Genomic DNA, 72,089 nt, shown 5'->3' with positions numbered 1-72,089 from the left:
CGACCTCTGTTTTTGTGAGAGTGGGGTTCTATATAGAACCCTAAAAGTTCAACCAAAACCAACAACTAATGATGTGGGATAAACCTCTTCCAAATCAAATACTCGGTAAGCAACGAACCAACGACCCAGATCTATGGCATAGCCAAACATGCGGTCAGATCTGACCCTTCAACCATGAACCAATAGGAAAATACGAGTAATAATAAACAAAATAACTTAAGAGCAAAAGAAAAATCACGATTTTGACTAAAAATCTAAAACAATGAGTAAAATAAGGACTCCTTACCATATTCGTGTAAAAGGAATACGAAATCGAGCAGAACTTTTGATATTTTCACCACATTAATCATGCAATAGCTGTATATGTCAGCCCCGCTATGTAAACTTACCATTTTGGCAGAGAGAGGCGATGGAAAATGATGGCGGCGATTAGGGTTTCATGAGAATGAGAGAGAGAAAGTGGGGAAAGGGGACGGTTTATTTGCAAAACAAGAAAATGAAAACTAAGGGTGTATTTGATGTGGCGTGATTTTACGCCACAATCGACGCTTTTCGGCTATAAGTTTTACTTGTTTTTAAGCAAGTCTATGTGATTTTATGTAGTTTTTGTCATGTTTCAGGTAATACGAGGTCCCTAGAGCCTAATTGAGGAAAACAAGCGAAAACGAGTAGAAAAAGTTGATCACTGGAAGTAAATCGAGATTCTGGAAATTTTGGGAAAACATTGTTCTGCGCGATCGCACAGTGAACACACGCGTTCGCGCCCACGCGCGGTTGAAACTATACGCGTTCGCGCTATATTCTCACGCGTTCGCGCTGAAGCAATGCGAGTGGAGCTGACGTCATCCACGCGATCGCGCAGACACATGGCGCGATCGCATTGAAGGAATTTCGGGCCAGACCGAACAGAACTCGGATTTTTACGATTTTTGCTATTCCAAGTCCTATAAAAAGAAAACTAGGGTTTTCCAAACACATCTTTGGCAGCTTTCACAAGTTGGAGGCTAGGGTTCTACAAATAATGTTCTCTCTTCTTTTTAATCCTTGTTGATGGAAATCTCTTGGTGACAATTAAGATTGACACTCTTGTTGTGCTTATTTATTCATTTGCATTGTTCTTAATCAAGTAAGTTTTTGCTATTTTAATTATTCTTGTTCTTGAATGTTTTCAATGGATTAGCTAACCTTTGAACTCGCCCATTTACTTTGTTTGAAACTCGGAAGAGGAAGAACGGAGTTGGGCTGGAATAATTAACATGAATTTGGGACGTTAACCCTCATCTAATGGAAATTGACCTAGGAATAGGCAATACCACTTGTAGCCATATTCGGGTGTTCTTAATGCTCCTAATTGCTTGAGGGATCTTCAATTGGGTAGTCTAGTTAATCTTCGGAAGAAGTTAATTTAGAGTCATTATCCGAGGCTAAATAACATAAACTTGCTATTATTTATAATTCGTGAAATAGATTGGATCGTTACTTGAGAAGTAGTTTCCCTTCTTCCATTCTTGTTGCCATTGATCAATTTACTTGCTTTCTAGATTAGAATTTATATTTCCATATTTTATCAAAACCTTATAAAAAACCACCATTGATGCGTTCGGGCATAGCTATTGTTAGTGATAATTCCTAATCTGCTTAAATCGCCTACATATTGTTCTCTGTGGGATTCGACCCCAACCTTGTTGGGTTACTATATTTGACAACGTCCGCTTTACGCCATTAATAGGTGTAATTTGAGCGTATCAAATTTTGGCGCTGCTGCCGGGGAACAATTGGTGTATTTTGGCTAATCTAGGAAATAAGCTAACTTGCTTTGAACCGAACCCGTAAATATTTGTGTAGTTGTTTTCTGTGTTTTATTTTTATTTAAAAAAAAATGGCATCTTTCCATGAAAACTTGTTTAGTAATGACTTTTATTGTGAGCATGGCCAAATTGGTGAGTTCAAACTCATGATGGAGTGTCTACTAGGTGAGGGTAATGAAAATCAAAAAGCCTTTGAAGAGTACTTGGAAACTGGTCTCCAACTTGGTTTGATGAAAGAAGAAGAAAATCCTCCACGGTCAAATCATTATGAACTACCCAATGCTCAAGATAAAAGGGTAAATCATGAAGATGAGTTTATTGGGAATGCCAAAGAAAAAAATGAATGGGAGTCAACCATTGTTCTGAACAATATGGTTGGTGTTGACCCCAATCCGGGGGAAAAAGAGGATGTCATAGTTCAAAAAGTTCAAGAGCCTTATATTCTGCAATTTGAAAATTCAACAAGGCAAAATGACATTCCTCACTTGAAAGCCAAGAAGTGTAGAATGAACAATATTTTACTTGGCGTGATCAGATATTTACCACCCCCGCTGCTCGTGGTCACAAAATTGATTCCAAGTTAGGTGCCCAATTCATAAGCTCCAAATGGCGAGAAAAGCGGTAAAGTTGGTAACCGTCGTGCCGCGACGTTAACTTAAGCGCTTGGTGGGAGGCAACCCATCGTTTTTAAAATTTTAAATCATTTTTGATTTTTTTTTTTTTAGAATTGTTTAGTTTATGATTTGTGACTAATCTGCAAAAATTCAAAATTTTTGGAATTGTTTTGAGCAGGTTGGGTTTGCAGAACAACCACAAATCAGTAGCTGCTGGTTTCTGTGCTTATTTTCTGAATCTGGAAAAATAGGGGCTGATTTAACTCTGCGCGATCGCGCAGCGAACCGACGCGATCGCGTTCAAAATAAATAAATAAAAAATTAAAAATTTAACACTGCGCGAACGCGCGGTAAGGCCACGCGAACGCGCAGATGCGCGTTTCCAGTTATCAAAACAGAGTAAAAGAGGGCAAAACTGCAAAACTCCCATTTCCTTCACTTTTTCTCAAAATTTTTCTCACTTTTCTCTCAAATTCAACTTCAAATTTTAAGAAAAATTCTTCAACTTGCAACTACAAGGTATGTGATTCTTTCATTGTCTTGTTCCTAGGGTTGTTTTTATCATCTTTCCATGTTAGAAATTGTGAAAGAAAAATTTTCTTCCACTTGTTTAAGCATGAAAATGTGATGAAATTGTTGAATTTCTTGTCAAGAAAATTGTTGTTTGTTGTGAGTGATGTGAGTTGAGAGTTGGGTGTTGATATGAAAAGAAAAAAATGGGGCAAAATACGTGCTAAGAATCATTGAATTAAAGCCCCAAAAATGATGCCCATAACCTGTTTGTGAAAATGTTTCTGAGAATCTGAAATGACTCAGCGCGATCGCGCTGATAATAGACGCAATCGCGCTGAATAATGGCTCAAACATTGCTCGAACGCGTCATGTTGAACCGCGATCGCGGTGAAGGAAATTAGTAAAATGACGCGATCGCGTCACAGTATTGCGCGATCGCGGTGAAGGAAATATGACAGTCCACAAACAGAAAGCTCGTACAGAGCTGCCCAAAACTTTGGAAACTAATTCCTTTGGCCTAATTACCTCATTATACATCATTGTAGGTGTTCATATGCATTGTGTTTGTTTTGCAGGTACTTAATCTTAAAAAAAATGGCTTCATCATCCAATGCTGCCCAAGTGCCCTTGATTGAATACTATGACACCACCACCTTCCAGTCAGCAAAATGTTCGAAGCTATATGATAGACTGCTAGGAAAGAGCTTCATTGAAGAGAGGGGCTTTGTAACAGAAAATTTGGAAGAAAAGATGCCCGAGTTCTATGGAAGGTTGGTAACAAGCGGCTGGATACGCTTTGCAGATGAACCAATCAGGACAAATCATACCCTTGTGCGGGAATTCTACGCAAATGCTGCAGAGGCAGACATTACACATAGGGCAATTGTCAAAGTCAGAGGTGTGGATGTCCTGTGCAATGCCTCTAGAATCAATGCCTATTACAATCTGCAGGATGGTGACAACAGCGAGATGGCACAGATGTACGAACAACTGCGGCAATAATGGTTTGTGACCCACCTTCACGGTGGGGAGCAACCAAAGTGGCTAAACACAATGCAGAAAAGGATTGACTCTGCAGAGTTCAGTGCTGAAGCCAAAACTTGGCTTGATATTGTCACATCCAGGGTGCTGCCTTCAAAACACGATTCAGAGGTGCCCCTTGAGAGGGCTAAAGTAATTTGTGCTGTGATGGAAGGGTTGCCTGTTGACGTGGGGAGGCTCATTATGAAGGAAATCCGGGAGGTGGTGCTTGAACGGACTAAGAGCTTATTCTTCCTATCATTGATCACTTACTTGTGCTCCACTGATGGAGTGCCCACAAGACCAGGCGACAAAGAAAAAGGGCTTGGTGGACCGATTTATCCGTTGAAAAAGAGAGGGCCCGATAATGTACAGAAGAAAAGGAACATTGATATAGCAGCCTCATCATTTGAGCAGTTCACATCTACTGCATCAGATTCTATTGGTGGGGCATCTGCTCCTCCCATGGCTATACCAATCTTGCCACCACTGCAAGAAGCCGCCAGGCCTTTCCAATATATCTCCACCCAGGTCCATGGGGTGGACAATCAGATTCAGCAGCTAGTGGCTAGTCTCCCTGCAGGCCCACATGGAGAAGGCACATCTACAGCTCCCTCTGTTCCTATTGGTCCGACATTAGCAGGTGTGGTGGAGGACATGAAGCATATCAAAAAAAAGCAGGGAAAGATAGAGAGGAGGCAGAAAAAGGAAAGAGAGCACGCAAAGAAGCAAAGCAAATTTCTGAACAAAATGATGAGCATTCTGAGGAGTGTATGCGGAGCACAGCATGAAGAGGAGGAAAATGAGGACAATTTTGTCCTGCCAGAGCCCAGCAGCTCCAGTTCAGAGGGTGAGCAGAGATGACCATAGCACGCAGTGCTAGAAGGTATGAAAAAAAACGTTTTTCTGTGTTGATGTACTGCAGTGAGGACACTGCAAGTTTTTTAGTTAGGGGTAGGAACCTCCTCGGCTTTTCTTTGCCAGAGTTCTTTTCCTGAGGGGGATTTTTATTTTGTTGAAACTGGCATGTTTAGGATGTTACTTAGGTTGAATAGAGTAAATTTGTTTTATTTGGTACTACTTGGTAACTAATGGCATGTATTGAGTTTTGTTGAAATTTTTAGACCCCTCGAAATTTTGAAAAATGCATACTTAGAACAGTTATTGTCTGACATGATTGATTCTTTATATGACATTGTGATTATTGGGGTGTTGTGTGTGATGAATTACTACTTAGGAGGTCACAAGTGTAAAAATTATTGTCCTTATGCCGATGTGTGTGTGAGTTGTTAGTTTAATTCTGTTTACGCATGTATAATCTAGAACTTGCCTGGTTGGTCGTGTTTGAAATGCGAAAGTTAGTTTGGTTGTGAAATGATCTTAGGCTTTCTTTGTGTAAATAAGTCACTGTGCCTAAATAAGCCTCTCCAAAAGCTGAAAATACCCCTAGTTTTCCCTTTTGAGCCTTTTTGACCTTTTTCTTGGCTAGCCAATTATGAAACCTTACCCTTTGTGAAATTAATCCATCTTCACACCCGTTCCCTCCTTGATGCTACTAGTTAGATGAGGCAAAATGCCTAAGTTGGGGGTGATTAAATGTGGAGTACATGTTAAAAACATAAGTTGGGGGTAGTGGAGTTTGCTAGTGAAGATTCAATGTGGTAGTTGCGTATATATATATACATAAAAAAAAAATCAGAAAATTGTAACGCAAAAAGAATTGTAAGTTGGTTAGAAGTAAAACCACATCGAGGTCGAAAACTGAAAGAAAATAAAGGGGTGGAAAGAAAAGAGGCGAATTAAGGTGACAAGATGTTGTAGTGTTCAAGGAGGGTGAGTCACTAATATCCAAAAAGTATCCGACCCGTCCCTAAACTTACATTACAAACCAAAACAAGTCCTAATGAGATCACAACCGAACGAGCCTAGGATGAAAACATAGAAAATAAGGGCAAGACTATGGTATTTGCATGTGTAGATATGAATTTCTTTGTGAGTGTGAGTGTTTTTCTCTTCTCTTTCGTCTTCGTCCCATTCTTGTCGTATATATGTGTGTTGGGACATTCTTTGGTCTATGTGAGGGCATAATGATGAGAATTGAACAAAATAAAGTGACCGCCTAAAGTAGCGTTTGTGTGCACCATAATATGTTCGATAATGTAATGTCATTCATTGAAGCTTCATTGTTAGTCGTAGTGTTCTTGAGTTGTGCATATTGCTTTAAAGTAGAAAGTTGGGGTGGTCGTTTAAAGGAAAACATGCATGCCGGTAGTTCAGAGTCAAAACCAATGTAGACATTGTTATTCAATGATATCTAGGTGTTAGATTGAGTCGTTGTTTTCTATGGCTTGCTTGAGGACAAGCAAATACTTTAAGTTGGGGGTGTTGATGTGGCGTGATTTTACGCCACAATCGACGCTTTTCGGCTATAAGTTTTACTTGTTTTTAAGCAAGTCTATGTGATTTTATGTAGTTTTTGTCATGTTTCAGGTAATACGAGGTCCCTAGAGCCTAATTGAGGAAAACAAGCGAAAAAGAGTAGAAAAGGTTGATCACTGGAAGTAAATCGAGATTCTGGAAATTTTGGGAAAACATTGTTCTGCGCGATAGCGCAGTGAACACACGCGTTCGCGTCCACGCGCGGTTGAAACTATACGCGTTCGCGCTATATTCTCACGCGTTCGCGCTGAAGCAATGCGAGTGGAGCTGACGTCATCCACGTGATCGCGCAGACACATGGCGGGATCGCATTGAAGGAATTTCGGGCTAGACCGAACAGAACTCGGATTTTTACGATTTTTGCTATTCCAAGTCCTATAAAAAGAAAACTAGGGTTTTCCAAACACATCTTTGGCAGCTTTCACAAGTTGGAGGCTAGGGTTCTACAAATAATGTTCTCTCTTCTTTTTAATCCTTGTTGATGGAAATCTCTTGGTGACAATTAAGATTGACACTCTTGTTGTGCTTATTTATTCATTTGCATTGTTCTTAATCAAGTAAGTTTTTGCTATTTTAATTATTCTTGTTCTTGAATGTTTTCAATGGATTAGCTAACCTTTGAACTCGCCCATCTACTTTGTTTGAAACTCGGAAGAGGAAGAACGGAGTTGGGATAGAATAATTAACATGAATTTGGGACGTTAACCCTCATCTAATGGAAATTGACCTAGGAATAGGCAATACCACTTGTAGCCATATTCGGGTGTTCTTAACGCTCCTAATTGCTTGAGGGATCTTCAATTGGGTAGTCTAGTTAATCTTCGGAAGAAGTTAATTTAGAGTCATTATCCGAGGCTAAATAACATAAACTTGCTATTATTTATAATTCGTTGAATAGATTGGATCGTTACTTGAGAAGTAGTTTCCCTTCTTCCATTCTTGTTGCCATTGATCAATTTACTTGCTTTCTAGATTAGAATTTATATTTCCATATTTTATCAAAACCTTATAAAAAAACACCATTGATGCGTTCGGGCATAGCTATTGTTAGTGATAATTCCTAATCTGCTTAAATCGCCTACATATTGTTCTCTGTGGGATTCGACCCCAACCTTGTTAGGTTACTATATTTGACAACGTCCGCTTTACGCCATTAATAGGTGTAATTTGAGCGTATCAGTATTCCACCTCTTATCCACTTAACTGAACTGGGTTGGGTCTCATCTTGGCTTTGGGCTGGACCTAGCCTAAAATCTGAATATATATATATATATACACACACACACACACACACACACACACACTTGTTGTATACATATGTATATCTAGTACATAAAAAACACAAATAATTAGAAAAATACTAAATTTGACGAAGTTTTAATTATACGAAAAATTAGGCCATAATTATTTTATTAAAATAATTTAAAAGTCGACCAAATTGTTAATGGGTCTAAAATGGCCTTAATTAATTAATTTGGCATGATCATTTCAATTATGTCCTTTTTGGCCTAATTAGCAAATTTTGAGATTAAATCAAACTGGTTATTTCAAATAAAAACATTAACATGCTGATTTTGCAAAAAATAACTCTAATTTTTTTAAATCATGGACTGATTAATTTAATTGTGGCCACGGAAAATATTTATATGAAAAGGATCAATTTTTCAACAATTATTACATAATTAATTAATTAGCCTAATTAAAGCATCTATGGCAATTATGCATATATTTTGACAAATCATGCAAATTTTATAAAAAATCAGAAGTTTAAAGGGTTAAATAGTTAATTACTTAAATTATTTAAATTACTCAAACTTCATGGATTAAAAGGGAATAAAGTATTTGAAAAATTTTGATTTCTTGATAATTTTAAATAATTAAATAAATGAAAACCCTTTTCTCTCTTTCTCCCTTCTTTGTTTTTTTACAAAATTAAAATTTAACAAACCTTTCATAAAAATGTCATAAAAGTACTCATTAATTTCAAACTAATTTATGATGCATGAAAATCCCTTTATTAATTTAAGGGACTGAAATATTGACTTGGACAATGTATAAAAAATCATTTAATTCTTTCAAGATGCCCAACTCATTTTATTTATTATCCGAGGACTCTGAGTAATTAAAATAAATTACGGGAGGTCCAAAATTTGGTGTCAACACACTCCATGTTGCTTGTCTCCAGTTAGTGGCCTTGGGATCTTCGTTCCAAGCGCTTGTTGATCATGTTGTAAGTGTCGAGTCTGCCAAGACTCAATCTTTGGAAGAGTCTAGTGAGAAGAGGCCGCGTCATCTTGGTGGTTATAGTGGTTCTTGCTACAGAGGCGGGGACAGTCATCCAGGTTTTATCATTCAGCCCCCAGCCGCCCTGTTTCGTCAGCATTACAGGCTTCATTAGGTAGTCCTTCTAAACCCAGTGGTTATGGCGCTGGACAGTCCCATTGTGGTTCTTAGTCTTGTCCAGCTGATCGTGGTGGTCCTTCTAGTTTGTCGGCTTCCGTGTATCGGCCTCCAGGCCCCAGAGCTTACTATGTTTGTTGTGATTCTAGCCACATTATGAGATATTATCCCAGGGCTAGACATAGTGGATTCCAGCAGGGTTCCCGTTTCCAGACTACGAGGGCGCTGGCACCATCTAGTGGCCGGGGTGGCTCGTCAGCTAGAGACAGTGCTCATTTAGGCCGTGGTGGATCTCATCAGTCTCGAGGTGGATACTGGTCAGGTAGAGGCAGTTCTCAAGCATCCAGAGGAGGGGCACAGTCGACCCAGAGTGGCTGTGCTAGTGGTCTTTGTTATTTCTTTCCATGTAGATCCGAGGCAGAGGTCTCCGATACAGTGATCTCAAGCACTGTTTCTGTTCGTCATCGACCTGCTTCGGTCTTATTTGATTCGGGGTCTACTTTCTCCTATGTATCGGCCTATCATTCCATTAGTTGGGATTTGACTAGTGACCGTCTTTATATGCCTATTTATGTATCTACTCCAGTTTGAGACTTAGTTGTTGTTGATTGAGTCTCTCGGTCTTGCTTGTTTACTTTTATAGAGTATGATACTTGGGTAGATTAGATGGTATTGGATATGGTAGACTTTGATATTATCTAGGGTATGACTTGGTTATCACCGTACTATGCGACCTTGGACTGTCATGCCAAAACAGTCACTTTACCCATGCCTGGGATTCCTAGATTATAGTAAAGGGGTACTCCGAGCCCTGCTCCGAAGAAGATCATTTCTTTTCTCCGCGTGAGCAAGTTAGTTAGCTAGGGGTGTTTGTCTTACTTATCACATGTTCGTGACACCAACGTTGACTCGCCGCCCCTTGAGTCTGTGCCCATTGTATGCGAGTTCGCGGCGGTCTTTCCTTCTGATTTACCGGGTATGCCGGCCTTACCGCGACATTGATTTCTGTATTGCTTTGGATTTAGGCACACGCCCCATTTCTATTCCTCCCTATTGGATGGCACGCGCCAAGTTGAGGGAGCTTAATGAGCAGTTACAGGATCTTTTGAGTAAGGGTTTTATTACATCGAGTGTCTCCCCTTGGTGTCCTCCTATTTTATTTGTGAGGAAGAAGGATGGTACGATGAGGATGTGCATAGATTACTGTTAGTTGAACAAGGTCACCATTATAATAAGTATCCCATTCCTCCCATTGGTGACTTGTTCGACCAGCTTCAGGTGCTTCAGTATTTTTAAAGATTGATTTGAGGTCAGGCTACAATCAGCTAAAGAGTCGGGCCGAGGATGTTTCGAAGACGACCTTTAGGACTCGTTATGGTCATTATGAGTTCCTTATGATGTCATTTGGGTATACGAATGCCCCAGCTATTTTTATAACTTTGATGAATCACATTTTCAAGCCATATCTTGATGCCTTCATTATTGTGTTCATCAATGATATCTTGGTGTATTCGAAGAGTAGGGAGAAGCATGAGCATCATTTGAGGATTGTCCCTGGGTTATTGAAGGAGAAGGAGTTTTATGCCATGTTTTCAAAGTGTGAATTTTTTCTTGAGTCTGTGGCATTCTTGGGCCACGTTGTGTCTAAGGAGGGGATCACGGTTGATCCAAAAAAGATTGAGGTTGTTCGAGATTGGGCGAGGCCCACTGCTGCGACTGAGATTCATAGCTTTGTGGGGTTTGCCAGCTATTACCGTCGATTTGTGAAGGGTTTCACTTATATTTCTTCTTCATTGACTTAGAAAGAGGTTTTTTTTTTCAGTGGTCTGATGCTTGTGAAGAGAGCTTTCAGCAGCTCAAGACTCTTCTGACTTCAGCCCTAATTCTGGCATTACCCGTGGAGGGTAAGGATTTCTCAGTATATTGTGATGCATCTCGTGTTGGTTTGGGTGCCGTGTTAATACAGGAGGATAGAGTCATTGCCTATGCTTCCTGTCAGTTGAAGAACCACGAGAAGAACAACCCTACCTATGATTTGGGGTTGCTAGTTGTGGTTTTCGCTTTAAAGATCTGAAGGCATTATTTGTATGGCATCCATTGTGAGGTTTTCACCGACCATCATAGCTTTCAACACATATTTATGCAGAGAGATCTTAGTTCCAGGAAGCGTTAATGAATGGAGCTCCTTACGGACTATGATATCTCTATTCTTTATCATCCAAGGAAGGCCAATATTGTTGCTGATGCCTTGAGTCGCAAGGCAGTGAGTATGGGTAGCTTAGCCCGATTGGTGGCTTCTGAGCGTCTGTTAACCATGGAGGTTCAAACTCTGGCTAACAGTTTTGTGGGCCTTGAAATCTCAGTTTCGGGCAGAGTCCTAGCTTGTATTGAGGTGAGGTCATCCCTCTTGGAGCAGATTAGGGCCCAACAGTTTGAGGATGCCCAGTTATGTAAGATTCGTGATAAGGTTCTGAGAAGTGAGGCCAAGGAGGCAATTCTTGATAGTGAGGGGATTCTAATGATCAAGGTATGCGTGTACGTTCGTCGCGTTTGTGACTTGATTCATTTGATTTTGGCAGAGGCTCATAGTTCGAGGTATTCCATTCATCCAGGTGCCACGAATATGTATCGAGATTTGAGGCAGCACTATTGGCGGGGAAGGACGAAGAGAGATATTGCAGATTTTGTGGCTAAGTGTGGGAATTATCAACAAGTCATGTATGAGCACCAGAGACCTGGTGGGGTGCTCCAGAGGATGTCCATTCCTGAGTGTAAGTGGGAGAGGATTGCCATGGATTTTGTGGTGGGTTTTCCGAAGACCTGGGCAAGTTTGACTCAGTTTGGGTTATTGTTGACTGGTTGACTAAGACTGCTCATTTCATTCCAGTTCAGGTTACTTACACTACGGAGAAGTTAGCCAGGATTTATATTTGTGATGTTGTGCGGTTGCACGGGGTCTCTATTTCTATTGTTTCGGATCGGGGTTACCAGTTTACTTCTAATTTCTAGAAGGCTTTTCAGACAGAGTTGGGTATTCAGTTAGACCTCAGTACAACTTTTCATCCCCAGATTGATGGTTAGTCTGAGAGGACTATTCAGGTGCTCGAGGATATGTTGAGGACATGTGTCATTGATTTTGGTGGTAATTGGGACCAATTGTTTCCCCTAAAAGAGTTTGCATACAACAATAGCTATCATTCAAGTATTGATATGGCGTCGTTCGAGGGTTTGTATGGTAGGAAGTGTCGTTCTCCTATTGGTTGGTTTGATACATTTGAGGTTCACCTGTGGGACACAGATTTGTTGAGAGAGTCTACGGATAGGGTGAAGCTTATTCAAGAAAAGCTTCTAGCAGCTCAGAGTCGACGCGGGTCGGAAGGTTCGAGACTTAAAGTTTGGGGTGGGAGAGCAGGTTCTTTTGAAAATATCACCCATGAAGGGTCTTATGCAATTTGGGTAGAGCGGCAAGTTGAGTCTGAGGTACCTTAGCCCATTTGAGATCCTCCGTAGAGTTTGAGATATTGTTTATGAGTTGGCATTGCCACCGGGCTTGTCACGTGTTCATCCGGTTTTCCATGTGTCCATGCTGAAAAAGTATCATTCTGATAGTTCCTATATAGTACGTTGGGCTTCTGTGTTACTTGATGAGAATCTGTCTTATGAGTAGGAGCCTATAGCTATTCTGGATAGGCAGGATAGAAAACTAAGGTCGAAAGAGATTGCTTCGATCAACGTTCAGTGGAAGCATCGTCCCGTTGAGGAGGCAACTTGGGAGATCGAGTCCAATATGCGCGAGAGATATCCCTAGTTGTTTACTGATTCAGGTACTTTCCCCCCTTTCTACTCCTTATCTTTCGAGGACGAGCGATTATTTAATTGGTATCTGATGTAACGACCCGATGGTCGTCATGGTGCTAATGACCCTTTTACCCCTGTTAACCCTTCCCTAGGTCATTGGGCGGGTTTTAGAGTGGCCTTTGGAGGTTTGAGCCTCAAAGTGGAATCTGTTTGACCCAAAGTTGACTTTTGAGTAAGCGGACCTTTTCGAAATTCCATCGATTCCGAGAGGTCCGGACAGTCATTTATGACATGGAGGTCTATTCCTCTTTTCTCAAGTTAAGTCCCTTAAACCCTATCACTTCTTCTCATCACTTCTCTAAGCACTTTTTGACGGAATAGAGCAACCTGTGGACTGATTTTTCTTGGAGGTAAGATCTATGACCCTAGCCTTCATCATTTTCCCTCCTAGATTCCTATTCTATGCTTAGAATCACTAGAATCTAGATAGAGAAGATGAGTCTTGTGTTAAAATTCTTGAAATGGGTTTAGACTTCTAAAATAGAAATTGGTGGTGAAATTGACTAGAATAACCATAGAGTTTGATAAATTCCTTGTTGTTAAGCTTATTTCTTCATTTATTAATGGTTAATTTGAGGATTGAAGAATTAGGGTCCATACCCAAATTTGGGGGTTTGCTTTAACCCCGAATTAGGCTTAATCTTGAGTTGTTTTAGCAAATGATTAGTGGGTTTGATCACCTAGAGCTTGAATTGCATGTTCCATCTATCAATTTCCTGTTTTACCTTTGTGGGCCCGTTTCCCCAATCTCTTTGGGTTAGAATTTGAACTAGCTAGAACTATAGCAATATGGATGCCATTATTCATGGTTTTTAATATAGAATTCGACTATGAATATACTTTGAGTACTTAGAGGCGTTACGGAAAGGCAAGGCCAAGGTGTGACGGTTCAAGGCTCCTATTTTAGCTTTCCAGGTAGGTTACAGGTTACCTATCGGTTAGCGGATTATATGTGTAGTTAGTGATTGTTAAAGAAAGCATGTAAACCTTAGGGTATGAAGTTGGGATGGAAGACTTAGGTTGGTATTGTTGTGATTTATGGCTTGTTGCTTTATTATTCTCTATTTTGTTGTTGCTTATTGTGAGTGTTAGCTTGTCGCCACGTGAATGATTCTAGAGAGTTGATGCTTAGTGATTACTCGTGTCTCGGAAAGCATATTTATCATGAATGAGGTTGTTGGAAGGAAGTAAGGATTATGACATCGTTATTGTGAGTGAGATATGTGTCCATGTGTAGCACTATTGATTATATTTTCTTGTTGGCATTGTTATCATGCATTCACTCATTCATATATATATATTGGGATTGGGTTGCGCACCGCAATACTAACTGGGATCGGGTTGCACGTACCGCAACACTGACTGGGATCGTATTGCGCGTCCCATAATACTAACTATTGGATCGGGCTATGCATTCCACAGTAGGTACATGGACTTAGCGGTCCCCTATAGGTCATAACTGTCGAGATGACAAGATATTCAGCCCGAAGCGTGTATGTATCATTGCATATGCATTGCATTCATCTCAAATTTATTATTGGCAATGTTTTGGACTGTTGATTGATTCTAGTGATACGCGTACTTGACAATAGTTCTTGAGATGTGGATCGGATTTATAGTGGACATGAGGTGATTTACTAGACTTTGTGGTTTTGGTACTGGTTTCGGTAATTGGATTGATTTGATTTTACATGATTGTTAGCATGCTTACTTTTTCAATCACTTTCTCTTATATGTATGATCTTCTAACTGTTGTCGGCCTATGATGCCTAGTTAGTACGTGTTGTTGTACTGATTCTACCTTGCTGCATTCAGAAAGAATGCAACAAGGTAGAATCAGTACAACAACACACGTACTAACACATAGACTAAACAGGAAATCAAGCTAACAAGACCATAAGCCCGTAACGACTAAACTAATCTTCCAAGCATGCTAATAACTAAATAAACAAGATAGCAACTAAACTAAGCTAACACATAATTAAACTAGATAAACACACAAACATAAACACACACTAATCATACATAAACAAACAGAAATACAAAAAATGCTAAAAAAAAATAAAAGGAGAGAGGTTTACTTCTTCTTTACGCAGCGTTAGTCGAAAATGGATTTGGGAAGCCTAATTCCTCCACCTCCAATGCTCAGCCTCAAAAAAGAAACAAAATTCTAGACTAAAGTGCCAATTAGCTAAAGGTCTCAGATTAAAGCTAAAACCCTAATTAAATTGGAGACTATTTGATCAATTTGAAAACAATTTTGTGTATTTTTGAGTTTTTGAGACTTGTAAGGTGTGTGTTGTGTTAGGAATTGGGTTCTTTATATATAACCCCGAAATCCTAAATTTTGCATTTCAAATTGGTGTGGCACCTAGCGTTTTTTTGGGGATTCATCTTGAATCTCGCCTAAACTTCAACAAAACAATGAGAATCAACCATTCAAACTAACAATGAGATTTATACTTGTTTGACCGTAGATCACAGAAAAACAAAAGAAAAGAGAGGGTTTTACCTCATTTGGTTGAAAATCGATGGAAAGAAGAGGTAAACATTTGCCTCAAATGGCCACGCCAGGTCGGTAAAAAGCAACATATGTTTGAAATCTAGCCATTTTTAGCAACCATGACACGGTGGAGATAGAAAATGCATGAGGCGGCTAAGGTTTCTCCAACAAACCCTCTCTTCGTGAATGAAGAGAATAGGGGTCTATTTGGTGTATATGTTTGTGAGTTTAAACATAGATGGGTCGGGTCTGGTCCGAATTTGGATTGGGCCTAGCCATTTTCTTTAAAGGAAAGAGATTTGGACCAAACATATATAACATATGTGTATACATTATGTATATGCTTGTATATATGTATATGAAGGGGAAACTTTGCACAAATGGCTATAAATGCAACTTCAACTTATAAAATGGATATTTCAATTGTAGACAATTTAAAATGTGATCATCAAAAACTTTTCAAAATTAACCATAATTGGAAATGCAATAGCTAATTAATCATTTTAACTATGACCTCAATTAATTACATAAGATAAAGTCAACAATTCCAATTTTAAATGTAATTAAAGTTTAGAAAACAGTTGGCCTTTTGGTTATATTGTTGCCCTAGCTTATCTTTTGGTTAGACTTCGGATAGTGAAACGTATGTAGAGCTAGTTATTGTTGAAGAAAGCATGTTATGCCTTCGGGTATGAAATTTGGATGGATTACTTAGGTTTCGTATTGTTGACTGATTTGTGGGCTTGTTGCCTCTTTGTGATTTATTAGCTTGTTGCCCAGAGTGTCATATTGGATTCTTACTTAGTAGCCATATTGTGATTGTGCTATAGTTGTCTCTCCCTCATCTTGGTATTATCATGGATAAGGGAAAGAACTTGACCTAATCTTGATATTGTGATATGTGTCCATGTGTGGCATGATTGATATTGATATTATGCATGGAACTCATCATCATTTTACATGATGCATTGATTTAAGCTGTGACTTGGTACTGATGATGATAAGTGAGACAAAGGAACATACGAGGTCTTTGCCGCATTGTATATGAAAGGGATGAGTGTCCGATGCCTGAGGTCTTTGTCGGGATCGTGAGAGTGGTACATAGACTTTGCGGGTCCCCCATAGGTCATTACTATAGAGGCGTGGAGGTATTTCATCCGTAGCAAGTATATGCGGAGATTTACATTTGGCAATTGCATATCACTGCATTACATATGCACTCATTACTTCATTCATGCATTTTATGAATTCTGATTTGATATTCCACCTTTTGTGTAGTTGTTCTTGGACTGTCTTTGTGATTATATTTGTACAAGCATGTACATTTCCCATTATATCATGCGTTCCTGTGTTGTCTATTCTTTTACTCTTTGAGTTGTTCTCGATACATTGTTAGTGAGGCGGTAGAGTACCCTATCATTTGCAGAGCGTATTTTAAGGATTGAATGTAAAACTTGGAATGCAACTGAATTTAGTAAGATTACTTAATTTGAGGAATAGAGTTAATTCTTGTGAAACGAGGCATATGTTGTGTAGTTAATGAATTGAGGATTAAAATTGTATATTTAGGACTGGATCCTGATTTATGTTTGGAATATATCTCCATTGATAGACCCCTCCTGTTACACCTTTTAAAAAACCCCCGTACATGTACAGTGAATAGGCTAACAGAGGACGCGGCGTATACGATGTTTTGACGAGTAAGAGAGAATATTAGATGACCCTCAACGAGGTTTTAAAGGCATACAATGCAAGGAGAGAAAGTTGCTAAGGAAAGCGAATCATACGTTGTGTATCGGATAAGAATTTCGAGCAACGAGTCCATGATGGCATAATGATGTCTTAGAGAAGTGTAATAATGTCCCTAAGATTGATATTGAAGTGTTAAACAAGTGTCAAGAAGGTTCCACAAGGATCGGAGATCAAACGAGACGACGAGAACGAAAACGGAATCACTGGGCATTATACGGCCCAATCTACGGACCGTATAATTTATACCAGCCATATATTGGACCGTATAATTGGCCAAGAAGACCACCAGCCACTGGACCAAATGTACGCCCATACATACGGTCCGTATAAATAGTACGGACCGTATGTTGGTCCATATAATGATGGTCGGCCAACTTTTAATTTAAGTATAAGGACCCCTTTTTCATTTCATATTTCATTCCACTCTCACTCCATACTTCAAGAGACCTCTAGAACCTTTCCTACTCTTCAAATACAAGAAACACCCAAGGGGAACTAAGATCAACAACATCAAATTCATGAATCAAAGTTTATGAAACTCAAGTAGAAGTCATCCAAACTAAGAAAACCAAGAAGAGGAGAAATAGGGTTTTGGTGAAAGAGGAAGAACTCCAATCAAGACTTGTTCAACCATCATCCAAGGTAAGTTTCATGACCATTTTATGTTGTTTAAGGTATTGGAGGGTTAAGATACCCGAATTGTAGAAGAACATAGCAAATGGGTCATTCAAGAGTGAATAGTGTTATGAGTGAGTGGTAGTTGAATTGAATCATGAATGTTAGTGTGTTGTGAGTATGAATATGTTGTAAATGGCATGTAGACCATGAGATAAGTGTGATACATGGGAAAATACGATAGCGAACCCAAAACCATAAATGTGGGGAAAAATGAATAGAAATGGTGGATCATTGCCATTGTATATGAATGATAATTGTGATTTGCTATAATGTGATTGTTATTGTGGGTGATTGGGAGTTGATATGGACCATGGGAAAATTATTATAAACATAGGAAGTGCTGCCCAATTTTCTCTAGAAATAGTAGTGCGTTCTTAAGTTGGTTAACTAACGATCGTACGAATCCTCCTTTTGAAGATAGAGGCGTGACATTGAAGGAGAATAAGCAAACGCTAAATTGCTTAAACGACAAAGGTATGTAAGGCTAGTCCCTTCTTTCTAAGGCATGAATCCCATGATATGATATTCCTTCCTTCTTCATGATTTTCCCTACGTATCAGAAACTATGAATCTACGATTATAAGAGCATCACAAGATAAAGAAATAAGACACGTTACAAGTATAACGATGTTGATAATGAATCTAAGTCTAGAAGTCATAAAGCTCATGATATGATATTCCTACGAAGTTAATGATCCTTATATGATTCCTATGATAGTATTTTCCTTACCTCTCCATGACTTTCCTACCTTTCGGAAAACTAAGAGCCTATGTTTATGAATAGCCATATGGGATAAGATAAGAGGCATGTTACGAAGGCGGTACTGACGATGATGAGTCTAAGTCTAAAGATACTAAGGCCTACAATATCATAGTTCGACAAGGCAAATGATCCATATTACGATCCATTGATATTGTCCATTGACTACACTCACCTTATATGCTAATTCCTTCAAGGTGAGGCATAATGCTTATGAATGCTCCATAATGGACTCGGGGGTTCTCGACCTTATGTCACCCCAACATTGTTATAGATTGCCCATAAGCCTTAATGCATGTTCTATGACCAATGTTCCGCAAAGTTATGAGTCTATGTTCTTAGAGGATTTCATATGAGATAAAGGTAAGAGATATGCTATATAAAAGACAGTGGTAATGTTTAGCTTAAGCCTAAAGATTATAAAGACTATCATGCGATAATTATATGAAATTCATGCTACGAATACGATGTGACTTTCATAAATTGTCTTTGAATTTAAATGTGTGCATTAATGAAAGGTTACGATAAACTTATGAGATGTATATGATGACAATGATGATGATGAGATATAATGATCCTTGTGTGATGCATGTGACATGGTCGAGCCACTATGTGGCCGAATATGGAAGATATGTATGTGATACTGTCGAGCCACAACGTGGCCGAATACGGATACTGTCGAGCCACCATGTGGCCGAATACAGACATTGTCGAGCCCTATGTGGCTGAATACGGATAACGTTTTATGTGAATGAGTAGATACGGTATGATGATGATGTATACGCTATGATGATTCATGTATGACGATTATGTTTATGTGGTATGTGTATGAAATGCATTCATCCTTAAAGGTCGCGCAGGTTTTGCCTTCACCTCATGACTTATGATTCTCTATCATGTTTATTTCATTCATGCCTTACATACTCAGTACATTGTTTGTACTGACGTCCGTTTTCTTTGGACGCTGTATTCATGCCCACAGGTAGACAGGGAGACGGCACAGATCTATAGGAGCTATCAGCAGATTTTCAGGAGCACTCCATTATTCCGGAGGTGCTAATCGGGTTTATACTTTTGTGTAGATATATGTATATGTATTTTGGGCACGACGGGGTCTTGTCCTGTCCATATGTCTAGTACTCTAGTAGAGGCTCGTAGATATGTATGTGTGGGTTATATGGTCTCACAAGGTCAATACTGTATATACGTAGATTTGTGTACATTATCTTTTGATAGCCAAAGGGCTCACATATATAAAAGTATATATGTTCTTCAATGAAAATGATTTTCTTATGATTATGAGTTCATGAACGAAAAAGAGGCTTAACGAGTATGATGAGTGGTAGAACGAGCGGTGCTCGGTGGTTAGCCCCGGGTACCCGTCACGGCCTCTAGTCGGGTCGTGACAGAAGTGGTATCCGAGCTGTTCATTCCTAGGAAGTGTCTACGAGCCGTGTCTAGTAGAGTCTTGTTTATGGTGTGTAGCGCGCCACATCAATAAATAAGGGGCTATGGGGGCATTTAGGAAAATGACCATCTTTCTTCTTATGAGATCGTGCGATAGAGCCGTGTATATGATTTTATCCTCCCTAATAGTGTGTTGTAATTTCAGAATGCCGCCAAAGGAAAAAGCTACGGCCGCCCAGAAGGGCAAGCCTACAACAAAGAGGCGGGTAGAAAGAGAGCCTCCAATGAATATAGAGGAAGGCGAATCACACAACGAGGCCTTGTCAAATACTTCTTCTACCCCGCCCTATGTGGGAGAGCAAGGAGGAGCCCCAGCTCCAATTCCTCCACCGGTAGCTTCGGGTCAACAAGTGACCGAGGCTATACACCTATTGACACAGCTAGTTTCCGCCCAGGCACAGTGGCAGGGTTCGAGTGCAAGTGAAAGGGTTGTTAGTACAAGATCCCGTGACTTCATGGCTTTGAATCCTCCGGAGTTTTTCGGGTCAAAGCCGGATGAAAACCCGCAAGGTTTCATAGAAGAGATGTTGAGGACATTAAAACTTATCCATTCCTCCGAGACCGAATCTGTGGAGTTAGCATCTTATAGACATCGGGATGTGGCAGTCTTATGGTATAACAACTACATATTATCAAGAGGGGAGAATGCGCCCCCTCCGATTTGGCAAGAATTTGTAGATGCTTTCGTCCATCACTATTTGCCACCTGAGGTCCGCCGAGCTAGAGCGGATAGGTTCTTAAATCTAAGGCAAGGGAATATGAGTGCCCGAGAGTATAGTCTCCAATTCAATTCATTGGCTAGATATGCCCCGGCCATGGTGGCCGACATGGGAGATAGAGTGCATAGGTTTGTGAGTGGCCTAGGGTCACATTTGTTCAAAGATTGCTTAAAGGATTTATTGCAAGACGGGATGGATATATCCCGCATTCAAGCCCATGCTCAAAATCTAGAAGAGCAACGACATCCGCAAAGGGGTGAGTGTGATATGGATCAGGGGCCAAGTAAGAAGGCCAGATCCATAGGTGCTGATAGTGACCATAGAAGGGGATCGAGGCAGACATATTCTAGACACTCAGGTTAGTCGGTGACTAGTGTACCCCCACGAGTTTCAGGCTAGGAGTCCGATTTTTCTAGTCATCCCGGACCGAATCGGAGTTTCACAGAGTCGGGCTCTAGATATAGGGGTGATTCAGGCCAGAGGAGATCATCCATACCATAATGTACCCAGTGCGGTAAGCTACATTGGGGACCATGCCGATTGGGATCGGATGTTTGTTATGTTTGCGGCCAGTCAGGTCATATTATGAGAGAGTGCCCATTTCTAGGCGGTAGGCATGCGGTTCAGCCTGTAGGATCAGGGGCTGGTTCTTCTTCGGTGCGCCCGGGAGGGCAGACTTCCCCGGTTCCGGTAGGGCGAAGTAGAGGCAGAGGGGGAGCAACTACTTTAGGTGCCACCCAGCCCTGTATATATGCTTTAGCTGAGCGACAGGATCCAGAGTCATTTCCCGATGCCGTCACAGGTATATCTGTACCTTTGATAATGTGTGAAAGGAGAAATTAATATTTATCATATTAAACAAGTATGAAATGAGAGGTTTTATGCTATGTAGCGACGGTAATCGGTAAAGTACGATATGTGGTACTAATAGTTATTATATATATTCTTGAGGATAGTATTGATCCGCCACTGGTAATCTATATGAAATACCTTTAGAAATACTACCGATAATATTTAAAGGGGATTGTGAGGACGATGCTACACAAGCTTTAAGGAAGTAGGGTGTGAAGGGTAGGACCTCTAAGATAGCAGTTGCTAAAGAATAGAGAAAAGATAGGGTCAGTTAGAAAGAGTAAGAGAGTGACATGCGCTACCGAGTGAGTTAGTTATTAATGGAAGCTTCCTTCTCGTGCAGACTGTATTGTCAATATATATATATATATATGCATGTTATATGAAGATGTGAGTGTAAGGAAGATATCCTAGACACGCGTTATAGCACTTTAGAAGTTACCATTACAGGATTATTGAGTTAGTAGTACGAGGCTGCATAATCAATAAAGGACATGAGAAATGTCCTAGAAGAATTTACTGTATGATGAAAAAGGGAATGGGAAAGATGTGAGTTAAGAACCAAGCTTGAAAAAGGTACGTACGTTTTCTTTTTATGCTTTTGGGTCGTGTGTGGCCGTAAATATGTTGCTATTGTGATGTAGCCCTGTGAGGCGATGATATTATGGGTTGTTGTGACAGGTTAGTAGTACCAAGTTACAGGGGAAACTCTGGCGAAATTTTTGTAGAATCTCGAGTGTTTAACATTCGAGGACGAATGTTCCAAAAGGGGGGAAGAATGTTACAACTTGGAAAAACCGCCGTACATGTACAGTGAATAGGATAACAGAGGAAGCGGCGTATATGATGTTTTGACGAGTAAGAGAGAGTATTAGATGACCCTCAACGAGGTTTTAAAGGCATACAATGCAAGGAGAGAAAGTTGCTAAGGAAAGCGAATCGTACGTTGTGTATCGGATAAGAATTTCGAGCAACGAGTCCATGATGGCATAATGATGTCTTAGAGAAGTGTAATAATTTCCCTAAGATTGATAGTGAAGTGTTAAACAAGTTCCAAGAAAGTTCCATAAGGATCGGAGATCAAACGAGACGACGAGAACGAAAACGGAATCACTTTGCATTATACGGCCCAATCTACGGACCGTATAATTTATACCAGCCGTATATTGGACCGTAAAATTGGCCAAGAAGACCACCAGCCACTGGACCAAATGTACGCCCATACATACGGTCCGTATAAATAGTACGGACCGTATGTTGGTCCGTATAATGATGGTCGGCCAGCTTTTAATTTAAGTATAAGGACCCCTTTTTCATTTCATATTTCATTCCACTCTCACTCCATACTTCAAGAGACCTCTAGAACCTTCCCTACTCTTCAACTACAAGAAAAACCCAAGGGGAATTAAGACCAACAACATCAAATTCATGAATCAAAGTCTATGAAACTCAAGTAGAAGTCATCCAAACTAAGAAACCCAAGAAGAGGAGAAATAGGGTTTTGGTGAAAGAGGGAGAACTCCACTCAAGACTTGTTCAACTATCATCCAAGGTAAGTTTCATGAACATTTATGTTGTTTAAGGTATTGGAGGGTTAAGATACCCTAATTGTAGAAGAACATAGAAAATGGGTCATTCAAGAGTGAATAGTGTCATGAGTGAGTGGTAGTTGAATTGTATCATGAATGTTAGTGTGTTGTGAGTATGAATATGTTGTAAATGAAATGTAGACCATGAGATAAGTGTGATACATGGGAAAATACGATAGCGAACCCAAAACCATAAATGTGGGGAAAAATGAAGAGAAATGGTGGATCATGGCCATTGTATATGAATGATAATTGTGATTTGCAATAATGTGATTGTTATTGTGGGTGATTGGGAGTTGATATGGAACATGGCAAAAAGTAGTATAAACAAAGGAAGTGCTGCCCAATTTTCTCTAGAAATAGTAGTGCGTTCTTATAGTTGGTTAACTAACGATCGTACGAATCCTCCTTTTGAAGGTAGAGGCGTGACATTGAAGGAGAATAAGCAAACGCCAAACTTCTTAAACGACAAAGGTATGTAAAGCTAGTCCCTTCTTTCTAAGGCATGAATCCCATGATATGATAATCCTTCCTTCTTCATGATTTTCCCTACGTATCAGAAACTATGAGTCTACGATTATAAGAGCATCACAAGATAAAGAAAAGAGACACGTTACAAGTATGACGATGTTGATAATGAATCAAAGTCTAGAAGTCATAAAGCTCATGATATGATATTCCTACGAAGTTAATGATCCTTATATGATTCCTATGATAGTATTTTCCTTACCTCTCCATGACTTTCCTACCTTCCGGAAAACTAAGAGCCTATGTTTATGCATAGCCATATGGGATAAGATAAGAGGCATGTTACGAAGGCGGTACTGACGATGATGAGTCTAAGTCTAAAGATACTAAGGCCTACAATATCATAGTTTGACAAGGAAAATGATCTATAGTACGATCCATTGATATTGTCCATTGACTACACTCACCTTATATGCTAATTCTTTCATGGTGAGGCATAATGCTTATGAATGCTCCATAATGGACTCGGGGGTTCTCGACCTTATGTCTCCCCGACATTGTTATAGATTGCCCATAAGCCTTAATGCATGTTCTATGACCAATGTTCCGCAAAGTTATGAGTCTATGTTCTTAGAGGATTTCATATGAGATAAAGGTAAGAGATATGCTATATAAAAGATAGTGGTAATGTTTAGCTTAAGCCTAAAGATTATAAAGACTATCATACGATAATTATATGAAATTCATGCTACGAATACGATGTGACTTTCATAAATTGTCTTTGAATTTAAATGTGTGCATTAATAAAAGGTTACGATAAGCTTATGAGATGTATATGATGACAATGATGATGATGAGATATAATGATCCTTGTGTGATGCATGTGACATGGTCGAGCCACTATGTGGCCGAATATGGAAGATATGTATGTGATACTGTCGAGCCACCACGTGGTTGAATACGGATACTGTCGAGCCACCATATGGCCGAATATGGATACTGTCGAGCCACCATATGGCCGAATACAGACATTTTCGAGCCCTAAGTGGCCGAATACGAATAACGTTTTATGTGTATGAGTAGATACGGTATTATGATGATGTATACGCTATCATGATTCATGTACGACGATTATGTTTATGTGGTATGTGTATGAAATGCATTCATCCTTAAAGGTCGCGCAGGTTTTGCCTTCACCTCATGACTTATGATTCTCTATCATGTTTATTTCATTCATGCCTTACATACTCAGTACAATGTTCGTACGGACGTCCGTTTTCTTTGGACGCTGTGTTCATGCCCACAGGTAGACAGGGAGACGGTACAGATCTATAGGAGCTATCAGAAGATTTTCAGGAGCACTCCATTATTCCGGAGGTGCTAATCGGGTTTATACTTTTGTGTAGATATATGTATATGTATTTTGGGCACGACGGGGTCTTGTCCCGTCCATATGTCTAGTACTCTATTAGAGGCTCGTAGATACGTATGTGTGGGTTATATGGTGTCACAAGGTCAATACTGTATATACGTAGATATGTGTACATTATCTATTAATAGCCAAAGGGCTCACGTATATAAAAGTATTTATGTTCTTCAATGAAAACGATTTTCTTATAACGAAAAAGGAGGCTTAACGAGTATTATGAGTGGTAGAACGAGCGGTGCTCGGTGGTTAGCCCCGGGTACCCGTCACGGCCTCTAGTCGGGTCGTGACACCTCCCTTGTACGGATTTTGCTGATTGACTAAGTTGTTACCTATCATTCTTACCTACTGATTTTTATTGTTTATAATATTCTCCTAATCGTTGTTGGCCTACGATACTTACTAGTACGAGTGTAGTACTAATACTACTCTTGCTACACCCTATTCGCGGTGTAAAGTTGTTACAGGTTGTGTTCGTGGATTTATTAGCTTCCGAAGATCTTCCGGTGTCCATTCCACAAGCTTTTGTTGAATTCATTCCAAAAACAGAGGTTGTATTTTGTTGTAATGTATTTCGACAAGTTGTAAATCCTAGAAGCTCTTGGGATAAATGGTTAATGTATGACTACCTTTGTTCATTTCTGGTTTTAGATGATGTCGGAATTACTAAGCGTTGTATTATTATTTCATTATATATATATATATATATATATATATATATATTAAGTCATGTTTTGGTAAAAAAGGTCCTCCTACTAGGTGGGATTGGGTAAGTGCCCGCATGATCCGTGATTTGGGCCGTGACACAATGAGCAGAAAAAGGAAGAAGAGAGGCAGTGTGAGCAAGAAAGATATGACATTCACTTTTGAAGAAATCCTGACCAGGCATATATGCACACATATACCAAGGATATTCATACATATATTCAGTATACCCATTACTTGGAGGTTATCACAACACTAAATTGGAAAAAAGTGACACACAACAACAGATTCAACTAAACAAAGAACAGGGACGACATTCATATTAGTAGCAAGTGTGTATAAACAGAAGATCATTTCTTTCAAAGCTGGATTAGCATACATATCACTCGGGATTTTTCAGAAGTGTAGACAAGGAATGGAAAAAGGGGATGAGATTCATTCTAAGTTTCATATCAATATCCCATTTGCTCCTAGAAAAAAAAAAGCATAGCAGGTCCTCCCATGGCTATGAGGAAATTTTATGTAAAAAGGCAATCACAGGGGAAAATCTATAGCCTAGACTATCATACAAGAAAAAAGTAATGCTTCAAATATCTAAACCACATCAAGAGACAATTCAAAACTAGATGCAAGACCAAAATATTGAAGAAAACATGCAGTTATGTACAAATGCACTTATGCTTTACCAAAACAGACCTCAAACCCCTTTCATACCATGCAATTTATACAATACACTTTCATAAGTTTGTAAGGATCTTTGAGGATCCCATGAGACTGTAATTCCAAAAAGAGGAACCCCTGCAGCCTGGGATAGGTGGTACTAGGCTGAGCAGAACTCAAAGCCTTTCATAAACCTTCCCTAGCCCTAGGTAAGTCACTCCGCATTTTCTTACAAGTCAAGTGACAATCTCATAAGTTCCCTTTACTTAGGTGATCTAGGACACCTCCAATTCCCTTTTTTTGAGTGAACCATACTCAATCTAGTCTAATGGTGAAGCCAAAACACTTAGACTCCTCCGCCCCATGGTTGTTATAGTAGTAACAAACAAGACAACACTGAACATGAACAAATGTCAACCAAGCCTAAGTCATCAGTATATTCACACTTAAAGAGTAAACAAACATCACCATATCCAAGCAAATAGGATATTCACTTTAGTTATCAAATTGTCATTTAAACATGGTTTGATTTTGAAATTGAGTGGCAACAGACATATAAAAAAGAATTACTTTCAGTATCAAATTTTTGTGTATCATGCTTATAATTAATTGCTCAGTGCTAGATTTCATATTCAAACACTTTCAAGTTGATTTCTAATAGGCTAATATAGGTTTTGAACATATCATTTTTTTTAATCATGGTTCAGCCTTGGTTCTCATGCTAAAAGACTGGGTCAAATAAGTTTACAAACATCATCATAGCTCAATCAACTATAAAGAATTGAGCAGACAGACAGTCCTTAGACTAGTGACCATCCTACATATCAATCTAATATACACTTGACTAAACTACACAATCATATTCATGTTAAATAATTTGTCAATCAATAACAAATCTTAACAGGGCTTAACAGTGCATAAGGTAACAATCCAGAACCAGTTTGAACAGACACAGGGTTGAGACAGTGATGGGAATTCAAATCAATATGCTAGTATTCACCCTCAGTAAACACAACATTAAGCACCAATGAAACAACATTTGGACTTATATACCAATGATTAAAATAGTTAAGGCAAAACAAAGACTAAACTAAGCTATCAAGATACAGAGGATTGGCGTGACACATATTCAATTAAACAGTCATACCAGATTAAGCAAGAATGAGCAAAGCTAATCCATTATACTAATTAACTAGACTAAAACCAAGCTAAACTAATAATGAAATATAAACATTAATAAACACATAACCCTACCCAACTAGGATAATCTCATAAATCAACTAATACATAGACTAAATAGGAAATCATGCTAACAAGACCATAAGCCCATAATGACTGAACTAATCTTCCAAGAATGCTAATAACTAAATAAACAAGATAGCAACTAAATTAAGACAACACATAATTAAACTAGATAAACACACAAACATAAACACACACTAATCATACATAAACAAATAGAAATACAAAAAATGCTAAAAACAAATAAAAGGAGAGAGGTTTACTTCTTCTTTGCGTAGCCTTGGTCGAAAATGGATTTGGGAAGCCTAATTCATCCACCTCTAATGCTCAGTCTCAAAACAGAAACAAAATTTTAGACTAAAGTGCCAATTAGCTAAAGGTCTCAGATTAAAGCTAAAACCCTAATTAAATTGGTGACTATTTTCTCAACTTGAAAACAATTTGTGTATTTTTGAGTTTTTGAGACTTTTAAGGTGTGTGTTGTGTTAGGAATGGGGTTCTTTATATAGAACCCCGAAACCCTAAATTTTAAATTTCAAATTGGTGTGGGACCTAGAGTTTTTTTGGGGGATTCATCTTGAATCTGGCCTAAACTTCAACAAACCAATGAGAATCAGCCATTCAAACTAACAATGAGATTTGTACTTGTTTGACCGTAGATCGCATAAAAAGCAACGTACATCTAAAATCTAACTATTTTTTGTAACGATGACACAGTGGAGGGAGAATATCCATGAGGGGACTAGGGTTTCTCCAACAGAAACCCTCTCTTCATGAATGAAGCGAATAGGGGTCTATTTGGTATATAGGTTTGTGGTTTTAAACATAGACGGGTCGGGTATAGTCTGAATTTGGACTGGGCCTGGCCATTTTCATTAAAGAAAAGAGCTTTGGCCCAAACATATATATACATATGCGTATACAGAATGTACATACATGTATATATGCGTACAAAGGGACAATTTTTCACAAATGGCTATAAATGCAACTTCAACTTATAAAATGGACATTTCAATTGTAGCCAATTTAAAATACTACCATCAACTTCTTTTCAAAATTGACCATAACCGAAAATTATGAACTCAATTAATTACATAATATAAAGTCAACAATTCCAATTTTAAATATTATTAAATTGTAGAAAACAATTGTCCTTTTCAATTATAACCACGGTTATCACATAAATTGACTTGTTAATTTCAATTTTGACAATTTTAAAAAGAATTGCAATTATTTATTTAATTAATAATCAAATATTTATTAATAATCAAATAATCAAACAATTTTTAAAATTGAGATGTAATTGAATTATTTATTTAATTAATCAAATTTCTTGACTTAATGGAGTAAAATATTTATCAATTGGCTATTAAACAATTTTAAACAGTGAATGAAATGATTGTTTTTCACTATTTTTGAACTAAAATCCATACAAATATGTTTCAAAAATCAGAGAAAATAAACAAAATCATAGGATGATATATACTAATATATTTGATGATATTTTGCCTAATGAAATGACAAAATATCACCGAAACAAATTTGTAAAATTATTTTTCACTTGTAAAATACATATTTCACTCTGTTTACGACTCAAGAACTTTGAGTAATTAAATAAAATCATTGGAGGGCAAAAATTAGGCATCAACACATGGTTGATCCATACTTGTGATATTTGATTCATTGCTCCTTTATCACTCCATATTTCGTATAATTCGTGAAAGAGGAATTATTCTTGATATTTGAATTGATATCATGTAACCTAGAACCAAATATGCACACCAGTCCTAAAACACGTAACGAACTTGCTCGCGCACTCAAATCAATCACATCAGGTTGTCTTGACTTGATATTGACCGTGGTCAACTCCAAAATACTCCAAAAGCCAAATTTCCAACCAAGACCCCAAAATAGCCCCAAGTCCCTCGGGAACTGAACCAACTATTCAACTAAGTCATAAACGACATTTCGGACCAAATGGAGTCAACGAAACTTCCAAAAAGACTCATTTAACCCTGATGGTAACTTGGGTCGACCTATCCCTTAAGGACTTCCGAAAAGTCCTCTTTCTTATAAAATATTCACCCAAATGCCTCGAAAATCGCACCACCTATCATCGTAACTCAAATATTAAATAAAGAAGCTAGGAGAAGGGTCATTTTAGGAAAAGGAGGAAAAAATCTCAAAATGACCTAACGGGTAGGTACATCATCCACTACTTAAACACACGTTCGTCCTCGAATGTAAAGAGAAAGAAAGTACTTGAATTGACAAAAAGCTAGGGATATCTAGTCTGTATGCCAGACTCGGTCTCTCAATTAGCCTCTTCTACCGGATGATGCCTCTGTTGAACCATTACCAGAGCTATCTCTTTTAACCTCAAGTTCTAAATTTGTCTATCAAAATGGCAGTCAACTCTTCCTCAAAAGTCAAGTTCTGATCAAGAAACACTGAATCCCACTGATTCACATGAGTACCATTTGAATGGTACTTCTTGAGCATCGAAATATGAAATATGGGGTGAACACCCAACAAAGCTAACTCGTACGCTATACCTCACCAATACGCTGAACAATCTTAAAAGGATCAATGTACCTAGGGTTCAACTTGCTCTTCTTTCCGAATCTCATCACACCCTTTATGGGTTTAACAAGACCGACTCACCAACCATGAACTGCAAATCATGAACTTTCTGATCCACATAACTCTTTTTGTCTACTCTGAGTTATGATCCTGAATCAACTTGACATTGTCCAAGGAATCCCACAACAAGTCTGTACCCCAAGGCCTAACCTCAAACGCATCAAATCAACCAACCGAAGATCGACATCTCCTACCATACAATGCCTTGAATGGTGCTATCTCAATGGTCGAATGATAACTATTATTGTAAGAAAACTCCGCCAAACGAAGGAACTGATCCCAGTGAACACCAAAATATATCACACAGACCTGTAACATGTCCTCAAGGATCTCAGTAGTCTGGTCGGACTGACCATCAGTCTGAGGGTCAAATGTTGTACTAAGCTCCACCCGAGTACCCAACTCATTCTTTATAGATCGTCATAAATGAGATGTAAACTGAGTGCCTCGATCTGAAATGATAGAAATAGGCACCCCATGCAAATGAACTATCTCTCAGATGTAAAGTCTAGCCAACTTCTCTGAATTGTAAGTACTCTAAATCGATACAAAATGAGCTGACTTAGTCAAACGATCTACCTTAACCCGAATGAAATCAAATTTGCCCAAAGTATGTGTTAACCCTACCTTAAAGTCCATAGATATATGCTCCCATTTCCACTCAAGTATATGCATCCTTTGAGTAATTCCATCCGATTTTTTGTGTTCGTATTTCACTTGTTGATAATTCAAACACTGAGGCACAAATCCTGCAATGTCCCTCTTCATACTAGACCAATAATGTTGTTTCAAATCTTGATACATCATTGTAGCTCACGGATTAATAAAGTACCTCAAATTATGAGCCTCCTCAATGATCATCCTAGTCAAATCCCCCATTTGGGGAAACATATGCGATTATTGATCCTCAAAACACCCTCATCATCAAGAATTGCCTCCTTAGCCTTTCCCTTGAACACCTTGTCCCGAATCTTATACAACTTAGCATCATCAAACTGTTGAGCCCTAATCTATTTCAATGAAAAACACCATGCCTCCATACAAGCTATGACCTTGCCAAGTTCTGAAATGTCAAGTCTCACCATACTATTTGCCAAAGATTGAACATCCATAGCCAAAGGTCGCTCCCCTACCTGTAACTATGCTAAGCTACCCATACTTACCACCTTTCGACTTAAGGCATCTGTTACTACATTGGCCTTGCCCGAATAATCCTTTAGCAACTCTAACCATATCCGTAGTCTCAAGTTGAGATCTCTCTGACTTCAAATATGATAAAGACTTTGATGATCGGTAAACACCTCACAACACACACCATAGAGTTTATGCCTCAAAATCTTGAATCCAAAAATCGTCGCCACCAACTCCAAATCATGAGTGGGGTATTACTTATCATGCATCTTCAACTTCCTCGAAGCATAGGTTATAACGTTCCCTTTCTGCATCAACACACACTCAAGGCCAATCCGTGAGGCATCATAATAAGCAGTAAAGCACTCTCCTTCCATGGGAAGAGTTAAAATTGGAGCTAAAGTCAACAAAGTCTTGAGCTTTTGAAAGCTCGCCTCACACTCGTTTGGCCATTGGAAACATACATTATTTTGAGTCAATTTGGTCAAATGAGATGCAATAGATGAAAACTCCTCTACAAAACACCGATAGTAACTAGCAAGGCTAATGAAAATCCGAATCTCGATAAATGAAATAGGTCTAACCCAATCACAAATCGTCTTGATCTTCTTAGGGTTCACCATAATACCATCTTTGGACACTGCATATCCAAAAATGCCACAGAATTGAACCAAAACTCACATTTCAAAAACTTGGCATATAATTGCTTCTTTTTCATAATACCAAGCATGATCCACAAATGCTGCTCGTGCTCCGCTCTACTACAAAAGCATATCATCGATAAAGAGAATCACAAAAAAATCCACTTGCTGTCTGAAGACGCTGTTCATCAAATCCATAAATGATTTTGGGCAATTGATCAGCCAAAAAGACATAACTAGAGTGGGAGGACAGACTCTTGACCTTATGAATGCTCCTGAGGCTAGTCCAGCACCTGACATAGCTCCTCATTACATGGTTATACACGAGCTTGGTTTTTCTTCACCCACAGTTGCACAGCCCACGATGTCCATAGGAAAGCAAAAGATGATTGAGCATTCCAGGAAGATGGATCTTTCTAAGTATGATTGACATCTTGAAGACGATGCATATGAGTTTCTGATCAGTTGTCATGAGAGGTTGCATAACCTCAGGTTAGTGGAGTGTCGCGATGTGGATTACATTACCTTTCAAATGGTTTGCCCTGCATAGTAGTGGTGTTGGTCATTTGTTGAGATTAGACCAGCAGGGTCTTTTCTAAGCACTTGGGCTTCATTCACTCAGGCTTTCTTGGAGAAATTTGTACCACGTCATATTTGAGAGAGGAGGAAAGCCCAATTAGAGGGGTTATGCCAGGGGTGTATGTCAGTGACAGAGTATGAGACCCAGTTCCACGTCTTACCTCGCCATACTTTAATGATTCTTCTTGATGAGGCCAAGAGGGTAAGGAGTTTCACCAATGGATTGATTTGTCCCCTTCGCTTGATTGTAGCACAAATAGCTGCCACAGGGTCTTTCTTTCAGTAGATTATTGATGCAGTTCGAGAGGCTGAGTTTATTAAACATGAATATTAAGAGAAGTGGGTGGTCAAGAGGCCCCATTTTGGCACACCTATAGGTACCTCATCCGGAGGTAGAGGACACTTTGGTAGAGGTCATCACCATCCAATTGCAAGGCCAATTGTTACTGCTATGCCAGTTTCTATGAGGGGCCAGTCATCGCGTACTTCTTATGGCATAGGGCAGTTATCTCAGAGTTCTTATAAGTTATCTGTTCGTGGTGGACATTCGGGTGCTAATTCTTCTTCTCAGCGAGCCACGGATCCCAGGGGTTGTTTTGAGTGTGGAGACCTAGGGAATTTCAAGTGAGATTACCCCAGACTTAGGCCTGGTGTTCAGCATCAGAGTTCCTAGACTTTTTTACCTAGGATAGCTGCACAACTGGCTAGAGGTGGCGCTCAAGGTAGTAGATGTGGTTTTCAGACAGTTTGGGAGGTACTTAGCTCAGTCTAGGTAGTGGATGCTGGGTACTCAGGTTTCGGGTGATCTTGCTCATTGCTATGCTTTTTTAGGAAGACCAGAGGCAAAGGCCTCCGATGCAGTTATCACAGGTATACTTTCAGTTTGCCATCATTCCGCTATGGTGGTATATAGTCCAGGCTCTACCTATTCGTATGTGTCTGCCTATGCCTTGAGTTTGGATTTGATGTGTGATTCCCTAGATTTTCCCATTCATGTGTCCACTCTTGCTGAGGATTCTGTAGTGGTAGACCGGGTATATAGATTTTGCATTGTTAATTTTATGGGTACGATACCCAGGTAGACTTGAATGTCTTGGATATATTGGATTTCAACGCTATTCATGGGATGGTTGGTTATCCCCGTATCATGCTATCTTGGAATTATAAAGCCAAGATGGTTAATTTAGCCACGCCAGGCCTTCCCAGCTTAGAGTGTTAGGGTACTCTTTGTCAGTATCTGAAGAAGGTGATTCCGTTTCTTATGGATCAAAGGATAGTGGAGAATGGTTGTCTCTCTTATTTGTCTTATATTTGAGACACTAGTGAGATGCGTTCTGATAGTACGAGAGTTTCCAGAGGTGTTCCCTATACACCTTCCAGGAGTTTCACTCGATCGTGACATTGATTTTTGCATCAATTTGGAGCCGGGAACTCAACCCATTTCTATTCCGCCATTTTGGATGGCACCAACCGAGTTGATGGAATTGAAGGAAAATTGTAAGACTTGTTGAACAAAGATTACATTTGGCCTAGTATTTCTTCATAGGGTGCTCCTGTATTTTCGTAAAGAAGAAAGATGGGTCCATGCAGATGTGTATTAATTATAGGCAGTTAAACAAGGCGACTATAAAGAACAAGTATCTTATTCCCATTGATGACTTGTTTGACCAGCTTCATGGTGCTTCTGTCTTTTCCAAGATTTATTTGAGATCTGGCTATCACCAATTGAGGATTAGGGTTAAGGATGTCCTAAGACACTTAGATGAGATATAGGCATTATGAGTTCTTGGTGATGTCTTTTGGGTTGACTAATGCTCCCGTAGCCTTTATGGAGTTGATGAATGGAGTATTCAGGACTTATTTGGATTCTTTTATGATTTTTTTCACCAACGACATCTTGATGTACTCTCAGAGTGGGGAGGAGCACAAGCAGCATTTGAGGATTGTGCTCGGGGTGTTGAAGGAGAAGAAGCTTTATGCTAAGTTCTCAAAGTATGAGTTTTGGCTTAATTCGGTGACATTCTTCGGGCATGTGTTAACTAAGGATGGTATTATAGTATATCCAAAGAAGATGGTGGCATTTTGAGATTGGATTAGACCTACTTCGATCACCAAGGTTCGGAGCTTTGTGGGCCTCGCAGGTTACTATCATTGTTTTGTGAAGGGATACTCATCCATTCTGTCCCCCTTGACTAAATTTACATAGAAAGAAGTGTTTTTTCATTGGTTTTATGAGTGTGAGGAGAGCTTCTAAAAGCTCAAGACTTTGTTGATGATCGCTCTTATTCTGACTTAACTATTGACGGGCTGAGCTTTACGGTCTATTGTGATGCTTTTTGAGTACCTCCTAGTTGTGAGCTAATGTAGAAAGGGAAAGTGATAACGTATGCTTTGAGGTAGTTGAAGGCGCATGAGAAGAATTACCCCACTTATAACTTGGAGTTGGCGGCGGTAATGTTTTCTTTGATGAGTTAGAGGCATTATCTCTATGGTACATCATGAGGTATTCACAGATCATCATAGCCTTCAATATATTTTTAATAAGAAAGACCTCAATTTGAGACAGTTTAGGTAGTTGTAGTTGCTCAAGGACTATACATAGCCCTTCTTTATCATCCAGACAAGGCCAGTGTGGTAGCAGATGCCTTGAGTAAGAAAGTTATGAGCATGGGTAGCTTGGCATTATTGCACATGGGAGAGTGTTCTGTGGTAAAGGGCATTCAGTCTTTGGTTAATCATTTTGTGAGACTTTATATTTTGGAGCCTGGTAGGGTTCTAGCCTGTGTGGAAGCACGATCTTCTTTATTGGAGCAGATTTAGGCTCAGTAGTTTGAGGATGTGAAATTGTACAAAATTCGGGACAAGGTGTTGCAAGGTGAGGCTAAGGCAAGGTGAGGCAAAGGAAGCTATTCTTGATAATGATGGGATTTTGAGAATCAAGGGTCGAATTTTTTTTTGGAGAGATGGAGATTTTACTAGGATGATCATGGAGAAGGCTCATTGTTCGAAGTATTCCATTCATCCAGGAACTACAATGATGTATCGTGATTTGGAGCAATATTATTGTTTTGTCGCATAAAGAGGGACATCGTAGAGTTTTTGTCTTGGTGTTTGAATTGACAACAAGTGAAGTATGAGCACCAAAAGCCTGGTGGTATGATTCAGAGAATGCCCATACCCGAGTAGAAGTGGGAGAAGATCTGTATGGACTTTGTGGTAGGATTGCCACGCACTTTGGACAAGTTTGATACTATTTGGGTCATCGTGGACAAATTGACCAAGTCTGCCCATTTCATTCCAGTTCAGACTACTTACGATTCAGAGAGGCTGGCCAAGATTACATTTGAGTGATAGATCGTTTGCATGAGGTACCCATTTCTATCATTTCGGACTGAGGCACTCAGTTTACATCACATTTTTGGAGGTACATGCAGAAGAGAGTGGAGCTTAGTACAACTTTTCACCCTCGGACTGAGGTACAGTCCGAGCAGACTATTTAGGTTCGCGAGCATATGCTGCGGGCCTGTTTGATTTATTTTGGTGGTCATTAGGATCAGCTTCTACCTTTGGCAGAGTTTTCTTACAACAATAGCTATCATTCGAGCATTGAGATGGCAGCATTTTGAGGCATTATATGGTAGGAGGTATCATTCTCCGATTGTTTGGCTTGATGCTTTTGAGGTTAGGCCTTGGGGTATGGATTTGTTGAGGGATTCGCTGGATAAAGTGAAATTGATTCAGGAGAGACTCCTCACAGCTCAGAGTAGACATAAGAGTTAAGAAGACCGGAAGGTTCGTGCTTTAGAGTTCATGGTTAGGATCGATTTCTATTGAAATTTTCGCTCATGAAGGGGGTTATGAGGTTTATGAAGAAAGAGAAGTTGAGTCTGAGGTTTATTAGCCCATTTGAGATAGTTCAGTATGTTGGTGAGGTGGCTCATGAGTTAATATTGTTTCCGGGTCTTTCTGGTGTTCACCTATTTTTTCATGTTTCGATACTGAAGAAGTACCTTTCAGATGGTTCTCATGTGATTATATGGGATTTGGTGTTGCTTGATCAGAATCTGACTTTTGAGGAGGAGCCGATAGCCATTTTGGAAAGACAGGTTCGGAAGTTGAGATAGAAAGAAATAGCTTCAGTGAAACTACAATTGAGGCATCGTCCTGTTGAGGAGGAAACTTGGAAGATAGAGTCTGATATGCAGTCTAGATATCCCCAGTTTTTTAGGATCGAGGTTTCTTTTTATCTTTTACCATTCGAGGACAAACACTATATTACGTAGTATCTGATGTAACGACTCGCTAAGTCATTTTGAGCCTTTCACCTAGATTTCCCTAAATACCCTTCCCTAGGTTGATTTTTTGTATTTATGACTTGCGGGGTTGGGTAGTACGGTTCCCGATGTAATCGAGCCGATTTCGAATTAATTTTGGTAAGTTTAGAAGTTGTAGAGTTAGAAAAATGGAAAGGTTTGACCAAAGTCAACACCGGGATGAAATGTGTCATTTTCGTAGTGTCGTCGATTCCTTTAGGTCTAGAATATCATTTATGACTTAGTTGAGCATTTGGTTGGGGTCCCGAGGCATTCGGGTGTGATTTGGATACTAGTTGGAAAGTTGAGTTTTTGAAGAAGGGGACTTGGTAGGGTCGCGTTCGCTAGGATGGGCTCGTGTTCGCGTAGAGGGTTTAGGGGTCTTGGCCGGGTTAGAGGATTCATCGCATTCGAGATGGCCCTATCGCGAGGGCGATGGGTTAGGCCGATTCAGTGGCCGCGTTCGCAAGGCCAGGAAGTGTTCGCGAAGAAGGATTAGGCCTAGACAGAATTAAATACCCAAGTCATGTTTCATTCTTCATTCACCCATTTTAGAAGCTAGAGAGCTGGAAATTGAGAGATTCCATATGCTAACATTAGTTCCTTCATTAGGATAAGATCTAAACCTTAATCTAGGTGTTTTCCATCAATTTATTCCTTTAGTTCATCATTTAATCCATGATTTCTAGAGTAGAAAATGAGAATTTTTACGTAGAAATGAGTTTAATGGATTCATGATTGTGTAGATCTCTAATTTACCCTATTGGACCGGATTCGCAATAAATTACTGTTTCAACCTTCGAGGTTTCAGATGGGGTTTTAGGTTAGATTTTTGAACCCCAATTCTTTATATGTCTTTATGGGTACCGTTAGACTCGTACTCATGTAAATATCTTATTTGAACAGAGTGGGCTGGTTTGGAGGCTCAGATGAAAGCAAAGGTCTTGGAGTGACTCTTCGGCTTCGGATTTACACAAGTTGAGACTTACTAGACCCTCTATGTAGTGTTATGTCTTGGTAAATATAAATAAGGGGCGTAATGGCGAATTGTGGGTCACATAGTCGTGAGGTGACAAGCACTTGTGCGGGTACGGGTGTGTCTGTATAGGTAATTAAAATATAAAAGTATTATAATTGTGACGGAGATTATGTGTTTAGCCTTCAGGCCATGAGAACGGTGGATAAATCCATTTAGGTTTGTATGGTTGTTGTTTATTTGGGCCATGAGAGCCATGGTTGATTGAATACTTGTGATTATTGAGTTGAGTTGTATTCATCACTCCACATCTCGTCTGATTTATGTAAAGGACTTATAATCTTGATATTGACTTCATATTATGCGTTTGCATGTGGTACGCATATCCATTCATAGTTTCATGATATTATTAGCATATGACTTGTAAATTATAAAACAAGGGTCTGGGAGGCCGGATATTGGATATGGTTGGACCCGATGTGATCTGGGAGATATTGCATTCCGGGTGGGTATATGGACCTCATGAGTCCCCCATGGGTCACGTGAAACCTACTGCAGGTGCATGTGTATATTGGTGCATATGGCCATTGCATTGCATACTATTCACTTGTAATTGCACACGTTCCTTTATATTGCATACCATTTATGTTGTTTGTCTTGTTTTCACTCCATATGTGGCTAAAGTATATAAAATGGGATCTTTATGCTCATACTTGTAATAATTGATATAAAGTTATGATCTTTACTCTTGAACTTGACTTAACTAAGGGAAAGACTGAACCTTTACGACTAAGTTGGAACAGAAATGGATTGTATTAACTGATGTAGTATACGCATCTTCTATACATGTTGAATGCTTATGAATTATGGATTTTAAAATAACAAAGCAAGAAGAGGAGTATTGGAAGTACCAACCCTCGTCATCACTATAGTTTAGAGTTGGTCAACGATGTTGCTGGGTATATGTGCTTCCCGTACTCACTCTACACTTGTTGAACCTTTTGTATGCCCGTATAGATCAGGAGCGAGTTAAGCACTTTGAATTAGATATTGTTGGAGCACTTTTGTGGAGTTCAGGGTATGCTGATGAGGGTCCCACAGCATCGGACTTCACTCTACCTTTTATTTTTCTGTCTTTCTTTATTTCAGACAGTTTATGTAGTATTTCCAAATTGTACATGGATTTAGTTGTTGATGTACTGTAACTTCCAAGTTTTGGGAGATTGTATTGACTTAGACCACTTATAGCCATTAGAACTATTATGAGACTTAATATGATTTCCTTTGCTTAATTCTGAAACTTATTTTTCACGACTTAGCCTTGTTTGGGGATTTTGGGTCGCGACACATGGTGATTATGTGTTCTCATCAATCCTAATTACTCATATAAAAGTGGAAAAGGCTAAAGATTGAGTTTTTATTGCTTAGCTTGATTGCTTAGTGTGTTGCATGTCATAAACATGCTTATTATAGTATCTCATGTGCATTTGAGGATACTTGTGAAAGGTCCGATTGGAATGATTCTATATGGAGATATGATGGTATTGAGCACCAGATTGGCTATATGACAGGTAATGTGGGCCTAAGGGCCGAGTATTGTGATTGGAAGCCTAAAATAGTTGAGACTCGATATAATCTGGGAGATCTAAGAATGCCTGGTTGGTGTATGGACCTTGCGAGTCCCTCATGGGTCACGATTCATTAATGTTCGAACATGTGCGTACTGGGTGATGGAAAGGCCTTCCATTGCATAGAATTTGCATATTCATATTATTGGTTTCCGTATGTGTATGCCTTATTTTATTTGTGGATTGGGTTGTTTTAAATGCCTTTTGTTACTTGACGAACTTGAGGATTAGAAGCTTCACTTAGGCTTATAACCTGATATTGTAGTGGTTTATTGCGATTTATTATTACTATGGACTAATAGCGGTTAAATATAGATGTAGTAATCGTAGGCCAACCCACATCTCTGTTTTCGTTAGGGTCGGTCGACGATGTTGTTGAGTGCCCGTTGTTCTTTGTACTCACGCTACACTTATTGCACTCTTTTTGGTGTGCAGATTCTGTGCCTAGTACCAACTGTCCATGAGACTACTCAGTTGCTCGTCGAGGAGGCTGTTCAGGAGAGTTTGGGGTGAGCTATATGCCGATTATTAGAACTTGATCTTCTCTATCCATATTTACTTCTTGTCCTTTCATTTCAGACAGTATTGAGTACTATTTCAGACTTGTATTCGAATTTTAGCAGTTCTAGTACTAATTACACCAGATTCGGGGATGGTTGTACTTCTAGTTTTCTGCATTGGTGTTATTGAAGATAATTAAGACTTAACATTGACTTGTATGTTTATTTGCGCATTATTCTTTTCTTCTTTTGCTTAATTTGGGTCGTGGATGGCCTACTGACTCGGAGGAGTTAGTGCCTTCACTGCTCCGTAAATTGGGTCGTCACATTTTCAATATACAGAAAATCAAAGTTTTTTCCCTTGTTCATATGGTATCAACACTGTAAAGCTTTCTTCGTTAGCATATATTATTAAAATCACCAAAATTTAAGGGGCAGAAAATCGAGATTATTTGTCAACGATTCAGTTTTTGATAGTTCTTCTTTTTATTTGGAACTAATAAACTAGGGATAGGAACATTGACAATCAATGGTAGCATAAACAGAAAAAATTTCCTGAGAAGAAAAAAAAAACAAAATGAACTATTGGTCAGCCCTTTTTCACTTATTCAACTTAGAAAAATCTAGAAGACTCAAAATCTTCCAAGACTCGTCTAATAGCCTTGGGAACTGCGCCAGCCATCCCCACAATTCGTAAACACATGAAAGAGACTATGAGAAGGGTAATTTAGGGAAAAAGAGTAATGTCACGACCCAATCGGAGGGCCGCGACGGGCACCCGGTGCTAGCCCACCCGGGCACCCCTTAGCATACCTTTACATTCACATCTAGGTGGGCCACGTAATAAATCATACAGTTCTACTCATAAATCCTACTAGTCATATTGGAAAACAATACCTTTATATCATAATTAATATATATGCCCTCTATCAAAATAATATCCCAAAATATAGGCCGACAAGGCCAAACATATCTACCCATATACATATACGAGCCTCTAAGAAGAATACGTCATATCATATAGGCGGGACAGGACCCCGCCGTGCCCATAAATATGTATAGAAAAGAATATATACCAAAACTTGCAGCTCCGGATGAAATGGAGCTCTGCTATGTAGTCCCTGAATAATGAAGCTATAGATCAAGTCTGTCTCCCTGGCCACCTGCGGGCATGACGCAGCGTCCACAAACAAAAGGATGTCAGTACGAAGAATGTACTGAGTATGTAAAGCATGATCAATATCAATATGAAAGTATAATACACAACATATGTTATAGTATAGGATAGGAGATAATGATATCATCGTCATAGCACTTACTTGCTTTACATAGGGACATTCCATTTCTATTGCGTATCCGTGTACATACATCTATATCCGTACTCATTTACCTTTCGTATCCGTTTTCGTATTCGTATTCATATTTCCATTCATACTCATATTCATATCATTTACATCTCATATACATTGCATATACATAACCTTTACACGACACTTACATATACTTAGCATATTCGTACTCATATTGATGACATATACACAGCATTTATATAGCATACCCGACCACGAAGGTTCAGTGTTTCATACATACTTGGCCAACCAAGGCTAAAGGTTACACATACCTGGCCCTACCAAGGCTTCAGGGTTATCCGTACCATCGGCAGAGGTGTGCGCGCATTACGTAAATAGATATTCTACCCGGCCTCATAAGCTCGAGGTTCCATAATAATCATACATAGATACATATACATAATAGCTCATAAGCATCTGACTACTATCATCACTATCATTATCGTCATTGTTATCGTCATCGCTACTATCATCGTTATCATTATCGTTATCACTATCATCGTCGTTCATTACATCTATCCTTATAGGATTACTCGCCATACGAGGAACTTAGTACAATCGTAATACGTATCGAGAATCATAAGTTTAGTAGCTTTTGAAGATGGAATCGTTTGGAATACGTCATAGACTTATAGAAGATTAGATGATTGGCCAAAGGACCATGCCTTGTGAAAGAAGGGTTAGCCTTACATACCTTTCCGTTCAACTATTCTACACTTGCACGTTCTCCTCCGAAGCTCACGTTTCTACCTTCATTAAAGTCATACTATCATTAGAAATAGATAGCTAGCATACATGACTAAAGCTAGAGAAAATCGGACAGCATCTCCTTTGTTCATACTACTTCCTCCATATCGTATATCAACTCCCAAACATCAATAATAATATTCACAATATCATCATAATAGCTTTTATTCACCTACATTATCCTTACTTGTCATTTCACTCCAATTCATCCATATTCATGGTCATATCACACAATTTCATTCATTCATATACAAAGTCTATTCCATCTTCTCGACGTCATTTATAACATGATTATAATCATAATGTATCAAGAATCATAACTCAATCTAAACATTTACTCAAAAGTGACACTATTCCCACATTCATGACCCATTTCGTATTTCCTCATATAATCCAAGTGTTTCAACTTTCAATTACCTTAAACGACAAGGAAATATCATAAAACATACCTTAGATGGTGTAGGAATGAACCTTGGGTGCAAACACTTCACTTGAGAAAAACCCTAGTTTTACCTTCACTTGGATTTCTTGTTGTGGATGAACTTTAATGGGTTTCCTTACACTTGATTCACTTAGTTTATGTTGTTGATCACTAATATCTCTTGAAAAATTGAGGAATAAATGTAGAGAGATGTTTTAGAGAGAAGGGGTGGAATGTGGAAATGAAATAATGAACTTGGTCCCCTTTTTATTAACCCAAAATCTGATCTGTCGGGTCATTTATACGGACACTTATATGGTCCGTATAAACTTATACGGTCCGTATAAGTGACCGTGAAATGGGACCTTCAAACTCTCGTCTCTGTGACCATTATACGGTCCATTATACGGGCTGTATAAATTTATACGGTCTGTATACCTGACCGTATAATTCCACCAGTGAGCAATCTTCACTGTGATGGTTCTGCTGTCCATTATACAGTCCGTATAATATTATACGTTCCGTATAATGAGCCGTATAACCAATCAGTCCACTGAACTTGTTCTTGCTACTTTGTTTGATCTCCAATCCATATGGGATCTTCTTAGCACTTGTTTAACACTTCATTTACAACCTAAGGGACGTTATATCTCTTCCCCAAAACGACATTAAGCCGTCATCAACTTGTTACTCATAATTCTCGTCTGATACCTATCGTATGCCTCACCTTCTCTTGACACCTTTCTCGTCTAACATCGGAAGCCTTTGAAATCTCACTTAGGGTCATCAAATGTCATTATTTACTTATTGAAATACCATACACTTCGTGCTCTTCGTTAGCCCATTCACTGTGCATCAACGGGAAATTATCCGAGGTGTAACATTCTTCCCCCCTTAAGAACATTCGTCTTCGAATGTTAAGCACTCGGGGATTCTACGAAAATATTGCCAGAGTTTCCCCTATAATATGGCACTACCATCCTGTCACAACAGCCCACAATAACAATGCCTCACAGGGCCACAACATAATAGCAATGGAATTTGGCCACACACGACCCAAATGCATAAAAAGGAAAACATACATACCTTATGATCTTGATGTCTCATCTTGGCCCTCTTCTGGGGGCTGAAATAAGTGTGGGTATTTGGATTTCATGATTTCTTCCACTTCCCATGTCATCTCCTCTCGATTATTATTTCTCCACAAAACTTTAATTGAGGCCACTTCTTTATTTCTAAGCCTCCGTACTTGCCTATCTAGTATGGCACTGGGTATCTCTTCATAAGTTAACCTTTCTGTCACTTGAACATCATTTACTGGGACGATCCTAGTGGGATCTCCAATACATTTACGAAGCATCGAGACATGGAAAACTGGATGAACTGACTCCAACTCAGGAGGTAGATCTAATTCATAGGCCACTTTGCCTACTTTACGCACAATCTCATATGGCCCAATGTACCGGGGACTAAGCTTCCCCTTTTTTCCAAATCTCATTACACCTTTCATTGGTGACACTGTTACACCTCGGAAAATCCTCCGTCGTTGCACAAGTGAATGGACTAGTGAGGAGTGCGAGTATCCGATATTTCTACGAGTAAGAAATAACATTTGATGGCCTTAAGCAAGATTCCAAAGGCAATTGCAATAAGAGATAGGTCATGCTCCATAATGACTAACTATAGATTCTGAAAATGAGGAAAGTTACATATTTGCACTTTGGCCAGTTGATCGTAAAATGAAATATGGACCGTAAAGTGGTATACGGCCAGTAAACTGCCATGTCGTATTTCAACTTCCAAAACTTCAACTTTCTGTCAAATGCTTGAATGGTTAAAGACGACTTGAAATACGGACCGTAAACTGAAATACGGCCCGTAAACTGTGTTCGTAAATCACCAGGTCTCAGCCTAACTTTCTGGTTTTGTTATGCTTAAATACTCCCACAGAATACGGACCGTAAACTGGAATACGACCCGTAAATTGGGTTTACGACCACTGTGCACTTTCGACAACTGTTCATTTCAGATCAGATTTTGGGATATTAAAAAGAGGACAAAGTTTATTATTTCATTTCCACATTTCACCCCTTCTCTCTAAAAACATCTCTCTACATTTATTCCAGAAGAATTCAAGAGATATTAATGATCAACTACATCAAGTTAAGTGAATCAAGCGTAAGGAACCCATTAAAGTTCATCTAAAGCAAGAAATCCAAGTCAAGGTGAAACTAGGGTTTTTCTCAAGTGAAGTGTTTGCACCCAAGGTTCATTCCTACACCATCTAAGGTAAGTTTTATGACATTTCCTTGTTGTTTAAGGTACTTGAAAGCTGAAACACTTGGATTATATGAGGAAATAGGAAATGGGTCATGAATGAGGAAATAGTGTCGCCTTTGAGAAGATGTTTGGATTGATGTATGATTCTTGATACATTATGATTATAATCATGTTATAAATGACATTGAGAGCATGGAATAGACCTTGTATATGAATGAACGAAATTATGTGAATTGAGAATATGGACAATGTAGATGATTAAAGGCTATTGTTGCGATATTGTGAATGCATTAATGACGTTTGAGAGTTGATATACGTTATGGGGGGATGTCGTATAAGTAAAGGAGATGCTGTCCGATTTTCTCTAGTTTTAGTCGTATATGCTAGCTATTGATTCTAATGATAGTATGACTTTAATGAAGGTAGAAACGCGATCGTTGAAGGGGAAAGTACAAGCGATAAATAGTCGAACGGAAAGGTATTTAAGGCTAACCCTTCTTTCATAAGGCATGGTTCTTTGGCCAAACGTCTAAATCTTCTATAAGACTATGATTTCTTCTGATGATTTGATCTTCCGAGCTAGTAAGCTCACGATGCTTGATACGCTATGATTGTACTAATTCCTCGTATGGCGAGTACGTCTATAAAGGTAGATGACGATAATAATGGTAATAGCGATAACGATAACGATGACGATGATGAAAGAGATGATGATAGTAAAGATTCTTATGAGCTATTATGTATATGTATCGATGTATGACTATTATAGAACCCCGAGCTTATGAGGCCGCGTAAGATATGTAAGTATGTATGTATATGATTATGTAACGCGCGCGCTCCTCTGCAGATGGTACGGATACCCCTGACGCCTTGGTAGGGCCAGGTAGATGTAATCCTGAAGCCTTGGTAGGGCCAGGTATGTGCAACCTTGAGCCTTGGTTGGCCAAGTATATATGAAACACCGATCCTGTATGGTCGGGTATGCTATATAAATGCTATGTATATGATATAATGATGTGTATGGTGTAGATATGAGAATAAATACGAATACGGCACGATCACGAATAAGAATATGTACATGACACGAATGTGAATGAAGATACGTATATGGAACGGATACGATTATGGATACGGATATGGAGGTATGAACACAAATACACACTAGAATGGAAAGTTTCTATGAAAGGCAAGTAAGTGCCCATGGCGATAATAATACCATCTCCCATCTTGTGCTATTTCTTATGATGTTCTTTATGCTTCTATATTGATATTGATTATGCTTTACATACTCAGTACATTCTTCGTACTGACGTCCTTTTGTTTGTGGACGCTGCGTCATGCCCGCAGGTGCACAGGGAGACAGACTTGACCCATAGCCACATTCTCAGAAACTACACAGCAAAGCTCCATTTCATTCGGAGCTATAGCTTTTGGGTACTTATTCTTTTGTGTACATAGTTATGAGCATAGTGGGGTCGTGTCCCGCTCATGTGATATTTTATACTCTTCTTAGAGGCTCGTAGACATATGTATAAGATTAGATATGTCTGGCCTTGTCAGCCTATATTTTGTATATCATTTTGTCAGCCATGCAGGCTTATGTATATTGACATGGCATAGTCGCCAATGATAATATAAAGATGTTGATGTCCAATGGGACTAGCTTGATGGATGAATAAAATTACATGTTTAATGATGTGGCTCACCTAGATGTAAGTGCAAGTATAAGTCAAGGGGTGCCCGGGTGGGCTAGCACCGGGTGCTCGTCGCGGCCCCTAGTTGGGTCGTGACAGACACTTTCAAAAATACCCAATATTTCACTTGGAACTCTAAGTCCCTTCGACGATTATCCGCATAGGACTTTTGGCGACTTTGAGCTGCCAATAATCGATCTCGTATAAGCTTGAATTTTTCTATGGCTTGCTGGACCAAGTCTGGCCCTATCAATTTAGCCTCTCCTGTTTCAAACCACCCAATTGGGGATCCACACTTTCGCCCATATAAAGCTTCATACGGTACCATTTGAATGCTAGAATGATAACTATTATTGTAAGCAAACCCAATGAGTGGTAAGTGATCATCCCAGTTACCTCCAAAATCTAACATACATGCTCGTAACATATCCTCAAGAGTCTGAATGGTACGTTCAGCTTGTCCATCAGTCTACGGGTGAAATGCCGTGCTAAGGCTCACTTTGGTCCCTAAACCCTCTTGAAAGGACTTCCAAATATTAGCTGTAAACTGAGTCCCTCTGTCAGAGATAATAGATGTTGGGACACCATGGAGTCGCACTATCTCTTTAACATAAAGCTTTGCATAATCTTCCGCCACATAGGTCGTTCTGACTGGTAAGAAATGACTTCGTGAGTCTATCCACAATTACCCATATGGAATCATACTTACGTCGAGAACGGGGTAAGCCTGTAATGAAGTCCATTTTAATTACTTCCCACTTCCAAGTTGGAATTTCTATAGCTTGCAACAATCCGCCCGGATTTTGGTGCTCGATCTTCACTTGTTGACAGTTGGGACATTGAGCTACAAATTCTGCTATATCCTTCTTCATCCCATTCCACCAGTATATAGACTTAAGATCATGGTACATTTTCGTTGCTCCGGGGTGGATAGAATAACGGGAACAATGAGCTTCTCTCAATATTTGGTGACATAAACCTGCCACATTAGGAACACATAATCTGCCTCGACATCGGAGAGCTCCGTCTCCTGCAATCTCAAATGATGACTCCTCTTTCTGAGGGTGTGTATTTTTGTAATGCATTAGCTTGGGATCTTTGTATTGTCGCTCTTTTACTTCCACTACTAGTGACGAGACTGCTGAATTCTGAATGGTAGTTCCCCTGCTACCTGAGTCCACTACTCGAACTCCTATGCTAGCTAACTGCTGGAGCTCACGAACCATTTCTCTTTTCTCTAGTTGTACATCACACAAACTTCCCATAGATCTGCGGCTAAGAGCATCAGCCACCACATTTGCCTTTTCGAGGTGATATAAGATATCAACATCATAATCTTTTAGCAATTCCAACCATCGTCGTTGCCACAAATTCAACTCCTTCTGCTTGAAGATATACTGAAGACTCTTATGATCTGTATAAATATCCACATGGACACCATAAAAATAATGTCTCCATATCTTTATCGCATGGACCACTGCAGCCAATTCTAGATCATGGGTTGGATAATTCTTCTCATGTTTCCGCAATTTCCTTGAAGCATATGCAATCACCTTACCATGTTGCATCAATACACAGCCTAGCCCAATACCTGAAGCATCGCAATATACAACATAACCTTCCAATCCCTCTGGAAGTGTTAGGACTGGTGCAGAAGTCAATCTATCCTTTAGCTCTTGGAAACTACGCTCACAAGCATCTGTCCATTGAAACTTGGCTGATTTTTGGGTCAGATTTGTGAGTGGTGCAGAAATGGAGGAAAAACCTTCAACAAATCTCCTGCAATATCCCGCTAAGCCCAAAAAGCTACGAACCTCCGTAGGAGTTGTGGGCCTTGGCCAAGTCTTCACGGCCTCAATCTTTTGGCTATCTACTCAAATACCATCGGCTAAAACAATATGTCCCAGAAATGTCACTGAGTTCAACCAAAACTCACACTTAGAAAATTTTGCAAACAACTCTTGAGTTTGAAGAACTCTAAGGACAGTACACAAATGATCCGCATGTTCTGCCTCAGATCTAGAATACACCAAGAAGTCATCGATGAACACAATCACGAACAAATCCAAAAAGGGCCTAAACACATCGTTCATCAAATCTATAAACACAGCCGGTGCATTAGTTAGCCTAAACGACATCACTCGGAACTCAAAATGGCCATATCTTGTTCTGAAGGCTGTCTTAGGGATATCTTTCTCCCTAACTCTCACTTGATGATACCCAGACCTCCAATCTATCTTTGAAAACCATTTGGTACCTTATAATTGATCAAATAAGTTATCAATCCTCGGAAGAGAATATTTGTTCTTAATCGTCACCTTATTCAATTGCCGATAGTCAATCCACATTCTCAATGAGCTATCTTTATTTCGGACAAACAATATGGGTGCCCTCGACGAGGATGAACTAGGCCTAACAAAGCCTTTCTCAAGCAAGTCTTTCAATTGCTCCTTCAACTCTTTCAATTCTGCGGGTGCCATTCTATAGGGAGGAATAGATATAGGCTTAGTGCCTGGCAACACATCAATGGAAAAATCAATCTCCCACTCAGGAGGAAGGCCTGGAAGCTCTTCCGGAAACACATCCGGAAATTCATTCACCACGGGAACTGACTGAAGAGTTGGCGATTCAGCTTCTACATCTTGAACCCAAACTAGATGATAAATACATCCTTTCGTGATCATTTTCCTTGCCCTTAAATAGGAAATAAACCTAACTTTTGGTGACGCAGTATTCCCTTTCCATTTTAAAACTGGTTCTCCCGGAAATTGAAAATGAACCATTTTCATTATACAATCAACATTGGCATAGCAAGAAGCCAACCAATCCATGCCCATAATAACATTGAAATCTACCATTTTTAACTCATGCAAGTTAATCATGGTGCGATGATCACAAATCACGATTATGCAGTTTCTATATACTCGGCTAGCTATTACCGATTCACTAACGGGTTTAGACACCTCAAAAGGTTTGATCGACTCCGGTTCGACTCTAAATCATCCCGCAATATATGGAGTAACATATGAAAATGTGGAGCCCCGATCAATCAAAGCATATACATCATGAGAAAATACCGATAATATACCTGTGACAACATCAGGAGAGGACTCAAGATCCTGGCGTCCAGCCAGAGCATAAATACAGTGTTGAGGACCTCTAGAACTAGGGGCTCTCCCTCTGCCTCTACCATGGCCGACTGGTGCATGTGAAACCAGCCCCATAGGGCCTATAGATGCTGAAGATCCGGCTACCGACCCTGAAGGCTGGGTCTACCTCTACCATGAACTGAGGGACAATCACGCATAATATGGCCTGGTCGACCACATGAATAGCAAACCTCTAAACCCGATCTATGCTGACCCCAATGCAACTTCCCACACTGGGAACATCGTGGTATGGGTGGCCTCGCCTTAACCGAATCACCTCTGTACTGAGACCCCGAAAAACTCTGACTCGGCCCGGAACAAGTAGATCTATCGAATCTCTAGCCTGAAAACCGTGGAGGCACACTAATCATAGAATGGCCTGAATGCCTAGAACACTGCTGCCTGTGCCCGTCTCTAAACTCATTCATCGAACCCAAAAATCTGGCTCTCTTGCTATGTCCTCTATCCTGCTCACGTTCACTTCTCTGCTGTAAGCATGGGCCTGAATGCGTGCAATATCCATATTGTCCTGAAGGGACGCAGTCAAGCACCTATCCATCAAATGTGGCCCTAGGCCGTTCACAAAACGGTGCACTCGGTCACCCATATCCGCTACCATGGCCGAAGCATACCTAGCCAAATAATTGAAGCGGAGACTATACTCTAAAGCACTCATGCTATTTTGCCTCAAATTCAAGAACTTATCGGCTCTAGCTCGCCGAACTTCTGGAGGTATATAGTGTCGGAGGAAAGCATCAACAAATTCTTGCCATACCGGGGGAGGTGCATTGGCCCCCCGTGAAGCCATCCAAATCGTGTACCAATGGATCGAGACATCTCTCAATCTATAGGACGCTAGCTCCACCGATTTGGTGTCCGAAGCATGTATCAATCAAAGCGTCCTCAACATTCCATCAATAAAATTCTGAGGGTCCTCATCCGGCTTTGATCCAAAGAATTCCGGAGGGTTCAAACAAATGAAGTCACGGGCCCTTGCAGTAACAACCTTATCACCTTGCCCTGTACTTTGCCGCTGAGTCTGGGCAGCAACCAATTGAGTAAGCAAATGTATGGCCTCTTTTACATCTTGGCCTAAAGCGTCCGGTGGAGGACCTGGAGGTGCTGGAGCTGGGGCTGAGGCTCCCTCACACTCCTCTAATATAGGTACTGAAGGGGAGGACTGAGATTGAGCCACACTTTGGGACTCACTTTTCTCTACTACCGGTGGCGGTGCTCTTTCAGCTCGCTTTTCTGCCACCGTCTTGCCCTTTTGGGCTGCTGTAGCCTTTATCTTTACAGGCATTTCTAATATACACAACACACGGTTAAGGAAGAAGAAGTACTTATATCATAGCTCTATCGCACGATTCTTATGAAGAAAGAAGGTCATTCATTCCTAAAATGCCCGCAGCTTCTTGTTTATAAGTGTGGCGCGTAACACACCCATAACCAAGACCCTACTGGACACGGCTCGTAGACACACCCTAGGACTGAACTGCTCTGATACCACTTTTGTCACAACCCAATCGGAGGGCCGCGATAGGCACCAGGTGCTAGCCCACCCGGGCACCCCTTAGCATACCTTTACATTCACATCTAGGTGGGCCACGTAATAAATCATACAGTTCTACTCATAAATCCTACTAGTCCCATTGGACAACAATACCTTTATATCATCATTGACATCTATGCCCATACCAATGTACATAAGCCGACGAGGCTATAAAAATAATATCCCAAAATATAGGACGACAAGGCAAAACATATCTACCCATATACATATGTCTACGAGCCTCTAAGAAGAATACGTCATATCATATAGGCAGGACAGGACCCCGCCGTGCCCATAAATATGTACAGAAAAGAATCTATACCAAAAGCTACAGCTCCAGATGAAATGGCGCTCTGCTATGTAGTCCCTGAATAATGAAGCTATAGATCAAGTCTGTCTCCCTGGCCACCTGCGGGTATGACGCAGCGTCCACAAATAAAAAGACGTGAGTACGAAGAATTGACTGAGTATGTAAAGCATGATCAATATCAATATGAAAGCATAATAGACAACACATGTGATAGCATAGGATGGGAGATAATGATATCATCGTCATAGCACTTACTTGGTTCCCATAGGGACATTCCATTTCTATTGCGTATCTGTGTACATTCATCTATATTCGTACTCATTTACCTTTCGTATCCGTTTTCGTGTTCGTATTCATATTTCCATTCATACTCAAATTCATATCATTTACATCTCATATACATTTCATATGCATAACCTTTACACGACACTTACATATACTTAGCATATTCGTACTCATATTGATGTCATATACATAGCATTTATATAGCATACCCGACCACGAAGGTTCAGTATTTCATACATACTTGGCCAACCAAGGCATAAGGTTACATATACCTGGCCCTACCAAGGCTTCAGGGTTATCTGTACCATCTGCAGAGGTGTGCACGCGCTACGTAAATAGATACATATTCTACCCGGCCTCATAAGCTCGAGGTTCCATAATAATCATACATAGATACATATACATAATAGCTCATAAGCATCTGACTACTATCATCACTATCATTATCGTCATTGTTATCGTCATCGCTACTATCATCGTTATCATTATCGTTATCACTATCATCGTCGTTCATTACATCTATCCTTATAGGATTACTCGTCATAAGAGGAACTTAGTATAATCGTAATACGTATCGAGAATCATAAGTTTAGTAGCTTTTGATGATGGAATCATTTGGAATACGTCATAGACTTATAGAAGATTAGATGATTGGCCAAAGGACCATGCCTTATGAAATAAAGGTTAGCCTTACATACCTTTCCGTTCAATTATTCTACACTTGCACGTTCTCCTCCGAAGCTCACGTTTCTACCTTCATTAAAGTCATACTATCATTAGAAATAGATAGCTAGCATACATGACTAAAGCTAGAGAAAATCGGACAGCATCTCCTTTGTTCATACTACTTCCTCCATATCGTATATCAACTCCCAAACGTCAATAATAATATTCACAATATCATCATAATAGCCTTTATTCACCTATATTATCCTTACTTCTCATTTCACTCCAATTCATCCATATTCATGGTCATATCACACAATTTCGTTCATTCATATACAAATTCTATTCCATGTTCTCGACGTCATTTATAACATGATTATAATCATAATGTATCAAGAAGCATAACTCAATCCAAACATTTACTCAAAAGTGACACTATTCCCACATTCATGACCCATTTCCTATTTCCTCAGATAATCCAAGTGTTTCAACTTTCAATTACCTTAAACAACAAGGAAATATCATAAAACTTACCTTAGATGGTGTAGGAATGAACCTTGGGTGGAAACACTTCACTTGAGAAAAACCCTAGTTTTACCTTCACTTGGATTTCTTGTTGTGGATGAACTTTAATGGGTTTCCTTACACTTGATTCACTTAGTTTATGTTGTTGATCACTAATATCTCTTGAAAACTTGAGGAATAAATGTAGAGAGATGTTTTAGAGAGAAGGGATAAAATGTGGAAATGAAATAATGAACTTGGTCCCCTTTTTAATAACCCAAAATCTGATCTGTCGGGTCATTTATACGGACACTTATACGGTCCGTGTAAACTTATATGGTCCGTATAAGTGACCGTGAAATGGGACCTTCAAACTCTCGTCTCTGTGACCATTATACGGGCTGTATAAATTTATACGGTCCGTATAACTGACCGTATAATTCCACCAGTGAGCAATCTCTACTGTGATGGTTTTGCGGTTCATTATAAGGTCCGCATAATATTATACGATCCGTATAATGAGCCGTATAGCCCATCAGTCCACTGAACTTGTTCTCGCTACTTCGTTTGATCTCTAATCCTTATGGGATGTTCTTAGCACTTGTTTAACACTTCATTTACAACATAAGGGACGTTATAACTCTTCCCCAAAACGTCATTAAGCCGTCATCAACTTGTTACTCATAATTCTCGTCCGATACCTATCGTATGCCTCGCCTTATCTTGACAGTGTTTTAATGTAACGCCCATTTAGTCATTTTAGGCAATTTACCAATTTTTTTCCAAATTACCCTTCCCTTAGTCACTTTTCTGTATTTATGACTTGCGAGGATGGGTGACGTGGTTCCCGAGGCAATCGACGGGTTTTGGTTGGCTTTGATGATTTATAGATTCCTAAATTGAAGAAGTGAAAAGAGTTGACCAAAGTCAACACTGGGGGTATTCTTGTCATTTTTGAGGTTTCGCCGATTCTATAAGGTCCGGACGCCATTTATGACCTAGTGGAGGCTTTGGTTTGGGTCTCGAGGTATTCAAGTGTATTTTGGGTCATTGTTTGGATTTATAAGTTTTGGATGTTTTGGAGTTGACCGTGGTCAATCCCCTAGGTCAAGATGACCTCTTTGGAAAATTAGAGTGCGCGAGCGAGCTCATAGCATCGTTTACAATTAGTTTGCATATTTGGTCTGCGGCTGGGGGGTTCCGGGTGAGTTTCCGACATCCGTTCCAAGTTTGGGGGACACTAGTTTTTTCTAGTGTCCAGTTATCTGGTTTCCTTTTTTGCGAGGGGCCGAGTTCACGAGGATGTGTTCGCGTGGCCACCTCATATTCGCAAAGAGGAATGGGTCTGGGCCGGCCCACACCCGAAGCCTCGCGTTCGCGAAGACCATTTTTGCCGGGCCGGGTCGCGTGTGCTAGCATTCGCAATAGGTCCTTGCGTACACGATGAATTATGTCACTGAACCAATAATTTAATTCCGAATTTTTAAAGGGAACTTCATTCCCAAATATTCTAAGTTCTAGAGCTCGGTTTTGGGTAATTCGAAGCTCCAAATTCAGAAAATTTCATTGATGTAAGATTATAACTCCCTTCTAGGCTTAATTACATGAGTTTATATTCAAATTTCCTTTCTAATCCATGAACCCACTTAGTAAAATATGGGTTTTCCATAAATTGGGGTTTTAGCTAATTGATGGCAAATTTGTGGTTAGAATCTTATGAAATTTAGGTTATGAACTATGGGTAACATGATTTTCTTTTCAACTTCCAATTTTTCCCTTGGGGCTCGAGGTTGCATAGTTTGGGTTTATTTTTGTTTTTCTTTCCAAATATAGTAATATGGGTATGGTTGTGTTCGTATGACCGTATAGGTTACTAATTTGATCTTGTTTTGTTCAATTTCTTGGTAAATTTTTGTTTTGACATTCGAGGGTTAGATTTGAGTTCTTGGGGTGAATTTTTTTTACCCGAATCCTTTTACGATTTATTGAGTATCCTTAGATCTACATTTTTATGTAGAATTTATATTTGTTAGACTTCGATCGTTCGGAAGCACTTCAGAAGGGAAAAGGTTTGGCCTGAGTGTTCATGGCGCTTGCTAGGCTTTGAGGTTGGTTACGGTTTATTCTTAGACTCTAATTGGAGGGGTTATATAGTTTATAAACATTGAAAGGGTATTGGACGTGTCGGAGGTCCCACCTAAGTCATTACGATGAGAACTTGGGTGGGTACCGATGTATATTATTGGGTAGTTATAGTGATGGGAAAGCATGTTTGGCCTTGGAGTGTGATCGTCCTAATAAATCCACTTGTTTAGTATGATTTCTGTTATGTAGGCTATGATAGCTGTGATTTGACTTATACTTGTGACTTGTGATTGTTTTCCTCATCGTTCCAAATTTCTTATAATTCTGAAGGAAGATTGCTCAGATCCAAGAGCTAGTGCATAAACCTCATTGTCTACGCATGTTCATACTTCAAGTTTATAATGTTGTTGGTATGAAATATTACATTGTTGCGTTCATCCTTTATTTATATGCACATATGGGTAAATTGTGACGAAGGAAAGATACTAGATGAGATGGGAATCAGAATGAGGTAAGGTTATTATCCTCACAGTCCGGCGTTAAAGTCGGGCGGTACAGTTAGTGCTTCGCAGTTTGGCGGTAAAGTCAGGCGGTACAGTAATCTGTCACGGTCCGAAGGCAAAAGTCCTCAGGCGGTATAGTTACAAGTATATGGACCTAGTGAGTTCCCCATAGGTCACGACTAGATCGAATGACCACTAGCGTTTGTGTACCAGGTTTGATATTGGCCATTGCATTGTATTCATGCACTCATATATTCATTATCTCTTATTCTTCTTTTATGTTCATGTGTGGACTCCTCAGTGAGATTTGTGATTTGATTGGGCATAGTTATGAAGCTAGGTTGAACTGATATGTTAAGTATTGACTTCAATCTTTATAACCTGTATTTGTTTCCCTTCGTTATCGGACTTCCATCTTTTTAACCTGTATTTTTGCCCTTCGTTGTCGGCCTTTGATGCCTACGAGTACTAGTGGTTTTATTTATGCTATACTTGTTGCATCTTTTCTATGGATGCAGATTCTGATCCTTATTCCAGCATTAGGCCTCGTGATTGATCCTAAGGCAGTCTATTTCGAGATTACCGGGTGAGCCATCAGACAGTCTTGTAGTCGTGGATCTCCTCATATCTTGCTTCTACTTATTTAGATTTCAAGCAATTTCCATTTGTATTTCAGACTTGTGCTATTTAGTGATCTTGTATAAATTAGACCAGATTTATGGTTGTAAAGACTAGAGTTTCATTTCCGTACTTATTTATGGTAACAAGACTATTATATAACCTTGGTGTACTTAATTTCCACATTTTCCTTATTATATTTGAACAAATATTTGAGGATGGTCCACGTACCGGGGGATAGTGTAGGTGCCATCATGACTCATGAATTAGGTCGTGACAAGTTTGTATCAGATCCCTAGGTCAATCGGTCTAAGGAATACAAGAGAAATGCCCAATTGATTTTTGCGGATTGGTACGTAAACATCTGTACCCATCCTTGAGAGGCTATAGGACCTTTACGAAACTTCCATTCTTTCACTACTTTCGTGCTACTTTACTCAAATTGATATCTAGATGTCTCCAATTGGTATCTGATTCATATTATATTCTTTCATATATGGTGAGGACATGTGTATAATTGCTAAGGATGAGGTACCATTAACCATGACTGAGGCCATGACACGTGATCGAGGTAGAAGCAGAGGTCATGGCAGGGGCACGGCCCGTGGAGAGCACTAGCCAGGGGCACAACACCAGTGGCTGTCCATGCTCGTGCTAGATCACCATCTCCTGAGCTGGAGGTATAGAATCATGATGATTCATTCAAGGAGAAGATGGGTCAAGCCTAGGCTCCGCCAGAGATTATTGCTACGCTAGAGATTATTGCTACACCAGTACTTCAGGATGCCATAGTGAGCATTTTGAGCCTTGTTGAGGTTTTGACCCAGGCTGGAACATTTCAGGCTGCACCAGATGGGTCACAGATCACAGCCGGAGGACAGACTCCGGAGTAGTTTCAGACTTCTGGGACACAGCAGCTGCAACTTTGGCGCCCCGTATTGATAAGATTCCAGCACCTGATTTTTCTTCTTGACCTGTCCCTGGGCCATATATGACCCGAGATGAGCATCAGTTGTTCAATCATTTCATTAGGATAATGCCTCTCCGTATCTATGGTTCTCCCGAGGATGATTCTTATGAGGTTATCATCAGTTGTCATGAGAGGCTTCATAAGTTGGGGATAGTGCAGTCACACGGAGTTGACTATGTTTCTTTTCAGTTGATTGGGGATGCAAACTTCTAGTGGAGGTCTTACATTGATTGCAGACTAGCCGGGTTGACACCTTTGACATGGACTCGGCTCTATCAGGTCTTTCTGGAGAAGTGCGTCCCTCTTAGCTTGAGAGACAAGAGGAGAGAAGAGCTTACTAGTTTTTAGTAGAGAGGGTTATCTGTTGCAGAGTATGAGTTTGGGTTTCACGCTTTGGCCCTCTATGCGGTATTGCTACTTTCATTTGAGGTCGGAAGGGTGAGACAATTTGTGAAGGGATTGGCCCTTTCGCTTAGGATGGCGACACTGCAGTTAGTAGCTTTTGGAGTTTCATTTCAGACGGTGATGGATCATGCGAAGGATGTTTAGTTGATAAGAGGCCAGGTTTATAGTAAGAGTGAGGATAAGAGGGCTCGCAAGTTTGGTAGTTTAAGTGGTTCCTCTTTTAGGGGTTGGGAACATTATGACGGGGTTCCCCAGCATCATTTCATTTGTCCCATTCAATATGTACTCCAGATTCCAGTAGGTGGTTCTTCAAGATGTAGTGGGTACAGTACCGGACACAATGGTTTCAGTTCCGGCATACATCTCGAGGTTCTTATTCCAGACATTTAGATTGTGGGGGTCACACCAGTTCTTCTATGACAATTCAGTAGCCTATTGCTTCTAGGTCATGTTTAGAGTGTGGTGATCCAGGGCATTTCAAGTCAGACTGCCCCAGACTTAGACAAAGTAAAGTCCAACAGAGTTTTTGGTTTGAGGCCCCTAGGCCTCCAGGATATTCTGGTAGAGGGGGTTCACAGGTTGGTAGAGGTGAAGCCCATTCTGGTAGAGGCGGTTCTCAGACAGTGAGGGGTGGATCTCAAGAAGACTGTAGTGTTCGTGGTGGAAATCAGTCCAAGGGTGAACGTACCAATTTCTATGCTTTTTCGGGTAGACCAGAGGCTAAGGCTTCTGATACAGTCATCATAGGTATTATTTGGGTTTGACATCAGACGGCTTCCATCTTATTTAATTCGGGTTCCACTTTCTCTTATGTGTTCACTCATTTCTATACGGGTCTGGATATGCTTTATGATTTTCTTGATGTACATATTCGTGTTTCTAACCCTGTTGGTGATTATGTGATAGTAGATCGGGTTTATAGGTCTTGTGTGGTTACATTTATGGGTATGACTCTTGGGTGGATTTAGTTATTCTCGATATGTTTAATTTTGATGTCATTCTGGTTATGGACTGGTTGTCTCCTAATCATGTGATTTTGGACTGTCACGCTATGACACTCACATTGGCCTTGAAGGGTATTTCGAGCCTTGAAGGGTACCCCTAGCCCTGCACCCAAGAAGATTATATCATTCCTTCGGGTGAAGAAGTTGGTGGATAAAGGATGCTTAGCATATCTAGCTCATATTCAGGATACTAGTATGGATACTCCTTCTCTTGAGTCGGTACTTGTAGTTTGTGATTTTTCAAAGGTTTCTCCCATAGATTTGCCTGGTATACCGCCTGACCGAGATATTAACTTTTACATCGATTTGGAGCCAGGCAGTCGGTCTATTTCTGTTCTGCCCTATCGTATGACCTCGGAGGAATTGAGAGAGTTGAACGAATAGTTACAAGATCTGTAAATTAAAGGGTTCATTAGACCTAGTGTTTCTCCTTGGGGTGCTCCCATTCTGTTCGTGCAGAAGAAAGATTGTACCATAAGGATGTGTATCAACTATCAGAAGTTGAACAAGGTTACAATCAAGAACAAGTATATGATACCCCACATAGATGACTTGTTTGGTCATCTCTAAGATCAACTTGAGATCAAGTTATCATAAGTTGAAGATTAGAGTGGAGGATATTCCAAAGACAGCCTTCAGGACCCACTATAGTCACTATGAGTTCTTGGTCATGTCTTTTGGTCTTACCAATGCCTCCGCAGCTTATATGGACTTAATGAATGGAGGTTTCAATCCCTATTTGGATTCCTTTGTGATTGTCTTCAACGATACATTTTGATCTATTCTCGTAGCAAGGAGGATCATGAGAAACATTTGAGGATAGTCCTTGGTTTGCTGAAAGAGAAGAAGTTACATCCTAAATTTTTGAAGTGCACATTTTGGCTTAGCTCGATGGCATTCTTGAGACATATGGTGTCCAAGGATGGCATCATGGTAGATCCCAAAAAGATTGAGGCAGTTGGAGATTGGGCTGGGCCTACTTCAGTGATAGAGATTCTGAGGTTTGTGGGTCTTGCGAGTTATTATCGACGTTTCGTGAAGGGGTTCTCATCTATTGCCTTCCATTTGACTCGGTTGACTCAAAAGAATATGGCTTTTCAGTGTTCTGATGAGTGTGAGGAGAGCTTTCAAAAACTCAAGGCCTTATTGCCTTCGGCTCCAATTTTGGCCTTATCGATGAAGGGAAAGGATTTTACAGTCTATTGTGATGCTTCTAGGATTGGTTTGGGTTGTGTGTTGATGCAGAAGGGCAAGGTGATAGCATATGCTTCGAGGCAGTTGAAGGCGCATGAGAAGAACTATTCTACTAATGACTTAAAGCTGGCGGCGGTAGTTTTTGCCTTGAAGATTTGGAGACATTACCTATGTGGAGTTCATTGTGAGGTTTTCACGTATATCGTAGCCTTCAACATGCATTTAATCAGCGAGATCTATATTTGCGGCCGTATAGGTGGATGCATTTTCTCAAAGACTATGGCATTACTATTCTTTATCATCCAGGCAGGGCTAATGTGGTAGGGGATGTAATGAGTCGCAAGGCGGTGAGTATGGGGAGCATCCCTTGGGTATAAAGGTTCAGTCCTTGGCTAATAGTATGGTGAGGCTTGATATTTCAGAACTGAGAAAAGTTCTGGCTTGTATAGATGCGAGGTCGTCACTTTTGGAGCAAATCAAGGCATAACAGTTTGAGGATTTGAATTTGTGTAAGATTCGAGATCAGGTGTTTAGAGGGGTCGCAAAGTAAGCGATTCTTGATGGCAAAGGAGTTTTGAGGTTAAAGATGAGTGTTTTCGTTCCTTGTGTGGGTGGTTTGATTAGGTTGATTATGGAGGAGGCTCACAGTTCTAGGTATTTCATTCACACGGGCGCTACAAAGATGCACCGTGATTTGAAGAAGCCCTATTGGTGGGGTAGGATGAAGAGGGATAGTGGAGTTTGTATCCCAGTGTTTGAATTACCAGTAGGTGAAATATGAGCATCAGAGACCGGGTTGTACAGAGTGGAAGTGGGAAAGGATAGCTATGGACTTCGTGGTAGGACTACCAATGACTTTGGGCAAGTTTGATGCTCTTTGGGTTATCATGAATAGGTTGAAAAAGTTCGTGCATTTCATTCCGATTTAGACTACCTAAAATTCAAAGAAATTGGCAAGGATCTATGTTAGAGAGATTGTCCGATTGCATGGGGTGCCCATTTCTATAATCTCATACAGAGGCACTTAGTTCACTTCCCATTTCTGGAGGACTTTGCAGAAGGAATTGGGGGCTCAGTTGGATCTTAGTACAGTATTTCACCCGCAGATGGATGGTCAGTCCTAAAGGATTATTCAGGTGTTAGAGGATAGGTTTGCATGATTGATTTTGGTGGCCATTGTGACTATTTCTTGCCCTTGGCAGAGTTTTCTTACAACAAAAGTTATCACTCAAGTAATAATATGGTTCCATTTGAGGCTCTATATGATAGAAGATGTCGCTCCTCAATTGGTTGGTTCGATGCATTCGAGGTGAGACCATCGGATACTGATTTGTTGAGGCATTCCTTGGATAAGGTAAAGTTCATTTAGGAAAAGCTTCTTGCGGCTCAGAGTAGGCAAACGGAGTTTGCGCATCGGAAGGTCCGTGATATGGAGTTCATGGTTGGTGACAGGTTCTATTGTAAGTTTCACTTGTGAAGGGTGTGATGAGACTTGGGAAGAATGGTAAGTTATGTCTGAGGTTCATTGGTCCTTTTAAGATATTACGGAGTGTTGGTGAGGTAGCTTATGAATTGGAATTTCCACCAAGTTTGGCAGGTGTTCACCCTGTGATCATGTCTCTATGTTGAAGAAATACCATTCGGACGGGTCGTATATAATTCATTGGGACTCGGTGTTATTTGATCAAAATCTTTCTTTGAGGAATAGCCAGTGGAAATATTGGATAGGCAGGTTAGGAAGTTGAGGTCAAAGGCGATAGCTTCGGTAAAGGTACAATTGAAGCACTGCCTAGTTGAGGAGGATACATCGGTTACCAAGGCGAATATGTGTATACCTTTAGCTATTTATCATCAGGTTCCATCCCTTCATTTCTTTTTCGTTCAAGGACGAATGATTGTTTAATTGGTATCTAATAAAACTACTCGTTTGGTCGTTTTAGGAATTTTATCATTTCTTTCCCAAATTACCCTTCTCTTAGTCTCTTTTCTGTATTTATAACCTGCGGGGATGGAAGATACGGTTCCCAAGGCAATCGGGTGGGTTTTGGTTGGTTTTGAGGATTTTAGATATGTCTAAGCTGAAGAAGTGAAAAGAGTTTATGAAAGTCAACACCAAGGGTATTCAAATCATGCTTGAAGCTTCGTCGATTCCATTAGGTCTAGAACGTCATTTATGACATAGTGGAGTCTTTGGTTCGAGTCCCGAGTCTTTCGGGAATATTTTGGGTCATTTGTTGGATTTATGTTGTTACAGTTCACTTTTACGCGGGTTAAGGCATAAAAGTTACTACGAGGTTGTTGGTGCTCTAAATTGGATTTTATGTTTTGAGAGTCGCCACCTAATTTATTCAAAATCAAAATTAGGAAAACTGGGTTTAAAGTGTTTTTCAAAACGAGAAAAAATCTTTTTAGACTAGAGTTCGAGGTAAGGGTTCTGGTGATCCCCTAGGGAAGGTTTTAAGCACCCTGATATTAAGGATCCGTAGAATACGGTTGACCTACGAGCTTCACTGTAAGGTTTATTTATTTGTTTATGTGTTTAAAGCTTTCCACAAAATATAGCATTTTTTTTCATATTTATCATCTCCTTTTTTAGAAAAATTCGGCAAAAAATCCCTTTATAAATAAGGGGTTTTGGTTTAGAAAAATCCACGAAAGTGTTCAATTCACTTAGTTTCCGGACTAGGACACATGCGGGATGGCTCCTGAATAGAGTCGCTACCGTTCTAGTCCTAACGAAATGTGTATAGTACTTACTAGTTTTGTATTTATATGAAAATATGGGATATATTCCCGTTATATAGATATACATATATAAGTCCATTTTATTAGGTCCATTTTAAGTGAAGCCCAGTAAGTCAAAACCATAATCCATCAAACCTTAAATTCTGGCCCATGTACTTTCAGACCTCAAAAATGTCAAGCTCAGTCCAACGATCCGGTCCAAAATATGTCCATTTTAGCCCAAGTTTACCAACCCAAATGTCTCATTTTCAGTCCATTTTTTGTGGGCTTCCACGCCTAAATATGATGCAACTCGATTGTGTTTTGGCCCAAAATTCCTCAAAAAAGATGTTATTCTTGGTCCAGAAAAATCAAGCCAATTTTCAAGCTTTATGAATTCAACAAATCCCAGTTTGCATGTTTAACTTTGTAACAAGAACCAAAACAAGATCAAAATCTCGTTTCACACGGCCCGATTTTTTAAAATTCATACAAGTTAATACATGCCTCGATTATGAAATTTAACTTTGCAAACCTTAATCATTTTTTGACCCAAAAAACTGCTTTATTTAAATTATAAGAAACACATTTTTTACGCCGGTTTTACCACAAGTTGAGTTTCTCTTTTTTTTTTTTTTTGAAAGGGATTTTTCACCAGTTTTAGATTAAAAAACCTAAATCACTAGGCAATATCCTAAGCTCTACATCCATGGGGGTATCATTAATAGTTGAGGTTTAATTTTTACACATTATACAACAAAAGAATAAAACAAGGAGAAATAGAAATTATTTTTTACTAACGGGCTACCAACCCCATTGGTATTATGTTTTTTACCCATAGCTAGGCCTTTAAGCCATTTTCTCCCATGACTGGGCCTTCAAAAATATTAGCTTCCCTCATATAATAAACACCGCTATGGTTAGAGTTGGAATTGGGCCTTGGCCCAATCCCTGTATGGAAGAACGGGTGACCCAGAAGTGCAAAGGAGGATATCACATAGGAAAAGGATAAGGATTAATACCAGGAATGCACATCCAAACAAGTAATCAAAATTCAAAGATGAAATAATAACAAAATTTCATAATTAAATGCTTAAGTTTGAGTTAAGGGAACAGATTTATACATATGTATCTCTTTGGTATACCTATAATATACACACCTTTAGGGCTTTCTAAATGGTTAGCAATAGAAATCTTTCACCCTCGTGTTCCCGATGTTGCACAAGTTCCAAGGGGATTCTAGGAACCCCAGGCATGGCTAACACCGGGGAGGATTCAAGCTTAATCTTTGCTGGCCACTTGAACCTCTCTATTAGTGTATTTTCATGAATATACTTCAAGAATACACAGGTGTACAACCTCACTGCCTTAACAAAATTAAAACACTTATAGGTATACTAAGAATATTCCAACCAATAAACTATACAACAGTCAATGAACATCGCAAAAAAAAAAAAAAAAACTAACTACAAAATGTGCTAAGGCAAAAATCAGCATAGCAGTAGCAATAACAAAGGTCTGCAGATTGTGAACAACAAATGACTCATGTAATCCCACCTATGAGCATGAAACAGCAGACATGTAACACAATAGACATGTCAACCCTTAAGCTCCCAAGATGACCTTAAATCCATTCAAGTAAAGCAAGGAGTATAGGCAGATGATCCAAAACAGATGACTCATGACACACAATCACCTTAAGACTCTTAAACATGTTACTCTTTTCCCATGGACAACTTATACAAAGATACATTTATTTACTGAGGATACAAGGATCACAAGACAACAAGTTATCAGCAAGTAGAAGGGCAGAAATATTACAATAGTCTTGTGCAGTATTAACTCATGTCTTGGGTACACAGACTCACTAATATTCTGATAACAACAAACTAGTGTACAGTTTTAAAAATTGACTCCCTATCCTATGTTTGCAACCTTAAACAAACATGTGAGCTCATTTGCCCTGTTTAGGTGTATTAGGATACCTAAACTTCACATTATACCAATAAACCAGTAAAGCTACTGTCACAGCCAAGTTGCACATCAACAATTTTAAGAATATCAAGTTGTCTCTTTCTATTTAAACCAGATTAAATCTTTAATGTCACATTGCAAACTTGTTCAATCATGTAGAGTTATTAGGCAAGTTCACAAGATCACACAGGCTCATTTTTAAATCTTCAAGGCTATTTCATACTAGTAGATTAACACTTAGTAACTAAACCTACTTATGACAGCCACGAGGGCTAGACAAGCACACAATATTCAGCCAAATAGACAAGAAGTTAAAGCACCATAGCAACTGAACCAAATAAAACTTAACCATCATAAACCCCACATGGTAGGCTAAACCAAATAAGGGATTAATTAACTGGATTCGAACATGATGATCCAAACAGAGATAGATGATCAACTTTCATGGGCTGAATATGATGGATTAAGCAAAGCAGCCAAGCTAGTTAGACACACATGACAAACCTACTAGGGAACCGGGAGATTAAACACTGTGCCTAATCATGATGAGTTAAACAAAGAAGCAATGGAACTAAGCATTATAACTAAGCTAGCTGAACTATACTCAACATAGTAACAAGGAACTTGAATGCTACAACTAGACATGATAAACTCAAGCAAAGAAACAGAAGAACTAGACATCATAACTAAGCATGGTAGGCTAAACCAAGCAAATGGAGAAGAAAAACAATATAACTAGACATAATGAACTGGATTAAATGAAGAAACAGGGAGATTAATCACTGTAACCAAGCATGACAAAAAGGAACTAAACAGAGAAAACAGGAAATTAAACACTATACTTAAACTAAAAAAAAAAATATCAAAAAAAAACCAAATAACATAAGCTAACAAACAAAAAAATGCAGGGAAATAAATGGGAACAGGGATTACCTCTTTGCAGTGCAGCCTATTATCAAGATTTGGACTTGGAAGGACTTTAAATGCCCCCCCCCCCCCCCACCCCCCTCTCCCAAATAAGCTCAAACCAACAATATTCACCATATAGGCACGCAGAAAAACTTAAAAGAAAATTAAACTCGAACTCAGAAGAAAAGTTAAGGGTCTCGAATGCTTCAAAACCCCAAGTAATTCGAGTTTTTTTTTTTTTTTTTTTTTTTGATATTTTCAGATCACAAGCAGCTTCTTAAAATATCATTTGGGTTCATTTATATAGAAAACCCCCAAATCTTTCAAACCCTACCCTCATAGATGTGGGACAAGTCATTTTTTGGACTTGTTTCCTCACAATCATCATCGTGTGGTGTAGATCGAGTGTAAAAATAAGTAAAGGGTCAGATCCTTTCCAACCTCAATAGATCCTCGTGGTCACCATTGAGCCAATCAAGTTTTAGGATTCAAATTCACAAAACAACAAAGATAATTAAAGGAAAGTAGTCATAGACTGTTGAAAAATCATAAAAGTAAGAAAGGGGAGAGGATTCTACCGTGTTAAGGTAGCGTTTGGTGCGATGACAATGAGAATCCTCTCCCCTTTCTTACTTTTATGATATTTTAACAGTCTATGACTACTTTCCTTTAATTATCTTTGTTGTTTTGTGAATTTGAATCCTCAAACTTGATTGGCTCAATGGTGACCACGAGGATCTGTTGAGGTTGGAAAGGATCTGACCCTTTACTTATTTTTACACTCGATCTACACCACACGATGATGATTGTGAGGAAACAAGTGCAAAAAATGACTTGTCCCACATCTATGAGGGTAGGGTTTGAAAGATTTGGGGGTTTTCTATATAAATGAACCCAAATGATATTTTAAGAAGCTGCTTGTGATCTGAATATCTCATTATTGCAAAAAAGAAAAAAAAACTCGAATTACTTGGGGTTTTGAAGCATTCGAGACCCTTAACCTTTCTTCTGAGTTCGAGTTTAATTTTCTTTTAAGTTTTTCTGCGTGCCTATATGGTAAATATTGTTGGTTTGAGATTATTTTTTGGGGGGGGGGGGGGGGGGGCGGGGGGGGGGGGGCATTTAAAGTCCTTCCAAGTCCAAATCTTGATAATAGGCTGCACTGCAAAGAGGTAATCCCTGTTCCCTTTTATTTCCCTGCATTTTTCTGCATTTTTGTGTTTGTTAGCTTATGTTAATTAGTTTTTTTTTTTTTTTGATATTTTTTTTAGTTTAAGTATAGTGTTTAATTTCCTGTTTTCTCTGTTTAGTTCAATTTTGTCATGCTTGGTTACAGTGATTAATCTCCCTGTTTCTTCATTTAATCCAATTCATTATGTCTAGTTATATTGTTTTTCTTCTCTATTTGCTTGGTTTAGCCTACCATGCTTAGTTATGATGTCTAGTTCTTCTGTTTCTTTGCTTGAGTTTATCATGTCTAGTTGTAGCATTCAAGTTCCTTGTTACTATGTTGAGTATAGTTCAGCTAGCTTAGTTATAATGCTTAGTTCCATTGCTTCTTTGTTTAACTCATCATGATTAGGCACAGTGATTAATCTCCCGGTTCCCTAGTATGTTTGTCATGTGTGTCTAACTAGCTTGGCTGCTTTGCTTAATCTATCATATTCAGCCCATGAAAGTTGATCATATATCTCTGTTTGGATCATCATGTTCGAATCCAGTTAATTAATCCCTTATTTGGTTTAGCCTACCATGTGTGGTTTATGATGGTTAAGTTTTATTTGGTTCAGTTGCTATGGTGCTTTAACTTCTTGTCTATTTGGCTGAATATTGTGTGATTGTCTAGCCCTCGTAGCTGTCATAAGTAGGTTTAGTTACTAAGTCTTAATCTACTAGTATGAAATAGCCTTGAAGATTTAAAAATGAGCCTGTGTGATCTTGTGAACTTGCCTAATAACTCTACATGATTGAACAAGTTTGCAATGTGACATTAAAGATTTAATATGGTTTAAATAGAAAGAGACAACTTGATATTCTTAAAATTGTTGATGTGCAACTTGGCTGTGACAGTAGCTTTGCTGGTTTATTGGTATAATGTGAAGTTTCGGTATCCTAATACACCTAAAAAGGGCAAATGAGCTCACATGTTTGTTTAAGGTTGCAAACATAGGATAGGGAGTCAATTTTTAAAACTATACACTAGTTTGTTGTTATCAGAATATTAGTGAGTCTGTGTACCCATGACATGAGTTAATACTGCACAAGACTATTGTAATATTTCTGCCCTTCTACTTACTGATAACTTGTTGTCTTGTGATCCTTGTATCCTCAGTAAATAAATGTATCTTTGTATAAGTTGTCCATGGGAAAAGAGTAACATGTTTAAGAGTCTTAAGGTGATTGTGTGTCATGAGTCATCTGTTTTGGATCATCTGTCTATACTCCTTGCTTTACTTGAATGGATTTAAGGTCATCTTGGGAGCTTAAGGGTTGACATGTCTATTGTGTTACCTGTCTGCTGTTTCATGCTCATAGGTGGGATTGCATGATTCATTTGTTGTTCACAATCTGCAGACCTTTGTTATTGCTACTGCTATGCTGATTTTTGCCTTAGCACATTTTGTAGTTAGTTTTTTTTTTTTTTTGCGATGTTCATTGACTGTTGTATGGTTGATTGGTTGGAATATTCTTAGTATACCTATAAGTGGTTTAATTTTTTTAAGGCAGTGAGGTTGTACACCTGTGTATTCTTGAAGTATATTCATGAAAATACACTAATAGGGAGGTTCAAATGGCCAGCAAAGATTAAGCTTGAATCCTCCCCGGTGTTAGCCATGCCTGGGGTTCCTAGATTCCCCTTGGAACTTGTGCAACATCGGGAACACGAGGGTGAATGCTTTCTATTGCTAACCATTTAGAAAGCCCTAAAGGTGTGTATATTATAGGTATACCAAAGAGATACATATGTATAAATCTCTTCCCTTAACTCAAACTTAAGCATTTAATTATGCAATTTTGTTATTATTTCATCTTTGAATTTTGATTACTTGTTTGGATGTGCATTCCTGGTATTAATCCTTATCCTTTTCCTATGTGATATCCTCCTTTGCACTTCTGGGTCACCCGTTCTTCCATACAGGGATTGGGCCAAGGCCCAATTCCAACTCTAACCACGGCGGTGTTTATTATATGAGGGAAGCTAATATTTTTGAAGGCCCAGTCATGGGAGAAAATGGCTCAAAGTCCTAGCTATGGGTAAAAAAAATAATACCAATGGGGTTGGTAGCCCGTTAGTAAAAAATAATTTCTATTTCTCCTTGTTTTATTCTTTTGTTGTATAATGTGTAAAAGTTAAACCTCAACTATTAATGATACCCCCATGGATGTAGAGCTTAGGATATTGCCTAGTGATTTAGGTTTTTTAATCTAAAACTGGTGAAAAATCCCTTTCAAAAAAAAAAAAAAGAGAAACTCAACTTGTGGTAAAACCGGCGTAAACAATGTGTTTCTTATAATTTAAATAAAGCGGTATTTTGGGTCAAAAAATGATAAAGGTTTGCAAAGTTAACTTTCATAATCGAGGCATGTATTAACTTGTATGAATTTAAAAAAATCGGGCCGTGTGAAACGAGATTTTGATCTTGTTTTGGTTCTTGTCACAAAAATAATAAATTTAAGAAATGGCCTTAATTGAGTTGAAGCATGAATTTGCTATTTCAATTGTGGCCCCATTTTGGCTAATTAATTGATTATTTCAATTGTAGCGGTAGTTAAACACATAATAGGCAATTTACAAACATGATCATAATTAATTTATCTAAATCAATTATAATTAACTTTAGAATTGTCCTCATAAGTTGATTATGCAAAGAATTAAAATTTTGGGGTAAAGTGATCACTTATTTTAATTATTCAATTTCCTTGAACTAAAATAGGGGTACACTTTTGCTAATTAAAATTATGATATTTCCATAATTTGGTAAAATGCTACTCAACATTATTTTTAGTAAAATGCCTTATTAGTTATTTTGAAATAATCTTCAAGAGGGTTGTTAGAGAAATTATTTTACCAAACACTAAAGGTAAAACATTGTATACAAATTCTATAAAATCATCTTGATTTTACTAAAAAAAAAAATAAAAAAAAAATTATCACCTCATTTAATATTCAGGCACCTTGAGCAATTAAAATAAATTATGAGAGGTCAACAATTAGGTATCAACAACTGCCCTTTCGGTGTTCGGCTGGCAGGACCATTCCCGATCAACGAAATTTGACTAACCCTAATATTTTACTGACCCCAGTCGTATTCCCCTCTTTGTTTTTGCAATTTGTTTTTCAAAATATATGGTCGAACCCTGGTTTCTGGGTTTCCTACATATCTCAGGTTTCTTGAGAATTCAGGTCATTTGTAGTTCGACATGATTATGACTTCTAAATGCAAATTAAAGCAAATTCTCAGATTTTCTAGCTGTCAAGCTGGGAAGTCCGATGTGATTGGTGAGAGTGTGACTGACTTTCTGGCATTGAGTCTGCCTACATATCCCTATTTTGGGGAATCAAGTCACTTATTGTTCAACTCAATCGGAGGAAAAGGGTATCCCTTATGTGGGAATGCCTTTATATGTTCCGGTGTGTGTCCGACCGGTCGCAGAATAATAAAAGCAAGCAAAGAACGTAAGCAATAAACAATCTTGTGTGGCTGAGTATGATGAGGGGTGATCCTCCAAGTCCTAGCCGGAGAGCTTGACTCTCATGGGCACCATATCTCGACTGGCTGCGTAAGAAAAGGTTCCACGTTTTCTCCGCAATCTATCTGGAGTTGATTTGATCAGCCTGCTCTTTGACGGCTACGAATCTGCTTCCATCCGCTGAGCAACGCTGATTTTGGGGTGACGACTACTGCAGCCATTTAACTATGTTTACATCGTGTTATCCTTTTAGCGAATACTGTGGTCTCCTGACCAGTTTTCCATTGCTTTGTCTCTTGAGGGCGAATACTGCGGTCTCATGACCGGTTTTACACCGCTTTGTTGTCTTGTCATATCCTATAATTTATATGCATGGCCTTCTCGGCAATTGAAATAAATTCCCTCTTGGAATGTTTGTATGAATGACCCTCTTGGCATGTCTGTATGAATAACCCTCTCGGCATGTTTGTATGAATGTTCCTCATGGCTGTTAAAATAAATGGTCTTCTTGACCTGTTTTGGTGAATTGCCCTTTTGGCATGTTAGAATAAATGGTCTTCTTGACTTGTTTGTGTGAATGCCTCTTGGCATGTTTGTATGAGTCACCCTCTTGGCAATAAATAGTGTTCTTGACCTGTTTGTGTGAATGACCCTCTTGGCATGTTTGTATGAATGACCCTCTTGGAAATTAAAATAAATGGCCTTTTTGGCCTGTTTGTATGAATGGCCCTTTTGGCAGCAGGAAAATAAACGTGCAATGGCCCTCTTGGCAGTTTGTAGAGGTGATGTAAATTCTAGATATGGACCCTTTGGCTAAATCATATTTCTTTTGTCCTTTATGCCGGTTGTGACCCTCTTGGCCAGGTATGCCATCTGTTCTTGTTGCGGCCCTTTTGGCCAAACATTTTCCTTTGTGGCAATTTCAGTCAGTTTGTAGCCTTTGTTGCTTAATATTTTTCCCTTACGGTGTTTCGATCCTTTTATAGCCCTTTTGGCTGGACTTTCACCCATATGGCGTTTTTGCTCATTTGTTAGCCCTCGCGGCTAGATATTCGCCCTTATGGCATTTTGATCCTTTTATAGCCCTCGTGGCTAGGTATTTTCCCTTATGGCATTTTCGATCTTCTTAGCCTTTGTGACTTTCACCCTTGGTGATAGTTAAACCCTTCACAGGCCTCGTGACTGGACATATACTTTGGAAGCCAGATCTCAGCAGTGGTCTGGACCTTCTTTAGCGAAGCGTTTCCGGGACATGGAGCAAACTTAGAAAAAGGATCATCTTCCGATGTCCTAGGGACCTGCATCAGAAATGGGTTAGTTTTTCCTATCTTAAGTTCATTCGTATTGCCGTGCTGTCGAATCTTTACCTTTTTAGACCCGAAACACATTTAGCTCCGGTATTTCGAAAGAGAAAAATTAATTTCATTATGCAGAAAAAATCATTTTTGTAATGCTATAATAAGGGTATCTAATTTGTGGGAAAAAAACATTTTTAATTGTCATGACATGCGTTTTGAGTGAGGGAGATCCTTTCTTCTATGACTAGGTTCGCTTTCTTATGCAGAATTTTTGAAACCTTCTCTCAAAAAAATTTCCCCAGTTTAAATCTCGATCCGTCCAGTCTTATGTTGAATCTTCCGGGAAATTTTGAGGAGACCTCAAAATTTCTGCCCCCATGCAGCAGTCTCTGCTCTTTTGTGAAGTCCTATCTCTGAGGCTCCCTAGGGGTTTTCTTGGTTTTTCTTTTGATGCGACCGAGCTCAAGGAGCCTACGTCTCCTGTCGCACCAGGAATTCAGGTCGAACGTAGTTCAGGTATAAAACAATGAATTTTTGGTTTTTACTGATAAAGCGACCGGGTCCCAAGTGGACTACCTACGTATCCCTTCGTGGGGAAATTAGGTCATTGCGTAGTTCATATTACAAAAGGTGATTTGTTTTAGCCTATCTATTGCAAAACGATTACAAGAAAAAGGAAACAACTAACACAACCATATGAATTAACGTTTACAAGCAAAGAGTATTATTACAAACTGAGAAACTCATTCCTTATGCATAGTATTTGATCGGCTTCGGCCACTTTTGACCGTCCATTTCTGCCAATACTACCGCTCCTCTGGAGAGTACTTTGCAGATTACATAAGGCCCTTGCCAGTTGGGAGCAAACTTCC

The sequence above is a fragment of the Lycium barbarum genome, chromosome 11, assembly GCF_019175385.1.
Source record: "Lycium barbarum isolate Lr01 chromosome 11, ASM1917538v2, whole genome shotgun sequence".
NCBI lineage: Eukaryota > Viridiplantae > Streptophyta > Magnoliopsida > Solanales > Solanaceae > Lycium > Lycium barbarum.
The sequence above is the reverse complement of the archived record's forward strand: the minus strand, read 5'-3'. Positions refer to the sequence as shown.